The following is a 72,089-nucleotide window of genomic DNA, read 5'->3' as shown; positions in this document are numbered from 1 at the left end:
GGCTGCCTGAAAATGTGCGGGCTCTTAAAGGTGGGGGATCCCCTGCACCGCTGGGACTGCAGGGGCCTGTGTTACGTCACTGCTGAGGAGAGATGAGGCGTATCATTGGAGGATGGTAGTGAGGGAATCTGTGAAGAAGGAGGTCATTGGGGAAGGTGCAAACAAGGATTTTGGCACTGGGCCACACAACGCTTAGGAACATTAGAGATTGAACGCATTGGGTGTGCCAATTGTTATATCCTATGATTCCTAGGCCTGGCTGCTCAGCCTGCATGAGTGTGATGTCATAGTGATGGAGCAAGGATTCGCATGTAAAGCGACTTGCTCTCATTCATGAACCTCGTCTAACCTTTAATAAGCATTAACCAATCCTGTCCGTCTTAATTTTCACTTTTTCCAATACACGCGGGTGCCCGAGAGAAGCTCGCATCTATGTTTATTAATTGTAATGATGCTTGCACTACTGAATGGCCGCTTCGCAGAAATCCAGTCTGCGCATGCGTCGGTCATACCCACGTGATGTGACGCACTCGCAATTTGGAGGGATGTTTTCGCTCATGCGCATTGTTGCTAAATATGGCCGCTTGTCTTTAACCATGCTCTCTGCTAGCTCATGCTGCTTTTGCATATCTGTCTTTCCCGCATTAACCCTCAATGCTATAGATATTACAAAATAAGGGGTGCAGTGAAGCTTTTCATGGTATACAGTGTATTCATTTTTTCTGTGTTTCTAATTTGTTTTCGCTTACTTTTCATGTACCACGTGTCTGGGGGCCTGGGAGTTGGGGAGCTGCGCCATTTTAGAAGCCCATGTGGACCTGGTCACCTGACCTGAGGACCGGGCCTTGCATCCGTGGAAATCAGCCAGCTGGCTACCGAAGCTGAGATGCTCCTGGGAACCTGCCCCATAACCCAGAGAGGAGAAGCTGAATTTCACCTTAAACTGCTACATTTGTTTCTCTCTACTGTGTATGCTATTGTACTCTTCTACACGTATGCCTGGGAACAGGAATTTAAGGGGTGGATACTGTCATTTGCATATTAAAACATGGGAACCTAGAATTTAGGAGGTGACAATGATCTAACCACCTCTCTTGACCAATCGAAAGATGGGACCTTGTCACTTGCAACATTTGTGGGTGGTCTAGGGGTCCCAAAACAGTATAACTAGCCTAGTTTAGCTTAGAGAAATTGTCCGACTTGTCCGAGTAGCTGACCTGTCACTGACCCTACGAACTCTATAGGTGATTGATACAGAGCGCTGCGGAGCACTCTGTCCGTATTTTCCACAAGCTCCAAGGGGTGGAAATAGTCTTAAGTGCTGGCGAAGCACTTTGCTGGGAGATTCGAAAACCCAATCGGGGTTACTGGCGGATTCCGTGCAGAGGGGGAGTAACGCAGGCGTTGCATCCGAAGCTGCAGGTGTTGGTCGTGACCTTTGATGAGCCCAGTCCTGACCCAAAACCTGAGGGGTATCCTGTCCTGACTGTCCTGAGCTGTACCTGCTCGCCTACTGGCATTCTGAATCCTTGAGGGTCCCTGTCCTCGCCTTTTCCAAGCTGACCTGTGGCCAGGGTTGGTCCTTATTCCCGTCCTAGGTAATTATACAGTGTGGGTGTCTGTCTAAACTTTACTCCTACCTTTCCTCTTCTTAATAAAGCACTCTTGCCTGCGGTATTTTCCTATCACCTTTAAAAGTGACTTTTATGCAATTGTTTATTAGTAATGTTCCACTTTTTCCCCTACCTTTAGGATATTATTAAACTGACTGCTTATTTTAGCTATTTCCATTTTTCCCTTCCCTTTAGTATGGTTGCTGTGAACTTAGTAAGAATAGCATAAGTTTTAGGAATTAATTAAGAATATTAGCGCATCCATTAGGTCCTTCGCATGTCCCCTGCCTCAGTCTAAATTCGTACTGAATAATATGTTCCCTAATGCTCATACCCTGTAGTGTTTCTGTAGTTCCCTATGGTACTTGCTTTAATCCATAGTTACTTTGTGGCTTTGATTTTAATAATTGATGTTTTGATTTGTATTTGTCTTATGCTCATGGCATATTCATTTTAAACTTCTCTTTATAAACTTTTAAAACTCCATCAGGTGTTTGTGGTCATTACATATCACAAGTATTATTAAATGTACGGAATGTATAAGGTATTCTACTCTTCTTAGAAATCTTGCTGCCTGTCCACTGCTAGCTCCTGAATCCATCAGGAGTAATGTGCCTGTGGTAAGTCAGGTACATGAATAGTAAGTGGTGAGAGAGAGTCACCCCCTGAATTACTCATAGTAGCGTGTAAGAAAATCACCCGGTTCACGCAAACACAGTCATCGTGTGCACGCCAGGGCCCAGTGCGTGGAAAATTGGAAAACTAGTGACCCGGGTGAACTGCGCGCTCTATCAGTAATTTTCTGGTAGCAGAGCTATGGTTAGGACTAGTTAAGATAGGTAGATAAGATAGTAAATAAATAAACTGTGAAAATAAAAATGTGCTGCTAAGAAGTTTCAATATTGATTGTATTGCTTGAAATATTGCGCAAATGTTTTAAAAGATTTTTTTTAAAATGATTTTGTATTGCTGCTATAAGTATTATATGTAATATTAACAAAATTGCCTGTGAGCGTTTTATGTAGTCCGAATCCCCGGGGAAGTCTATAGCTAACGGTGGGTAGAATCCAGTTAGCTGATGAGGTCGCTTGTTGTGAGTTATTAGTGCATGGTTAGGAAGAACTGGAAGCGCTAATTAGGATTCTCTTTTTGTATTTGAATAATTGATAGCTACGAGTCCTTTGTATAAAACTTCCATTGTGATATCACCTAGTAAGGGTCACATACGGAAGGAGTAATAGGGTCTCCGAAGCTTGACTGATAAGCAAGGTAGTCCGCTGGTGAAAGCCTGACTTAGTATATATCCCGGAAAGAAGTGGATAAGTCAGGAGAGTAGCAGGTTCTATATTGCTCGTGTGAGAGGTTAGGCAGAGAAGTCTACCCGAAGTGAATGAAAAGTAGACAGAAGTGGTTTACTTGTAGCGAAATAAGAACTTTCTCTCTTTTTAGAACACTCAGACACAGCGTCGAACGTTACGTGTTGTTGACTAAGTTTAGCACTTGCACTTTAAGAAAAATTCAAAGTTTCCGTTACCTTGTGAAGGAGGGAGTCAGTCGGAAGGCTGCTCTGACGTCACTCCGTGCCGCGCTGGTATTGGTCAAGACAGCGGGCGTGTAGTGAAGCTGAAATTGTAAAGGAGTGGTGAGTGCCGGAGCGTGAGACCGTGTCTCGCGAAAGGCCGCGCACCCATTGGACAAGGGCTTTTGTAATCACTGTGTTGATTGGTGGTCGCGAAATAAAAGTCGCGCTAGCATTGGAAGCACAAAGGTAAACAAAATTAATCAAGTTGAGTTAGAAGCGAGTCTGGAAAGGTGTATGTGGTATCCTGAATTCTTGCCTAATCCTCAGAATCTAGGGTTTTATAAGGAGCAGATGCTAAGAGGTAGACCTTACAATATGTACGGAGGAAAGAGAAAATTGTCATTTGCCGAAAAGATTAAAAACTATTTCAAGAAAGACAAGCCCATACGAACCAGGGAGGGTGTGATCATTCCACCTCCAAATACTCCCGCCTCCTTCATGATGTTCGATAAAGGGTACCATACCTGTGTATGGTTGGAAAATTGGGTGAGGTATACAGAAGACGATGGAGTCTTAGCATTTCCCCTTAATGGTACCTTTAATGGTAGGATCCTGTTTAACTTAAGAACCCGAATGAATGAATTGCATCCCCGACCCAGATTAACCCAATATGAAGCATTAGAAGAGTGGGAAATTGAAGCTCTAGAACGAGACAGACCCCGAATGGATAAGGGAGTGAGCAAGTGGTATCCAAAGGTCCAAAAAGAAACTAAAGAGAAAAATATGCAACAGTGGAGACAGAATATGATGGTTGAGGGACTGTTTCCCATGTTTGGGGTACCCGAAGAGGGGAAAGGGAAGTGTACAGAGAAAAGCCGACACCTCATGGCTATGGGGGACTCCGAAGATGAGCACCTGGAGGATTTATTGATGAAAAACCCACCTCCCTATGTTGCAGAATCAGAATCTTTGAGTTCACAAAACCCGTTTTCTAAATATCCTAGATGTAGGAGGGCCAGTGAGACAGATGTAACGGGTACGGAAAGTAAAGCCAGTGATAGTGATGGGTTCTGCAGACCTAGTTCCGCGGTCCCAAATTACCGACCTTTTGGGGAAGACCGACCAAGTTTGGTCCTTCCGACTGCCCTAAATATCTACCCTACGTTGGTACCCCAAGTGATGCATGACAATTCTTCAGAAAGGGTTTTGCGTGAGCGAGAAAAGGAAGCCCTGAACAAACAGCGAATTGATTTAATTCAGACCATAGCCCAGATAAATCCCAGTCCGGATTCATTGACTATCCCAGTAACTATTGGTCCTGCTATACCTCTTTATGGGGATAGACTGACTAGCCCAAGAACTCCTATTATAACTCCAATTGTACCAACCCCTATTATTCCTCCTCCAAGAAAAGAGCCGCTCATAGTCGATGATCAAGAAAGTGAATGCGAGTCTGTGATCTCCTTAATGGATCTGCCTATTAGGGAACCTGGAACCAGTGTACCAAGGGCAAGAAATCAGGCTAGGACAAAAGAGGTCCTGATTGAAACCACTTCAGGGGTCAGGAGTGCCACTGTAGTTTCTCCCGAAGAATTGGATTGATGGACCAAAGAGTTAGAAAAGGACACACCCCAACCGAAACCCTTAGAAATCTATAAACTAAGGATAGAAATAGAAGAATTAATGGCCGGTAATGTAGGATTGGACAGGTTAAACTCCTTTAGTGAAGACGAGTTATTGTTTATCAGCAAAAACCTTACCCGGAACACTAGATTGCTCCATGAGAGATTAATGGACACTGCCGCTGACATGGGAATTGATGTTAGTCGCTCCAAAGTCCTTCAGAAATCTTACAGAGCAGACTTTTCTGACAAAGACTTAGAAAACATGAACGTGTCAGGAAAACAAACCCAAATAAAGGAATTACTGAAAATCCTACAGAAATGGGGAGATGTAGAGAAATGGAAAACCCGGTGGGCAAAGAAAAAGGAAGATAGTAGGACTAAAACCCAGACTTCAGAATACGTACTAAAAGAAGTAGGGCCAGCAGAAAAATTATGTCCCATGAGAGAAGTACCTGGGGGAAAATATGTCCATGTCCCTTGGTCCAGACAAGATATTGTGTCATTTACGAATGACTTCCCAAAACTGCGAGAGAAACCAGTCGACTGGTACAGACAGGTCGAACGTTTCATAAAGGTTCAGAAATGTCTTCTGAAAGACCTGGACGGGTTTTTCCACATTGTGGTGCCTGTAGATTTGTGGACCGAATGCAAAATTGAAATTAATTGGCCCAATGATGAATATGAGAGAGACTCCAAAACCGGTGCTCCCTCACCCGAGGTAATGAGGAAGTATGATCAAGTCATACAATACCTGAAGAAAAAGGTGCCCGCAAAGGAAACTGATTGGACCCGGATAGATAGAACTACCCAAGAGCGTGATGAAACCGTCCACTCCTTTTATGAAAGGTTACTGCAGGTATTCAAAACTTACAGTGGAATCGATAATGTGGACATGAAGGATATGACCCATTTCAGTTATCGATTCGTGTTAGGATTAAGGCCTGAAATATCCCAGTGGATTCGAGATAATAAAATCAGTTGGCAAGGTAAGCCCATAGATGATGTCCTCAAGTATGCCAAGTACTGCGAGGATGAGATAGAAAACAAGAAGAAAGCCCTTAAAGAGAAGGTCATGTGGGCACAAGTAAAATTGGCGGAACAACAAGAAAAACAGTTAAGTAAATTGAATAATAATAATGCACAAAATCCCACTGCTGGGGGAGGAGGGAAACCCCGGGTAAAAATGAGTCGGGAAGAGGCTATGAAGAAATTCCCCTGTCACGGGTGCGGTCAGAAAGGGCATTGGAGAGAGGAGTGTCCACATTTGCTGGCTGGTAATGCCCCCGTAAATGGTTTAAATCCACAGGTGCAGAAAGAGGGGACACGGAAGAACCAACCACAGGTAAAGCAGCCTCCGTTGCCTCGCGCTCCTAGACAAAATTATAAAAATCAGGCTCAGCAGAATGAAAGGGCCGAGGTGTGGGAAGGAGAGAATGAAAGGAATGCAGCGGCTTCACAGTTTTTGTTAAACGATTCTTTCCTTTGTGATGATCAATACTGACGGGGCCTGAGGGCGGAGGACAAGGAGTGCGTACTTGGCGCCTCCTTACCGGTAGACCAGACAGGTCCATACATCGAAGGAAAGGTTGAGGGAAAAGACTTCACCTTTCTATTGGACACTGGTGCTACCCGTTCCACTGTGAGAACTGTGGATGTTCCTAACCTACCCCTCTCGGGAGAAGCCATCCAAGTAGTGGGTGTTTCAAATCAAATAATCAGTACTCCAGTAACTGAACCCATGGAGATTTCCATTGGAAATTTCAAGGAGATGCACAGATTTGTGGTCTGTGACTCCAGTCCTGTGAACCTGCTAGGACGAGATTTGTTGTGCAAAATGAACTGTACCATCTTTTGCACACCAAATGGCGTCGAAATTCAGACCCCAGATGAAGATAGCCTGTACAAATTGATGTTACTAAAACCAGACACAGAAATTAAACTCCTGTCCATTAAAGACTTACCTGAAGAACTACAGCTAAAGGTGGTACCTGAAGTGTGGAATTTCACTGGGAGAGATGTAGGCTTAATGGCAAATGTAGACCCAGTTAAAATAGCAATAAAATCAAATGCTGTTTACCCCAGAACAAGACAGTACAAAATGAGTGCAGAAATAAAAGCGGGAGTCGCAATTGAAATAAACAGGTTGCTTGAAGCAAACATCATACAGGAAGTAATGAGCAGTCCCTGTAATTCGCCCATAATTGGAATTAAAAAGCCTAGCGGAAAGTACCGGGTAGTGCAGGACCTGCGCAAGGTAAACCAAATTGTTGTACCTTGCTGTCCCATTGTGCCCAACCCCGCAGTGATACTGTATCAGATTCCTTGGAATGCGGAATGGTTCACTGTCATTGACTTGTGTCATGCCTTCTTTTCCATCCCATTGCATCCTGAAAGCAAATTCCTTTTTAGTTTTGAATTTGACAGCCATGTCTATGTCTGGAATCGTGTCCCCCAGGGGTACACTGAAAGTCCTTCGATTTTCAACCAGATCCTAAAGAAATGTCTTGAATCTTTAGTACTGCCAAAGGAGTCTGTTTTGGTACAGTACATAGATGATCTTCTGGTGGCGTCCAAAAGTCAAACCGACTGTGTCATTGATACCATTGCCTTGTTGAATCACCTAGGCAAGGGAGGACATAAAGTGTCGCCAGACAAATTACAGTTCTGTAAAAACTCAGTGAAATATCTGGGGCACCAGATAGAGAAAGGGATCCGAAAAGTTACTACAGAAAGGATCAAAATAATTCGAGCAATGGAACTACCCAGAACCCAGAAAGAAGTAAGAATGTTCCTAGGAGTTGTAGGGTACTGCAGGCAATGGATTGTAGGATTCGCAGCTCTAGCCAAACCCTTGATAAAAATGACCAAGAAGGGAGTGGAAGATCCAGTTAGTTGGGATGATGAAAGCATGAACGCTTGGGTAAAATTGCGAAATTGCCTGTGCTCAGCCCCTGCCTTAGGAATGCCTGATTATTCCAAGAACTTCGAACTGTTCTGTGATACAAGAGACAATTGTGCACTCTCAGTCCTAACACAGGAACATGGACTGACTAGGCGTCCAGTGGCCTACTTTTCGGCCACTCTGGATCCAGTGGCTGCTGGATTACCCGGATGCCTGAAAGCAGTAGCTGCTACTTGTGCAAGTCTAGAACAGAGTGAAAACATTGTTATGGGACATCCTGTCACTGTATATGTTCCACACTCTGTTGTGATCTTACTGACCCGAACCAAGACCCAGTATCTCACCCCTAGTCGGCTGACTAAGTATGAGAGAATTCTAATAGGTGCTGAGAATGTAATCATCACCAGGTGTAATATTTTGAACCCCGCAACACTGTTGCCCATTCCCCTAGATATTGAAGAAGATGAAGTTGAGCATAACTGCATGGACCTAACTGAATTTAGCACCAAGCCACGTCCTGATATCAAAGAAATAGCCTTGCTTGATGAGGATCTAATGATGTTTGTAGATGGCTCATGTTTAAGACATGAGGATGGAGGTCTGAGTGCTGCCTATGCTGTAGTCACCTTGGAGACCATCTTGCAAGCATCTTATCTGTGCGATGTAAAATCTGCACAAGTAGCAGAATTAATCGCATTGACAAGAGCTTGTAAACTGGGGAAAGGCAAAAGGATAACTGTTTATACTGACAGCCAGTACTGTTATGGGGTTGTTCATGACTTCGGCCAACTATGGTTACAAAGAGAATTCATGACTTCCTCAGGTACCCCTATCAGAAATGGAAAGGTGGTACAAAACTTACTGGAAGCAATCCAATTACCCCAAGAATTGGCTGTGGTCAAGTGTGCGGCTCACAGATCTGGAAATGATGATGTGGCAGCCGGAAACCGATACGCTGACCAAATTGCCCAATACTGCTCCTGATACAAGATGTCCCTCAAAATCAAATTATGGGGAAGTGGAAGCAGCTGCCAACTTGTGATGTTTGAAAGTGTGTCTACCTGGGAGGAATTGAGAGATATGCAACAGGCAACAGAACAAGAAGAAAAAGACAGGTGGGAAAGGGATGAATGTACACCGAGAGATGAGGATGGTGTCATGGTTTACAAAACTGGTGTGCCTGTATTACCAGACAGTCTAGTAGCCCCAATGGCTAGGATTATACATGAGGACACACATATTGGGAGAGATGCCATGTGCCGCATGTTTAACAAGGTATTCCGTAACACAAAATTCAGGAACACAGCAGAAAAACTTTGCCAGAGGTGCTTAGTGTGTCAGCAATTTAACGCAGGAAAAAGGACAGTAGTGGAACAAAGTACGATTGGAAAGGCAGAAGGCCCCTTTATCAGGATGCAGGCGGACTTTATCCAGTTGCCCATGTGCAAAGGATACAGATACGTCCTGGTCATAGTTTGCCTGTTTTCTAGATGGGTGGAGGCCTACCCAGCAAAGAAAAATGATGCCATAACTGTAGCCAAACTATTACTTAGAGAGTTGATACCTAGATTTGGAATTCCAGAGACTATTGAAACAGACCAAGGAGGGCTTTTTCTAACGAAATCCTCAAGGAACTCTGTAAAGCATTTAAAATGGAGCAAAGGTTGCACTGTGCATATCATCCAGAGGCTTCTGGAATAGTTGAACAAGTGAATGGCACCATCAAGTCCAGACTGGCGAAAGTGTGTGATTCCACCAAAATGAACTGGATAGAAGCTTTGCCCCTTGTGCTGATGAGTTTGAGAAGTGTTCCGAACCGAAAAACAGGCCTAAGTCCCCATGAAGTGCTAATGGGAAGAGTAATGCGACAGGCATGGGTACCTGGACACAAACTGCTAAGTATTTCTGATGATTTAGTGCTAGAATACTGCAGGCAGCTGGGTGACCAAGTGCGTTCTATCTCTCACCAGATTGGAGAGACTGCTGTCGAATGGCCTACGTCACATAATCTGAAACCAGGTGATTGGGTGGTGTTAAAGAAACACACCCGGAAGAGTTGCCTTAAACCAAAGTGGGGAAAGCCGAGGCAAGTGATCCTTGTAACCACAACTGCTGTGAAGTGTGCGGGCGTACCGAAGTGGATCCATGCCAGCCATACGAAGCCAGTGACAGGAGAAAACGCGACTGAAGCTGAAGGTAGCGCAGCTGAGGAGACTCCAGAAGAGGGTCCAGATCCCGCTGACATCGAACTACCGAGCTCAAGTCAAGACGTTGAGTGGTTCTCTGCCGACGACCAAGTTCTTGATCCAATAAGAACCCGAAAATATTCTTACCTAGATAGTGAGTGGGATAGTGAAGGTGAGACAGAATTAGAGGAAGAAGGTCAGGTCATCGAAACTCACAACAAACCTGATCAGGAAATAGGCCAAGTAGGGACAGACCAAGTTATCGACACTCCTCCTGAAACTTCAGAAACTGGAAAGGGACAGATAGTGGTAAAAGCTGAATTTCATGCGGAAGAAAATCAAGAGATCGAAGTGCATGAACAGGAACAGATAGAAATAGACGAACGTGTTCAGGAAGCAGAGTCCAGATCACCTGAAAATAAAGATCAAATACAAAGTAGACCTGAACAAGGCCAGTTTAGAGACCAGGCAGAAGAAACTTATGAAAGACCTGGAACTAGTCAGACAGGAAGGGAAATAGACATTGACGCAACAAGAGTGCCACAACGAAGCGAAAACAAGAGAGTTCACGAGGAAGGTCAAGTTTCCTCGACCACTCAGAGCCACAAGAAAAAGAGTGAACCCCGATACATAAAAAGACTGAGACTAAGAATCAAGACAGTTGAAGAAAAACTAGCAGATCGAAAAAGGGCTGCCAGTGAAAGGAAAGAAGCCCGAGTCCAGTCTAACCGACGAAGCTCACGAGTAAAGAAACAAAACAAATTGTATCGGAGCCCTGAATGGACTTACTTGGTGTTGGAAGAAATTGACGAACCCAACAACAGTGGCAAAAGTGACGAAGAGTCAATTACTGATCGGAGCTCTGACGAAGACCCTCCGTGAGGCAAGCCTGAGTAAGCCTCTGGTATAGAGAAACAAAGAGGGGTTGGAAAAACCACCTGTAAGCCACAATGTCTGATTCGAGTGTAAATGGAAGATCCAAATTTAGTTGTTGTAAAACCTGCTGTAAAGTATGTATTTGTAGTATAGCTGTACTGATAATACTATGGATAGGACTAACAGTTTTTATACCCTTTATGATAAGTAAAGACCCTAACTTGTACCCCACTAACCCAGAGACTCTAGACACAGAAACTCTACCGACTGAAGAAACACCACAAAGTGTAGAAAGACGTGACAACTCTGCTGTACTAAAACAAAAACGGACGGACTTAGATGCATCAGATGAGGGTGGACTACATTTTCACAAAATGAAAAACAGAACTCAGTTAAATGTCTTCGCTAATCTTTTAGTGCACTATGTAGAAGCTATGGAAAATAGAAGATTGTTACGTATGCATGAAGCTACCTACTTCTGTAGCTGAAAGCGTGACATATCACCATTTACCCCTGACCTACGGAATTTCCTGTAGTATATTAGCAAGCTTATTCTATAGAAGCACTTTACAGTACTACTACTCAAACACTGACGTAATCTTTTCAGAACTTCCTGTTCGAGGAAACCTGAACATTGTACATATTAGAAGCGAGGTAACCCGTTATATGGGAGAATATTTCCTGACCATAGGTGACATAGACTTAAATGAAGCTAGAGAAAATAATCTGACCTGTCCCTTACAAGAGCAGGAAAAGATGTTTCTGAAGATGGCAGAAAGAAGGAGGGAGAAATTTCAGAAAAAGGCCAATGATGAAAAAGATAGAATCCCTATATGGGCAGAGAATATGGAAAGCACCTCAGAAGGCGAAGCTAGTCCTGCATTGTTGCTGGATTTTGAACGGAAAGGGAAACTCTGTCTTCATAGAGAAAAGACTAGTTATTATAACAATGTATTCATTGGTTCCAGCGAGTGTGAACATAATTACAAGATAATTGGAGGTTGGGGTTTCAAAAATGGGTCAGAACCTGTGTTTCCCGGAATTTATTATATATGTGGAAACAAGGCTTATTTCAAATTGCCGGATCACTGGTATGGAAGCTGCTATTTTGGCATTGTTTTCCCGAAAATATACCATGTGAACAATGCTGCTGGAAGCAATGAAGATACTAATGGCTTAGTGCGTAGTAAACGTGAAAGTGTAGGAGAAATTATAGGTGATATATTTAGTGTACTGATACCTGGAATGGGGGTAGTTCTGAATACTCACCGTATCTGCAAATTGTCTACAGTAGTAGATCGGTTATCAACTGACACTGCTGCTGGATTCCTGCTGGTCAATACTGAAATGGTTGCGATCAGATCAATGGTTTTACAGAATCGCCTTGCTCTTGATACCCTATTGGCAAAAGAGGGCGGAGTCTGCAGGATGCTGAAGGCGCAACATTGTTGCACTTACATACCTGACAAAAGTGTTGAAATTAAGAAATATGTAAGGAACATAACTAATTTGGAAAAAGAACTCAAACCATTGGAGGTTGATAGTGCCTGGACGAGACTGACTGATGGTCTCTCCTCTGTAGGTAGTTGGTTCTCTAACTTGGGTAAAAATCTTCTATGGAAAATACTGATGCCAATAGCTGGAATAGGTGTGGTTGTACTGATTATATTTATCTGCTGTAAATGTCAAAAATGCAAAAAGAAGTACACTGTGAATAAAAGAGGAGTGAAGAGAAATGTTGATGAGCTAGAATTCGAAGAATTGAAAAACGAAATTTACAAGAGAGCTAAAAACTCTCACCCTAATAAGGATGCGGGGAGAAAGCTCAACAACAAGTTTGTGGAGATTGAAATGAATGATATGCAAGAATAAAAGTTGGCATCTGTTTCCATTTATAGTGATGATAGTAAATATCATCAAAGAGGGGATTGATGGAGCAAGGATTCGCATGTAAAGCGACTTGCTCTCATTCATGAACCTCGTCTAACCTTTAATAAGCATTAACCAATCCTGTCCGTCTTAATTTTCACTTTTTCCAATACACGCGGGTGCCCGAGAGAAGCTCGCATCTATGTTTATTAATTGTAATGATGCTTGCACTACTGAATGGCCGCTTCGCAGAAATCCAGTCTGCGCATGCGTCGGTCATACCCACGTGATGTGACGCACTCGCAATTTGGAGGGATGTTTTCGCTCATGCGCATTGTTGCTAAATATGGCCGCTTGTCTTTAACCATGCTCTCTGCTAGCTCATGCTGCTTTTGCATATCTGTCTTTCCCGCATTAACCCTCAATGCTATAGATATTACAAAATAAGGGGTGCAGTGAAGCTTTTCATGGTATACAGTGTATTCATTTTTTCTGTGTTTCTAATTTGTTTTCGCTTACTTTTCATGTACCGCGTATCTGGGGGCCTGGGAGTTGGGGAGCTGCGCCATTTTAGAAGCCCATGTGGACCTGGTCACCTGACCTGAGGACCGGGCCTTGCATCCGTGGAAATCAGCCAGCTGGCTACCGAAGCTGAGATGCTCCTGGGAACCTGCCCCATAACCCAGAGAGGAGAAGCTGAATTTCACCTTAAACTGCTACATTTGTTTCTCTCTACTGTGTATGCTATTGTACTCTTCTACACGTATGCCTGGGAACAGGAATTTAAGGGGTGGATACTGTAATTTGCATATTAAAACATGGGAACCTAGAATTTAGGAGGTGACAATGATCTAACCACCTCTCTTGACCAATCGAAAGATGGGACCTTGTCACTTGCAACATTTGTGGGTGGTCTAGGGGTCCCAAAACAGTATAACTAGCCTAGTTTAGCTTAGAGAAATTGTCCGACTTGTCCGAGTAGCTGACCTGTCACTGACCCTACGAACTCTATAGGTGATTGATACAGAGCGCTGCGGAGCACTCTGTCCGTATTTTCCACAAGCTCCAAGGGGTGGAAATAGTCTTAAGTGTTGGCTAAGCACTTTGCTGGGAGATTCGAAAACCCAATCGGGGTTACTGGCGGATTCCGTGCAGAGGGGGAGTAACGCAGGCGTTGCATCCGAAGCTGCAGGTGTTGGTCGTGCCCTTTGATGAGCCCAGTCCTGACCCAAAACCTGAGGGGTATCCTGTCCTGACTGTCCTGAGCTGTACCTGCTCGCCTAATGGCATTCTGAATCCTTGAGGGTCCCTGTCCTCGCCTTTTCCAAGCTGACCCGTGGCCAGGGTTGGTCCTTATTCCCGTCCTAGGTAATTATACAGTGTGGGTGTCTGTCTAAACTTTACTCCTACCTGTCCTCTTCTTAATAAAGCACTCTTGCCTGCGGTATTTTCCTATCACCTTTAAAAGTGACTTTTATGCAATTGTTTATTAGTAATGTTCCACTTTTCCCCCTACCTTTAGGATATTATTAAACTGACTGCTTATTTTAGCTTGTTCCATTTTTCCCTTCCCTTTAGTATGGTTGCTGTGAACTTAGTAAGAATAGCATAAGTTTTAGGAATTAATTAAGAATATTAGCACATCCATTAGGTCCTTCGCATGTCCCCTGCCTCAGTCTAAATTCGTACTGAATAATATGTTCCCTAATGCTCATACCCTGTAGTGTTTCTGTAGTTCCCTATGGTACTTGCTTTAATCCATAGTTACTTTGTGGCTTTGATTTTAATCATTGATGTTTTGATTTGTATTTGTCTTATGCTCATGGCATATTCCTTTTAAACTTCTCTTTATAAACTTTTAAAACTCCATCAGGTGTCTGTGGTCATTACATATCACCAAGTATTATTAAATGTACGGAATGTATAAGGTATTCTACTCTTCTTAGAAATCTTGCTGCCTGTCCACTGCTAGCTCCTTAATCCATCAGGAGTAATGTGCCTGTGGTAAGTCAGGTACATGAATAGTAAGTGGTGAGAGAGAGTCACCCCCTGAATTACTCATAGTAGCGTGTAAGAAAATCACCCGGTTCACGCAAACACAGTCATCGTGTGCACGCCAGGGCCCAGTGCGTGGAAAATTGGAAAACTAGTGACCCGGGTGAAATGCGCGCTCTATCAATAGTATGTTGGGTGCGTGCATACTTTGAATGAGTGATCGGTTAGATTGAGTAGGGCTGAGCAGCAGGATGCTGCCCCCGGCGGGGCACCCTGTACATCTTACATGAACCATTAAATCTACTTGACTGCATCTCTGGCTCCTGGTCTACCTATGATGACAGTACTTCTTCAGTTACAAAAATGGAGACAATGTTAAAAAGAACCACGCATGAAGAGCCAAGAAATTACAGATGTAACTGAAAGAAGATGGCCAGAGTCTGGAAAGAAGCCTGAAAATTAAGTATGCGCAACGCCTGGGATGCCCCACCGGTGTCTTTTCCAACAGACAGTCCACAGAGGTATGTGTTGGGCGTTGGACATTATGTGGCTCGAGTGACTTGAAACCTGCCTTTCTACTGACAATCGATGTGCTTGGAAGTCGCTGCTAGTGTCTGGGACCTGTTCATGTAGGAAGCGCACCAAAGGTCAGTGACAGAGTGTTTTGCAGCGAGTGTGCTCTGATTGCACCAGCGGCGGGGTACAGTGCACGGTAATTGCACAACGAAAGTGCTGTGATGGCACCAGCGGCTGAGTGTAAACAAAGTTGGTGTTAGTAGTACCGTCTGGAAGCGTGACGGGAGAATTAGTGAAGCGTGAAGGGAGAATTAGCGTTGAAGGCAAGCTTCACTTTAAAAGTAAACAAAGCCTGCTGGTCTTGAAGGTAAATCACTCTGCTGTGCACGTGTGTATCCAAACGCGAGGGAGGATTAGCGCTGAAAGGAAGCTCTTCGTTAAAGGTAAACAAAGCCTGCTAGTTTTTTTTAAATAAATACAATTCGTTTTATTCTTATGGGAAGCTGCTCTAAGATAAACGTGTTTTGTGTGCAGTGAACTGTGTCCAGTTCCACTAGTTGGCAGCACAACTTGGATGAAGATTTACAGCCTATTGTGGTTACAGAAAGTTAAAGTATGAATTTTCGTGCTGAACTAAGTTTGACCTTGTGCACCAAATTCTATTACAGGACCCGAGGCTTCAGATTATGCTTCTCAATCTTTACTGCATAAAACACAGCAGCCAATGAAAATGAATATTTTCACAAAAAAACAGTAATAAACTTCATTTCCCATGAACACACATGAATATAGGCACGCCCCCATAGTCCATAAGAACCCCTTGCGTGCTCTCATCATCCTCTTTCTTTGCTGCTCACAAGTCAGAGTTAAGTGCACCTCCCCTCGGGTCCCCTCAATCTGCTTGTGGTTTGGGATACTGTTTGGGGTTTATATTGCTATGATTTGATGTTATGGCGGGACCTTCCGCATATACTTGGGGCTAATTGTGTTGCCATTTATTATTGTTGTTAATGTATTTTGTTCTTAGATTATCGCACTCTCTGACTTTAGCTCATTTATAATCTCGCTTTGGGCCTTCAGCTGCGGCTGTTATTTTCCGCTGTAGAGCGATCGCTTCAGGCGCTTATTCTAACGGTCTTTGACTGGCAAGGGGCCGTTGCGCTTTTCAGTGGAGCCCGGTACCGGCTGCCTTAGGGCGCGCATAGGCTCCCCTGATACGCCCTGACGTTTAGACCGGGTGGCTCTCGCTCGACGCGCGCGTCTGAATAGCTGACCAAATTGGGCTGCTTTTGGTAGATTTTGGTCGCTTTTGGGCTGCGCACCTCGACGCGATACCCTGGCTTACAGGAACGCACGTGCTCACACATTCCACACACCAACGTGCTCCTTGTTCGATCGCCAGAGCTTGGTTGCAAAATAGTAGAGGCCCAGGGTGCGCACACGCTCAGGAGATTAAGGGCCGAGGCCTCTGACCTTCTGGACTACAGCTTTGCTGAGGGGGTTTGGGTAACGTTGCCGGATTGTTTCGTATTAGTGTGCTTGGGCTGACCCCCCCCCCATTACCCCTCCCAGTGTGAGACATTCCAGAGTGTTCTCCCACGTACCGCAAGGTTTTTCCGCACCATGGAAGATTGGGTACAGAATCGGGACGAAGAAAATGCCGGTGGGGAGGAGATGGTTGAAGGACAGCAGGACGCTGTCTTGGAGGACAATATTGTGGAAGCGTTGGATGCCTCGGTCCAAGCTTCAGTGAATCGAGCTATGGAGACGAAGGTCCCTCAGACAGTGCAACAGGCACTCGCAGTGGCCCTGCGCCCTCTACGGAAACAGCTAGAGGGCTTCGCGAAACGCCATGGATACGCCAGGAAGAGAAAAGGGAAGCAGGCGGCCTCCACTTCCGCCGCCGCGGGTTCGGCCGACCAGCAATGGCCACATTCTCAGTCTTTGGCTTCCCTGCCGTCGAAGGGGACATCGGACCACCCCCAGGCGTGTGGTAAAGCGAGATCCAAAAGATCGGCACCAATGGACACCGATACCACCACCGCCAATACCGATACTTATACGGATACCGACACTTCGGTGGAACAACCTCCCCCTCCCAAGAAGGCCAAGGTTGCCCCCAAACCAACGGAATGATGTAAATAATTAATTTACTCTCTTAATTTCTATGCAGGTAAGTACTTAATCAATAATAACTCAATCGGAAAGAAGGAAAACAGAGTCCGTGGTGTAAGAGTTTCTAAGGGTTTTATTCCTCATAAAGGAATCAGGATATCATGTTCTGACCACCACACAGGGTGTCAGAAGGGATAGATGAGCGCGCCGTCGTTTATTGACAATACATAGCTTATATACTTGATTTACATCATAATGTTCAATGTAAGAGGCGTAACAGCTGAGAGAAGACAAGATAACAGTATACACGTGGTGCTAGTACATCATCAAGAGGCGTAAACTAGGCGTGTGTGCTAGAAACGTCACTGATAGGTGACGCAAGTGGGTGGCACCAAGGGGTGGTGCTAACAGAATGTTGCAATGTCAGTGGAAATCGGAAGCTTGGATGCGCGCGCAGCTGCATGACGTGTGATAGACGGGGTGCAGGGGACTTGACATTTACACTGGCGGAAAGAGACAGAAGTCTGGCATGTCAGATCAACTTGTGCTTCTATCATATCTGATATCTGATGTTTAGGAACTAAGCTATCTGGGCAGAAAGGTCTCTAGAGCAGAAGCTATTCTATACTTGCTGTGAGTGCGTGTATAAGCGCCTGAGTGTCTGTATGAGAAGCGTGGGGGCATGGGGCCTTCCATGGAAGCATGGCAACAGAGGCTATGAATTACTTGCATAAAGACAGGTCGGCCCTTTAGCCCTGTAGCTGAGGAAGGATGTTTACTGAAGCTAGCAGGCCGGAATGTATCTTCGGAGAGGAAAACAGATAACTCGAAGGTTATAGTCAATCTTGGCAGGCAGCAGGCTGAGCTGAGCACGGAGGGCCGCGCTAGAAGTAAGTCAGAGTTCACGGGTACGGGGGCTGCTTGGGCAGAGGCCCTCGCAGTCAGAAGCCAGAAAAGAGGCTCGGTGGCAGAGATTCAGGGCCTACTTTCAGCCAGGCTGAAAAACGTAGGAGTACACTTCAAAAAGACGTTGGCATAGCATACTTAGGAACGGACCATCAAACCCATTCATGGTGGGTCTGAAAGAGGACAAGTTAACGTTGGACGCAAATGTATTTGCGTCTTCATAGCTGGTACAGGAGGGAAGTTACATGCACTTTTAACTCGTACATGGAGTCGGTGGGGTACTCGCTAGGGAACACAACATGACCATAAAATTTATATTACCTCATTCCCTCCTTGTTCCCTACGGACCCTTCATGATATATCGATCCTCATAAATCGATCGGTTTGTTCTTGTAACATTATATGTTCGTCTTTCTTTCTTTGACTGTTTGAAAGACAACTGGAATGCTCAATGCAGGATGTGGCACACAGTCCACATATCGCTGGCCCACACTGCAGGCACAGGCAACAACTGAATACTATAACAAGGCCAATGCCTAGGAAGGATAAGATCTTCCATCCCCAAGCCGTTAACGTAGTCCAGAACCAACCGGACCAAGTCCAGGTGCCTGGATTCTGATGTATCTGATTTGCAATTTTATGTAAACGGGTGATAGCTTGATAGACAGATGGTGCGTTTTGTGGAATGAAAACACAGCAACTTGACCCGATGACCTTACAGGCTCCACCTCTATCTGCCAAGATGACATCAATCACAAGACGATTTTGAAGGACAACAGTCCGTATAGCAGACTGCTCCTCTGTTAAGTTACCTAGAGCGGAGGCAGTTTCGTTCACTACTGCTTCGAGTGTTCTCGTTAATCTGCGTATTAATTTACTGTTTTGGACAGGTCCTAGGAAGAAAAAGAATCCTTTATTGAAATCAGTGTACTGTTCCCATGCCGTTTCTGTGTAGTCGACAAGGGGAATATCTCTTTTGGGTCTATTCGGTGCTAGATTCGTATTTCTATGGTAATCAGGAGGAGCTAGGAAAACAGGTGGCAGAAGGAAGGCAATGTAACAGGTACCATCCCAATCTGGAGGCAAACGTATGTATGCGGTATGACCACAAACAAAGTAGGAATGACTGATAGCTTTAAAGGACGATTTACCATGGTCACTGAACTCGACCACAGTAGTGCATTTACTATGACCTACGTGTACTGAACCTTTCTTGCTAACACATAATTCACCTGTGACTGGTAGTACTAACATATGGGGCAAAACTGGAGCAGTTTCAGATTCAACAGTGAGGATCATAAGGCTAATTGTGTAATTACCTAATCCATATACTTCATTTTCTAGATCAGTTCCTATTCGAGTGGGAAGTCCTTCTTGATCAGGATAACAGACGTTGAGCAGGACTAAGTTCAAGTTTCCCCAAACCCAGCCCCCATCGAAAACAGCAATATCAGGATCTAAAGAATTAATTATTTTAAACCATGCTCCACAGGAGCCATTGTGAGTGAATGGGTACGGAAAGAGAGGCAGAGCTCCCTTGTAGTTCTGGTAGGGAGGGAGTCGACCACATATCCAACAGTCTGTAGCATTACTTGTCTGATGGGAATGGTGTAACATACTAATGAATGTATTGTTGCGCAGCGCAAGTCTGTAAGAGAGTTCATGTGCAGGAAGTTCACTAAAAGTGTGTTCAGCAGAGACATTGTAAGCAGATTGTTCACGCCTGAAAATAGGCCAGTACATAGGAAGCAGAATGCTGGCAATAATAATTAGAATACTCAGAATAAACATGATTATTAGTGTCACTATGCAGTGACTACGAAGTGATTTGCAATATGTTCTTCTCTTTTCCTCTCTCTCTCTAACTCGATCTAGGGGATACATGTCAGAAACTATTTAACCGATTCACCTAAGGGAGGACTTAAACAATTAAACTGTCTGACTTGCTAGATCGAAGCTTCATTCGGTAAAGTTCTTGAGGAGTCTTTTCTCTTTTAGGCACAGTAACGTCTTGTGCTTCAACACAGTCTTTGGTGGGGGTGGACGAGTCAGAGTCCTGTTTCAGTCCGTTTTTTAGTTCATTGCATAGTTTGATGTGACTCGTGTGGACCCACCCCTTTCTCCCCTCGATTTTCACGGCGGTCCTAGTGGTAAGCAGAACGGTCTTCGGAGACTTCCAGCGGGGCTCCAGCGGACTTTTCCGGTCGAAATTCCGGACGACTACCAGGTCACCTGGGCGGACCTCATGCGCCTTTACATCGGTGTTGTCAGGGAAGGCTGCGGCAACCTGTGAACGACATGATTGGAGTGCAGACATCAAGGAGGCAAGGTAATCTGTCAACATATTACAATCAATATCAGTGATCTTTTTCGGAACGGGCGTCCCCCACATATTCGGCGGTCTGCCAAAGACCACTTCGTACGGAGATAGCCCTGATCTCGAGTGGGCAACCATCCTCATGTAGAATAGTGCCACGGGCAGGGCGACTATCCAGTCGACCCCTTTTTCCTGACAGATCTTGGCAAGACGGATTTTTAGTGTCTGATTATGCCTTTCTACAAGGCCAGCTGCTTCGGGATGTCGGACACAGTGGAACCTCCACTGATATCCTAGCAAGAGGGAAACTTGTCTCATCAGCTCGGACGAGAACGGCTGTCCGTTATCTGAGTACACGACACGGGGCAAACCGTACCGTGGGAAGAATTCACGAACCAACTGTCTGGCAGTGGTCGGAGCAGTGTAGTCTGGGACTGGGTATGCTTCGGTCCAGCGGGACAGAGCACAAACAATTACAAGGACATACTTAAATCCTCTACAGCTATTCATCTGGATATAATCCATCTGGAGGACTTCAAAAGGGTGATCGGGAGGATGAAATCCACCTTGCTCAACAGGGACACTTTTACCTGGATTGAACTGACAACAGATCATGCAAGTACGCACTTTCTGTTTTGCTGCTGCTCGTAAGTGTTTGTTGTACCAGAGATTCTGTAAACTGTCTAACATGGCTTTCTCTCCAAGATGGGCAGGACTATGTGCTGTATTTATCATGACTTGAACCATTGAGTCGGGGAGAAACCATATAGATTTTCCCTTCGTCACCCAACCTTGATCTGTCTGAATCCCTCCTAGTTCAGTCCATTTCTTTATCTCCTCTGGAGTAGCATGTGTCTGGATATCAATTACATCTAGGGCGGGATCTCTAACTGCCATACACTGGGTCTGGACTATTGTCTTTGTCACATCAGTAGTCTGGGTGTGAGTCAGTGCTGTATGTTTTGCTGTCTGGTCTGCCAGGTCGTTACCCTGGGAAACAGAATCTGTGACTTTAGTATGTGCCTTACACTTCATGACTGATATGCCCGAGGGCAAATGTATTGCTTCTAACAGTGCTTGAATGAGGGGGCCATGTTGTATCTTGGCCCCATGAGAAGTCAGAAAACCTCGTTCTTGCCAGAGGACTCCGAAGTCGTGTACAACTCCGAAGGCATAGCGGGAATCTGTGTATATGTTAACATTTCTGTTCTTGGCTAGAATACAGGCTCGGGTCAGAGCGATGAGCTCTGCTGCTTGAGCAGACAGTGTGTCAATACGATGTGTTTCTTTAATTTCAGTTTCAGTGGTCACGGCGTACGCGGCCACTAATTCTCCTGTACTTGTTCTCATGCATGAACCGTCCACATAAAGTGTCAGGTCTGGATTTGTCAATGGGACATCTGTTAAGTCTCGTCTAGGCTTAGTTACTGCATTAATTATTTCTATACAATCATGCGGAGCTGGATCTGTCATAACTGTAGGTAACAGTGTTGCTGGGTTCAGGATGCTGCAACGTCTGATTTCTATGTGTGGCTGGAATAGTGTTAATTCATAACCTGTCAGTCGTGCTATAGTTAAGTGTTGAGTCTGGGTTCTGTTTAACAAAACCTCTACAGAATGTGGTACTTGAACTGTTAACTGATGACCTAAAACAATTGAATCACTTTGTCTTATTGCTAACGCTGTTGCTGCTACTGACTTTAAGCACGCAGGGAGTGCTTGAGCTACTGAATCCAATGTACTAGAAAAATAAGCACAAGGCTTATGTGAACCTGCTTGGTCTTGAGTGAGGACAGACAACGCTGTGCCATCACGTTCTGTAACAAAAAGTGTAAACGGTTTGCTGTAACATGGTGTCGCTAAAACTGGTGCTTGGCATAAAACTTTCTTTAATTCTTCAAAAGCTTGTGTGTGTTCCTGAGTCCAAGGGAGGACAGTCGAAGTCGCTGCCTCCTGTGTCGTTAACTGGATGAGTGGTTTAGCTAGAAATGCATACTGGGGAATCCATTGTCTGCAGTACGAGGTGAGGCCTATGAAGGCCCGCACTTCCTTTTGTGTCTTGGGTTGCGGCATGTTCACAATTAACTGAATGCGATCGGGAGTGAGCTGTCTCCCCACTTTGGACAGCAAGTGACCCAAGTACACAACTTGCTGAACACAGAATTGTAGCTTCGAAGGAGACACCTTGTGTCCCTTGTCGGCCAAGAAATGTAAAACTGTCAGTGATGCTTTTTCACATTCGGGCTCACTTCGTGCGGTGATCAGCAGATCATCGACGTATTGTAGTAAAGCGGTGTTAACTGGCATTTGAATACAATCTAGTTGTCTTTTCAGTGCTTGACTATAGATGCTGGGGCTTTCTGTGAATCCTTGAGGTGCGCGCGAAAATTTGAAACTGCGTCCATTTAAACAGAATCCGAAGAGATATTGGCTCTCTGGATCAATAGGCACGCTGAAGAAGGCGTTCTTGAGATCAATTACAGTAAAGAACGTTGCTTCTGAATCAATAGCAGTCAAGAGAGATGATATATCAGGGACCACAGGATACTGTGGGATAATGCATTTATTCAATTCTCGAAGATCAATCACCAGCCGATATACTGGCGGTGCATTGGGATCAGTACGTTTAAGAATCGGAATGATGGGTGAGTTACAGATATTGGAGTCGGTCTCGACGACCACTCCTTGGGCAATGAGCTCTTCAATGATTTTCAGTAAAGCCGCTACAGCATCGGGTGGTAACTTGTATTGTCTGATTCTGGGTAATACAACACCTGCCTTGAGGGTAACGCGGTATGGTGTAATGTGCATACATCCTACATCAGTTGGGCCTTTTGCCCACAAGTAATCAGGTACATTTTTCAATCTGACGTCAAACTCACGAAGGACGTAATGACCCTTGAAATCCCGCAGAAAGAGTCTAACTCCCTCCGGGGAGCAGCATATTATAGCCCCTAGAGCCTTCAGTGTTTTAATTCCTAACAGATTTTCCGGACATGATTTTGTTAGTAACAGGTCTGTAACGCGTGATAATGGACCCACAGCCAGGGGAACTGGTTCTGAGACTTCATTTACAATAGGTTGTCCTGAAAAACCAAGGGAAACATTTTGTGAGCCTGAGAGGGGTGCCCCTGGAACTTCGTCATGACTTATTGTAGTGCGACTTGCCCCTGTGTCAATTAAAAACTCATATATATACCTGCTAATTTCTGTTCGTCGGGGGAGAGGTTCAGAAATGTCTGTGCTACGGTGTCATCATTATATATGTCTGCATTTTCGGCCCATGATACCGCTGATCGGGCTAATTCTTGTTCATCCATAGAATTGAGTACATGGTACCCAACTCGATCTCGAAGCCGTTTATCAGTTTCCTGGAACTGATGTTCAGCAGAATTCGGATTCGTTAAGGCAGAGAAGAAAACTCTCTTGCTTTCTGGACGGATACCCTTCCTAAGATAAGTTCCCTTACCTACATATGCTATAGTGCTTGTAGTCGGTTCTAGTTCTTCAGATTCTTCCTCCTCCTCGGAGGGAGCCTTTTCTTTCTCTTTCTCGTGTACTGCTATCACTGCTTTCTTAATCTTTTTATACATGGCCTCTATGCAATTTTGTCTGTCATGTTTTCCATCTGCTATATTTTGACCCCACTTGTTCAATGCATCTAATTCACTCTGCTCTGTTCCGGGCCTGTCTCGTTCTCTTATTAGACAATTTATGAAAAATCGTAGTATCAGTGCTTGCATGGTAACTTTCTGTTTCTCCAGGGCATCCTTAATACTGTCGGGGTCCTTTCCCGTTTGAACGAACTCATATATTCTATCTAGGTGCTCCTTCATTCCTGCATAACATAACAAACTATCAGTAGCAGATCTTAACCGTAAAGACGCTAATACCATTAAGTCGTCCTGTCCAGGTTCTGGATCGTATCTACAAACTGACATATTTTCTTTTAGTGCATCAAGACGGGATGAATTAGAAGAACGGGGGGATCTGTGCATAAAAGGACTCTGCATACCTCTGAGATTTAATCTGTGAGTCGGTGGCGGGGTCTGGAGACCCGCGGTCGCACCTTCTGAAGCGGAAGCTTGGGCATTATCTCTGTGTGTAGTCAGTATCTGAATTTGTCTTTTAGTAGGATCTGATTGAAGTGGTTTCGGCAGATCAGTTTTAGGTGAGGGAAGTGGCGGAGCTGGCGGAACGGGACTAGTCTTTTTCGGTGTCGGCTGAGAGTGATCTTGGGGGGCAGTACCACCCCCGGCCCTGTCAGTAGGCAGGGCACGAACAGGCAGATTGGTGTAAGCTGGCGCTACATCTTCGAGATATGAATTTAGGAATATGTCTTTAGTAGTCTTATGCATTACTTTAGTTGGAACTAAGGGTGACGGCAAATTTTTCGGTATTTCTGAAATGGCGTCAGGGGTACCATCGGCCAAAAGATACATGTTGTTCACTTTGCCATTTAGGATACGATCTATTTGTTCTACTTTTACTCGAATTCCCTCAGTAACTAATTCGTTTTCTTGGGCCTTTTCTGATTCTTTAAGTCTGTCTTCTCTACGGAGTGCTCTATCAGCACGCTTACGTGATTCCTTACGCCAAAATTCTATGGCGTCTTTCTGAGATTGTCTAGCTTTCTTTTTCCGTAATATTTCTTCTACCTTTATGATGCACTCGGCATCCCATGTTCCGTTAACTGGCCATCGGTATCTTTCCTCTAGGTGCTTGGTATAATCTGTCCATAACTCTAGATACAAGATGGCGTCTATGCCATGCTTATTATACATGAAATTACCTGGAGTGTCCCTAGGGGGGATTGGAATCTCTTCCTCTAACATCCCTTTCCTAGTTCCTATCTGCTTTAATTTGTTAAAAAACGGCATTGTGCCTACTTGATACTGAAATGCTTGATCCTTAATACTTAATTTCGCCTGTAACTATTTAAACAAAAAACACAATAATACACAAGAACAATCACATTCATACCACGACATTAATCACATGAAACATTTAAAGACATAGCTAACTTCCCCCTACTCTGAATGTACCGCTCAACGATACAGATACACTGCTGTAACAGTGCAGAAATTCGGAATACTTTATATACTGCTAAACAGTACAGATACACTGCCTAAAAACAGTGCAGACCGGACTTGCGTACCCAAACCCGTCTAGATACGACCCAGCAATGGTACTCACCGGGAAGCACGGAAAACAGAAGGCCTCGGAAAACTCGACTGGACTCCACTCGGAACTTCGGAAAACTTCGGAAAACTTCGGAAAACTTCGGAAAACTTCGGAAAACTGGTGGGCCTCTTCACACCTCGGACCTTGCTTCCTTCGGCTGGGCTCTGGTCGGGATCCTCCGCACTCCTCACCGCCTCGTCTGGGCACTGATCGCAGTCTTCGTCACCTCCGTGTGTCAGAGGGGGATGCAGGAAATCCTGCCAGTACACGTGTTGTCCGTCTAACTGATGGCAGGGGACACGGATTGCAACGCACCTTCCGGCGCGTGAGGTGGGGGAGGGGTCCCTATTCGGGCGCCAAAATGATGTAAATAATTAATTTACTCTCTTAATTTCTATGCAGGTAAGTACTTAATCAATAATAACTCAATCGGAAAGAAGGAAAACAGAGTCCGTGGTGTAAGAGTTTCTAAGGGTTTTATTCCTCATAAAGGAATCAGGATATCATGTTCTGACCACCACACAGGGTGTCAGAAGGGATAGATGAGCGCGCCGTCGTTTATTGACAATACATAGCTTATATACTTGATTTACATCATAATGTTCAATGTAAGAGGCGTAACAGCTGAGAGAAGACAAGATAACAGTATACACGTGGTGCTAGTACATCATCAAGAGGCGTAAACTAGGCGTGTGTGCTAGAAACGTCACTGATAGGTGACGCAAGTGGGTGGCACCAAGGGGTGGTGCTAACAGAATGTTGCAATGTCAGTGGAAATCGGAAGCTTGGATGCGCGCGCAGCTGCATGACGTGTGATAGACGGGGTGCAGGGGACTTGACATTTACACTGGCGGAAAGAGACAGAAGTCTGGCATGTCAGATCAACTTGTGCTTCTATCATATCTGATATCTGATGTTTAGGAACTAAGCTATCTGGGCAGAAAGGTCTCTAGAGCAGAAGCTATTCTATACTTGCTGTGAGTGCGTGTATAAGCGCCTGAGTGTCTGTATGAGAAGCGTGGGGGCATGGGGCCTTCCATGGAAGCATGGCAACAGAGGCTATGAATTACTTGCATAAAGACAGGTCGGCCCTTTAGCCCTGTAGCTGAGGAAGGATGTTTACTGAAGCTAGCAGGCCGGAATGTATCTTCGGAGAGGAAAACAGATAACTCGAAGGTTATAGTCAATCTTGGCAGGCAGCAGGCTGAGCTGAGCACGGAGGGCCGCGCTAGAAGTAAGTCAGAGTTCACGGGTACGGGGGCTGCTTGGGCAGAGGCCCTCGCAGTCAGAAGCCAGAAAAGAGGCTCGGTGGCAGAGATTCAGGGCCTACTTTCAGCCAGGCTGAAAAACGTAGGAGTACACTTCAAAAAGACGTTGGCATAGCATACTTAGGAACGGACCATCAAACCCATTCATGGTGGGTCTGAAAGAGGACAAGTTAACGTTGGACGCAAATGTATTTGCGTCTTCATAGCTGGTACAGGAGGGAAGTTACATGCACTTTTAACTCGTACATGGAGTCGGTGGGGTACTCGCTAGGGAACACAACATGACCATAAAATTTATATTACCTCAGGAAGACAAGGTCGCCAAAACCTTCAACTTTGATCCTTCGGATATCGTACATCCGCGGTCCTCAGACTGGGTCCCGCCGCAAGAAGTTTCTGATTATCTCCATGAGAACCTCAGGGAGAGCTTCGATAGGGAAGTCCGTAACAGGTTGCGGTCGGAGTGTCCTCGCCCAGATATCCCGGACGGGGTGGTTGACACTACAGAGATAGACACCAGTATGCTAACCATCTTAAAGAGGTTCTCGAAGGACCCCAAAAGGGAGTTGGATCGGGTTTGGCGGGGTTGCCAAGACAAGCTGCTCGATGTTGTAGGGCCTCTGGCAAAAATCTTGGAGATGGCCCTGGTGGCCAAGGAAGGGGCGTCTTCGGTGGATCCGGACATATTGGCAGGCTGGGCTCAGGGCGCTATTTGCTTGAAAGGCAATGCGAACTGCGCGATTTCTACTGCGCGATTTCTTCTGAGAGGCGCAAGTCCTTACTCCTACGAATGGATAGCAATCTGACTGAACTTGCGGAAGCTGAGCCAGATCCTTTGGCAGGGTTTTTTTCTATTCGGAGACCGCTTCGTCAAGGACGTCACTAAATACGTGGGGAACTTTACCGCCTTGGATAAGGCACGAAGCGCGATAAAGCGAGCCCTAAATCAAGGGGTTTTCAACAGGGCCGGGCGAGGAGGGGGTCGCTCATCAGGCCGAGGTTTTCAGCAAGGCTCCCAAAGAGGAGACTTTGGCCGCGGTCGTGGAGAGTGGGACTCCACCCGTGGTGGCACCTTTTACCCATCCAGACGAAGGTTCAACAAAGGTTGTTTCCAGTTGCGTAACGAAACTTGAGGGGGCCCCCCTGCAAACTACGTGGAAGGGGCCCCCCTCCTATTCTCCGTGCCAGTCTAGAGCTCTCAGGCCAGCGACCCCCCATACTGCAGGGGATGCGGGGCTATTGGCCACTGTCACCAATCCAGCCGTTGTAAGTAACACTGGATGTTGGAGTCAAAGGTTGGGCTTAGTCTGCCCGCAGGCTATCATAGGTGGCGGTCCATTCATTACAGGGTCCCTGCCATCAGTACCCGGGGAAGTTTGCCCAATTTTAGGTGGGTTTCCAGATGCAGACTCCTGTCATGATATACAACATCGGGCCCACTCACCGTTCAGTTTTGACAAAAGTGCATCCACGGCTCCTTCTTGTTTCCATTTTTAAACATTAGGCAATGCAGTATTTCAAAAGCAGATGTAACTACAAAGAGCACATTTTGATAATACATGTTTACTAGTAGACAATAGCAATCTTAAGAGGCATTGCATAGCTTCATACCCACTGTGACCCCAATTTCATCACATTCTCCCTGTCTCTCTCTCTCTCTCTCTCTCTCTCTCTCAGTGAGTCAGTCTCTCTCTCTCTCTCTCTCTGTCACTGTCAGTCAGTCTCTCTCAGTCAGCCAGTCTGTCAGTCTCTCTCTCTCGCTGTCAGTCAGTCGGTCGGTCTCTCTCTCTCTCTCTCTCTCTCTCTCTCTCAGTCAGTTTCTCAGCCAGTCAGTCTCTCGGTCAGTCAGTATTCAGTCTGTGAGTCAGTCAGTCTCTACTCTCTCTCCACTCTTATCTCTCTCTCTCTCCATTCTCTCTCTCAACTCTGCCCACTCTATCTCCACTGTCTCTCTCTCCACTCTCTCTCCACTGTCTCTCCACTGTCTCTCTCTCCACTTTCTCTCTCTACTCTCTCTCCTCTCTCTCTCTCTCTCTCTCTCTCTCTCTCTCTACACTCTCTGTCCACTGTCTCCATCCACTGTCTCCCTCCACTCTCTCTATTCTCTCTTTCTCCCTTCTCTCTCTACTCTCTCTCCACTCCCTCTCTCCACTATCTCTCCACTCCCTCTTCTCTCTCTCTCCACTCTCTCTCCTCACTTTCTCCACTCTCTCTCCACTCTCTCTCTCTCTCTACTCTCTCTCTCTCCACTCTCTCTCCACTCCCTCTCCACACACTCTCTTCTCTCTCTCTCTCCACTCCCTCTCTCTCCAATCTCTCCACTCTCTCTCCACTCTCACCTCTCTCTCTCTCCACTCTCTCTCTCAACTCTCTCTCTCCACTGTCTCTCTCCACTCTCTCTCTCCACTCTCTCTCTCTCCACTCTCTCTCTCTCCACTCTCTCTCCACTCTCTCTCGCTCACTCTCTCCACTGTCCCTCCACTCTGTCTCCACTCTCTCTCTCTCTCCATTGTCTCTCTCCACTGTCTCTCTCCTCTCTCTCTCCTCTCTCTCTCTACTCTCTCTCCACTCTCTCTCCACTCTCTCTCCACTCTCTCCACTGTCCCTCTCCACTGTCCCTCTCCACTCTCTCTCCACTCTCTCTACTCTCTCTCTCCACTCTCTCTCCACTGTCTTCCTCCACTCTCTCTCCACTGTCTTCCTCCACTCTCTCTCTCCACTCTCTCTGCACTGTCTCTGTCTCCACTCTCTGTCTCCACCCTCTCTCTCTCTACTCTTGCTCTCCACGCTCTCTCTCTACTCTCTCTCTCCACTGGCTCTCTGCACTCTCTCTCTCTCCACTCTCCCTCTCCCTCCACTCTCTCTCTCCCTCCCTCCACTCTCTCTCACAAAGTAGTGTGCGTTGCCATGGGAGTCCGCAGAAATGTTTCCTGGGGCGGCACATTTTTAACTTCATCACCATCCCCCTTGCACCCTTCTCCCCTTCCCCTTGCACCCTTCTCGCCCTCAACCCTTGCACCCTTCTCCCCTTCCCCTTGCACCCTTCTCCCCCTCTGCCTTGCACCCTTTTCTGCCATGCACCATTCTCCCCTCTGCCATGCACCATTCTCCCCTCTACCTTGCGCCCTTCTACCCTCTGCCTTGCACCCTTCTCCCCTCTGCCTTGCACCCTTCTCCCCTCTGCCTTGCACCCTTCTCCCCTCTGCCTTGCACTCTTCTCCTCTCTGCCTTGCACCCTTCTCTCCTCTGCCTTGCACCCGTCTCCTCTCTGCCTTGCACCCTTCTCTCCTCTGCCTTGCACCCTTCTCTCCTCTGCCTTGCACCCTTCTCCCCACTGCCTTCCACCCTTCTCCTCTCTACCTTGCACCCTTCTCCCCTCTGCCTTGCACCCTTCTCCTCTCTGCCTTGCACCCTTCTCCCCTTTGCCTTGCACCCTTCTCATCTCTGCCTTGCACCCTTCTCCCCTCTACCTTGCACTCTTCTCTACCTTGCACCCTTCTCCCCTCCGCCTTGCACCCTTCTCCTCTCTGCCTTGCACCCGTCTCCTCTCTGCCTTGCACCCTTCTCTCCTCTGCCTTGCACCCTTCTCTCCTCTGCCTTGCACCCTTCTCCCCACTGCCTTCCACCCTTCTCCTCTCTACCTTGTACCCTTCTCCCCTCTGCCCTGCACCCTTCTCCCCTCTGCCTTGCACCCTTCTCCTCTCTCCCTTGCACCCTTCTCCCCTCTGCCCTGCACCATTCTCCTCTCTGCCTTGCACCCTTCTCCCCTCTGCCTTGCACCCTTCTCTACCTTGCACCCTTCTTCCCTCCACCTTGCACCCTTCTCCTCTCTGCCTTGCACCTGTCTCCTCTCTGCCTTGCACCCTTCTCCCCTCTGCCTTGCACCCTTCTCCCTCTGCCTTGCACCCCTACTCCACCCCTGCCTTCCACCCTTCTCCTCTCTGCCTTGCACCCTTCTCCCCTCTGCCTTGCACCCTTCTCTACCTTGCACCCTTCTCCCCTCCGCCTTGCACCCTTCTCCCCTCCGACTTGCACCCTTCTCCCCTCCGTCTTGCACCCTTCTCTCCTCTGCCTTGCACCCTTCTCTCCTCTGCCTTGCACCCTTCTCCCCACTGCCTTCCACCCTTCTCCTCTCTACCTGGCACCCTTCTCCCCTCAGCCTTGCACCCTTCTCCCCTCTGCCTTGCACTCTTCTCCTCTCTGCCTTGCACCCTTCTCCCCTCTGCCTTGCACCCTTCTCCCCTCTGCCTTGCACCCTTCTCTACCTTGCACCCTTCTCCCCTCCGCCTTGCACCCTTCTCCGCTCTGCCTTGCACCTGTCTCCTCTCTGCCTTGCACCCTTCTCCCCTCTGCCTTGCACCCTTCTCCCTCTGCCTTGCACCCTACTCCACCCCTGCCTTCCACCCTTCTCCTCTCTGCCTTGCACCCTTCTCCCCTCTGCCTTGCACCCTTCTCTACCTTGCACCCTTCTCCCCTCCGCCTTGCACCCTTCTCCCCTCCGCCTTGCACCCTTCTCCCCTCCGCCTTGCACCCTTCTCTCCTCTGCCTTGCACCCTTCTCTCCTCTGCCTTGCACCCTTCTCCCCACTGCCTTCCACCCTTCTCCTCTCTACCTGGCACCCTTCTCCCCTCTGCCTTCCACCCTTCTCCTCTCTGCCTTGCACCCGTCTCCTCTCTGCCTTGCACCCTTCTCCCCTCTGCCTTGCACCCTTCTCCCTCTGCCTTGCACCCTACTCCACCCCTGCCCTGCACCCTTTTCTACCTTGCACCATTCTCCCGACATTTTTATTGCTGCCTGAAATCTGGTTGCAAAAGGAACTCTGCATCAAATGCTTTTACATCCTAAGTTATTGCTAAACACAGCGCCCCACCTTCCAGGTTGGCGCCCAGGGCGGCCGCACTGGTCCCACTGACCTAAAACCAGTCCTGACCTTTAAAAGAGAGTTGAAATCTTTTCTGTTCCAACGTCACTTCCTCTGGGGACCCGTTCCAAAATTCCGGGTTCTTTCCACAATGTACTTATTCTACAGGTACTACATCTGTTGGGAGGAACACTCTGCATTTCTGAATATAAATAGCTTTTCTTGCCAGTTATATATATACTTTTTGTACAATTCATACAATTAATTCGCATTGTAATGCCTTTGTATATTCAGCATACATTTTCCTCTCTTATAAAAGCGCTCTGCCACTCGCTGCGTTAAGTCCACGATATAAAATCGCAAATAAATTAATATTGTACAAGCAGGCACTCAGGAGTGAGGAATGTGCCTGTGACAGTCTAAGGGGCGGGGGAAGGGGGCATGACCCCAGTGTGTTACAGGCAGAAATGACAGCGCCAAACCAAAAGGAGGTGTTTTAATACTGTTTGCATGACATCATCCTCCGCAGGGAGAGGGACTGACTCCTCCCTCTGGGGAGAGAGGGCTATAGAATAAAGTCATCTCCTCCTGGACGGGTACAACTACCATCTACATACCAAATAGAGCGCATATTGAATTATCTGCGGGTGCCTCACTGATATGTGATGATTCTGCATGTCAGTGGTGCTCGTTTTACCTACTTCACTCGAAACTGTCACTTACAAGGGTTAGGCATGGAACTCTGCAGCAGGCACTTTAGCAGCTGAGCTATCTTTCTTTAATCTCCTAGCGCTATACTGAATACTGATTCATAATAGATCTGGGAGAGGGAGTGCTCTTGTCCGTTTCCTGTGTGTGCTTTGTCATTTCACGAGGACCAATCAGAGCTTGGCGTCTTACTATCCCATGTTTTTCAAATACTATACTATGGTTTGCTTGGAAGAATAAAAGGTGTGCACCCTTAATTAGCCACACAACTAGCGTTTAAGCCAGCTACTGTATAGCCACAAACTGGTTATGGGAAGATACATGCAGGTCTCTGGGAGCCCTCATTCCCCGTGCCTCCTGTTCTCCAGGCCCCCACCCCCATCCTCTTTCCGGCCTCTAGCGCTCTGACTGAAGAGCAACAATTTAACTTGATACATTGTTTCTCTTCAGTCAGAGGGAGGGGGCAAGAGCTCAGAGTTCAGAGCGGGCTGCAGACAGCCTGCACCTGCTTTGGAGGGAGAGAGGCCTGCTTCAGCGCAAGCCTCTCTCACTGAAGAGCTGAGGGGGGCCCGGGCCCCTTAATTATCTGTAGAGAGTGGGCCCCTGGTCATTTCCAAGCGGGAAACAACAGAGCGAGCTTCAAGTCAAGCCAGAATACTGGTGAGTGTAACAGATGTTTCTCTACTTCCATTGGGGGGGGGCGCACGCTGCATTGTCTGCCACAGTGGCAAGCTTTGACTCAAGACGCTTGGGTGCTGCAGACCATTCAAGGGTTTCAGCTGGAGTTCTACTCTCGCCCAACGCAAGCGTTTCCCCCTCCACCTCTCCATTTTTCCCAACTAGATCACAATTTCATAGACGAAGAGGTGGCGGACCTGCTGAAGAAAGGCGCGATTGCTCAGTGTCAGACAGGCCATCGCGGTTTCTTCAGCAATGTCTTCCTTGTTCAGAAGAAAGGGGGTGGCAACAGGCTAGTGCTCAACCTCAAAGAGTTCAATCAATACCTGACCATTTCAAAATGGAAGGTATTAATTTGTTAGCAGATTTATTACAAGAAAACGATTGGTTGGTCCGTCTGGACCTCAAAGATGCATATCTTTCTGTACCGATTTTTCCTCCACATCGCAGGTTCCTGCAGTTTCTCTGGAACAGCCGTTGCTACGAATATTTGGCCCTTCCTTTCGGTCTCTCCTCAGCTCCCTGGTGCTTCACCAAGGTGATGAAGCCGGTGGTAGCCTATCTCAGAGAAAGGGGAGTACGACTGATCATTTATCTGGACGATATTCTGATCATGGTGCAGGATCAGTCCGTCCTTCAGCAGCAGTTGATCATGACTACTACGCTGCTACAGGCCTTAAGGTTCGTGGTAAATCTGAGGAAGTCGGTGCTGATACCGACACAGGTGATAGAATTCCTGGGATTCACAATCAATTCTCAGACAACGCAACTATGTCTGCCCCAAGCGAAATTGAGGGATTTGAAGAAGGAGATTGTGAGACTACTGGACAAACGAATGGTCACGCTAAGAGCGCTGGCCAGAGTAGTGGGGATATTGGCATAGTCTATTCAAGCGATATTCCCGGGGCCCCTACATTACAGGGCCCTTCAACGTCTAAAGATCAGGCACCTTCAGAGGGGACTCTGATATTCGGACTCGGTCCCTCTTTCGGAAGAAGTCAGAACCAATCTCCAGTGGTGGCTAGGCCACGTGGACGCCCGGAACGGCAGGGTGATCTTCGGATCACAACCGGAGGTAGTAATAGAGTCAGACGCTAGCAGGTGGGGCTGGGGCGCGCGCTGTGGAGAGGTTTCCACAGGCGGCAGATGGTCAACGCAAGAGCTAGACCTTCACATAAATTGTTTGGAACTACTAGCGGGGTCGTTTGCGATTCGCACATTGTCCCCGAGGAAGACATCTTGTTGCATTCTCCTACGCCTGGACAATGTGTCCGCGGTGAGGTATATCAACAAGTTGGGCGGCACGAGGTCGTCTCTTCTTGTTCAAATAGCCAAGGACTTCTGGCACTATTGCCTCCAGAATTAGATCTCAGTAATAGCAGAATACATCCCAGGTCAAGCCAATCAGGTGGCGGACTGGAATTCCAGACATTTTGAGGGATTACAGCAACTGGAAGTTGCTTCCCCAGTTTTTTCACTGGCTACAAGCGGTTTGGGGTCCTTTTCAGATGGACCTATTTGCCTCCAGATTGACCTATCAACTTCCCCGGTTCTTCAGCTGGAGTTCGGACCCGATGGCGGCGGCGACCGATGCCTTTCTGCAGGATTGGTCTCAAGGAATTCAATATGCCTTTCCCCCGTTTTTATTGATTCCCAGAGTGATGACTCAAGTGATCAGACAACGGGCGGAAATAGTCATGGTGACTCCGTGGTGGACGTCACAAGCGTGATTTCCCACACTGTTACAGTGGAGTCGCGATCGTCCACGGTTACTACCGGACTCGAGGTGGTTGCTGCAGGGCCCTCGTCAGGAGCAACATCCGTTGCTGTTGGAGGGCAGGCTGTCGCTGATGGCATGGAGGCTTTCCGGGAACAGTGGCATTTGCCGGGAGATTCGAGCAAAACTGCCGAATTCATCAGGCAGGAATGGGCACCTTCCACCAGAAAACAATACTCCGTAGCCTGGAAGAACTGGGTGGATTGGTGCGTGGGATGACACGTGGATCCCGTGGGGGAAGAGTTGCCCCAAATTTTAAACTTTCTGTCGGAGAAAGCTGCCGACGGTGTAGCATACCGTTCGGTCAATAATTTTCGTCCCGCTATCTTGGCGGGGCATGCTCAGGTAGACGGGAAACCGGTAGGCATGCACCCGGTGGTTTGCAAGTTATTGAAGGGAATCAGGGTGGCTAACCCTCCTAAACCCAAGTATACGGGTTTATGGGACGTTTCTTTAGTGGTCTCGTTATTTAACAAATGGCCGAGCAATGCGCTTCTGTCTAGGAAGCAATTGTCAGCGAAGTTGGCCATGTTATTTTGCTTATCGTCTTGCAGAAGATCTTCGGATGTGAGAGCACTCGACGTAACAGGTAGAGTGCTTACCCAGGAAGGGGTTTCTTTCCATATTACAGGTCGCACTAAAACATTGTCTCGACATATTACTTACAATTCTTTTCCTGATAATGAGAAATTATGTGTGGTCCAATGTTTGAAGGCTTACGAAGAATGTACCGAGGCCTTGCGGCCGCAGGGCTGTACTCAGTTATTGATTTCAATTCAAAAGCCCTTTAAGCCAGTGGTAGCTGCCACTATTGCCAGATGGCTTCGCTTCGTTATGAAAGAAGCCGGTGTTGATATACAAATCTTTGGTGCTCATTCAGTAAGAGGCGCTATGGCGGCGAAATCGTATGGTTTGGGTTCTACCATCCAAGATATAATCCGTTGTGCAGATTGGTCTTCTGAATCAACGTTTAAAACGTTTTATTATAAGCCGGTGGGAGATATTACTTCAGTGGTATTTAATCAGCGTTAAACTAGCATAATCTGAAGCCTCCGGTCCTGTAATAGAATAATAAATTTGCTAGCATTCGCGACAAGAATTTTCAATTCTATTAAGGACACGGAGGCGAGGATTATCCCACCCGGCTTAATGTAAAGTATGTAATAAGCTTGCCCACCCTATTATCCAGTGATTACGGTGGTGTTATTTATTTCTTTCAGGATCTGATAAGAAGTCGGATTGATCGACCTCGGATGTCAGGATACTAATCTACGGATGTTCTTCCACGTTGGAGGAGTTGTGATTGTTCAAGTTCGTTGAACTTGTTTCGCCTCAAAGAAAGAGGATGATGAGAGCACGCGAGGGGTTCTTATGGACTATGGGGGCGTGCCTATATTCATGTGTGTTCATGGTAAATGAAGTTTATTACTGTTTTTTGTGAAAATATTCATTTTCATTGGCTGCTGTGTTTTATGCAGTAAAGATTGAGAAGCATAATCCTCGCCTCCGTGTCCTTAATAGAATTGAAAATTCTTGTCGCGAATGCTAGCAAATTTTTGATCCTGCGTGTCATATCTGCTGTGAAGGAAGCGGAGTTCTAGTGAGAAGTAGCAGCACCTGAAGGAGGTTTATCTACACAAGATCAAAGCGCAACTAAAAAACTGTCAAGAGCATTTCAGATTGTGACTTGTAGCGATCGGGGGCAGGTTTCCAGCGAGATATGATTGTGCAGTAGTTTAAATTCTCATCAGTGAAAGGCAATTATGGGAAGCGACACTTTTAAGGCAGGGTTCCTGACAGTGATTTGCAGAATCGGAGGTACATTTCTATTTTTTTTTGTCTTCGTAGCCATGCGCCCTTATTGCCTGTTCAACTGTCACACATCTTTTTAAAATGATGCACGAGTCACGGGGAGTGTGCGTTCTTCTACCTTCATTGCTCGGTCGCGCAGAGCCTTTCCCTCGAGCTCTCCTTTGCGAAATCTTCGTTGCTAGGCAATCTTGAGCACCACTGAGTGTCGTTTAGCTGCAAGAACGTGCCGATAGCCATCCGACCGAATGCTTTAGACGTGCTGCCATATTGTGGTTGGTGGCGCCTGAGAAGAATTGCAGTTGGGAACACAGTATATTGCCAAGCCAATCACGTAAGGAAGCTGATTGGAATCTCACCATCATACACCATCATGCAGCTTCAACACTTCAATACCACGACCATTTGATTAAAAGATGTTTTTGTAATTGGTCCAAGCGTGGCAGGCTATTGGTTGTAAGGAAACCGACCCAACACAGGTGACTGCTCTGCTTTATAAATGATAGCGCATGAACAACAAACTGAAGTAGACTTATTCTGATGCTATTGCGCTATGGGCTCGGGTGAGAGGTCGCTCACCTAATGTTTTGATTGATTTAACATAGTTTAAGTATATTGCCATTCAATTGTGGTGCATAATGTCATGAAGATTTTCCGTTTTTTTTTTTTGAGTGCGCCACACATAGAGGCTATTACCTGTGGTATTGAGTGATACATGTGAGCAGTGGTAGTGAGTGATACATGTGAGCGGTGATAGTGAGTGATACATGTGAGTGCTATGTGAGAGTGTTATTTAGGCATGTGCTTGTTTTATGTCATACAGTGAATTTTCAGGTAACTGGTTGTGTTCTGTTGTATAGTGAATCTTCAGTGTGGGCGTGTTTTCGCTGTTTAATAAGCGCATTTTTTCGTAGTATGAGTAAGTATTACATTCTGGGTGCACAGCGATTTTGGTTATGTTTAGCACCTTGTTTATTTCTAGGTGTACCCCATGCAGTATTTAGTTTTTGCTTTTCCCTCGCACGTCAGGGTTACGTTAGGAATGTCCCTCACGCGTCAGGGTTGTGTTGGGAATGTGCTTTGCCTCGCACGTCAAGGTTGCATTGGCAGTGTCCCCCGCACGTCATGGTTGAATTGGGAGTGTTCCTCACTCGTCAGGGTTGTGTTGAAAATGTGCTTTGCCTCGCACGTCAAGGTTGCATTGGCAATATCCCTCGCACGTCAAGGTTGCATTGGGAAAGCGTTTTTTTTTGTGCCTCGCACATCAGGTTTGCCTTGGCAGAGTATTCAGGAGTAGTGCCCCGTAATGTCATTGTGCATTGCATTTTTGTGTTCTCCCTCGCACGTCATTTATTGTGCATTATTACATCTATGCTGGAACATATGCAATTTTTTTTTCATGTTCCTTTGCAGAGGGAGATGGGTGTGTTGTGGTGATTGGTGGTGTTCTTCAGAGTGTACTGGGTAAGTGTTGTGATTGCATTCTGCCTGAAACATGTGCAATCTTTTAAGTGTGACTTTACATGTTTCATTACCATTTTATATGAAGAATACAATTATTTATGCCATATGTTCTTAAGTGAACTATAGAGGAATCATTTATCTCTTACCATCTTATTTGATCTTATTGACTTTAATATCCTAGAATGCTATTTGATTTTTGTTTTGAACTAAGAATGCATTTACCTATCAGATATGATTTTTGTGACCTAATTGGATTTAATTTCCAAGGATCGGAATGTGATTATTTTCTTCACTTTGCTTCTTGTTGTTTTATTGCTTCTAAGGGAAGGAGATATGTTATATCCCATGATTCCTAGTCCTGGCTGCTCAGTCTGCATGAGTGTGATGTCATAGTATGTTGGGTGTGTGCGTATGCTTTGAATGAGTGATCGGTTAGATTGAGTGGGGCTGAGCAGCAGGATGCTGCTCCCGGTGGGGCACCCTTACCATCTTGCTCGAAGGTGTTAAATCCGGGTCACCCTTGGATCCCTGTCCCCTCAAAGTCATGAAAACAGCCAAGGAGGCTTTGACCCCTCATCTCACGACTATCCTGAACCTAGCCATATCATTGGGCCAATATCCCTTGATCTGGAAGGCTTCGGTGGTTAGGCCCATCCTTAAAAAGCCTTCCTTAGATCCTTTAAACCTTAAAAACGTCAGTCCAATTTCCCTGCTGCCACTCCCTGCTAAAATCCTTGAATCCCATCTGAACTCACACCTGACCGCCTACCTGAGGGACCACCAGATTCTTGATGGTTCCCAACATGGGTTCAGATGGGCTCATAGCACGGAGACTGCTCTCACCATGGTGTTGGACAATATTCGAGTTCAGGTGTATGCAGGGCACACCACCCTCCTTATTTTACTTGACCTCACTGCCGCATTCGACACCCTGTCCCCTCTGAGACTGGTGGAGCATCTCAAGGATATAGGGGTTGGTGGCCTGGCCCTGGACCTTCTTGCCTCATTTCTTAGTTATTGGTCTCAAACCGTTAAAATGGGCGATTTTTACTCTGAGTCCTGCCCCCTTGTCTGCGGAGTGCCTCAGGGCTCTTCCCTGAGCCCCACCCTCTTTAATATCTATGTGGCCCCGCTGGCAAGGGTGGTGCAATCATTTAGACTAGAGGTGCTGTCCTATGCAGACGACATGCAGATCATGGTCTCTATTACTCAAAAGATCAGGGACTCTGCGCAAAACTTTAAAGACTGTATGACCCCTGTATCGGCATGGATGGTTCATAATTATCTCAAATTAAATGGTGAGAAGACGGAGGTCTTGATCTTCTGGGACAACTCTGACATCTGTTCAAGCGAGTGGTGGCCCAGTTCCCTGGGTACCTGTCCCACTCCTGTCTCCCAGGGGAAAAGTCTTGGAGTGGTGGTGGATGACGGCCTTTCCATGTCTCGCCAGGTCTCCAGAACAGTGGCCACGTATTTTGGACTCATTCGAGGTATAAGAAAAATTTCCCAGTTTCTGTCACTCGAAGCCCGCAAAAAGGTAATCGTGGCCCTAATATTGGCCAGGCTGGACTACTGTAATGCCCTTTATCTGGGAATAAATAAGAGTCAGCTGCGCCGCCTTCAGCTGGTACAAAAGAGCCACTGCTAGGCTGATACTTAATCTTCCCAAGCGTCACTCGGCTTCTTCTGCTCTCTGTTCACTGCACTGGCTTCTGCTGGACCGTAGAGTCTTGTTCAAGACCCTATGCCTCACCCACAATGCATACTATGGACATGGCCCAGTGGGCATAAAGAATATTTTCCATAGGTATGCTCCTTCTAGGAATCTCAGGTCAGCTAATAAAAATGTGCTCATGGTTCCTAGATTCAAAAGGATGAGATGGGGTGGAAGAGCCTTTTCACAGGCCGCGGTCAAGGCGTGGAACTCTCTCCCTGTTTCCCTCTCGGGCCAGCAAGTTCACTCAATCTTCCGTAAGACCCTTAAGACCTGGTTGTTTCCAGCGAGACGAGTCTGAGTATGTATGCTGGCTGTGCCTGTAGGCTCTTCTGTTCAGAGCGCCTTGATGCCCTTGGGCTTAGTCCGAGGTTTTTAAACTCCCATTCATTCATTCATTCATTCATTCATCTTACATGAACTATCAAATCTACTTGACTACATCTCTAGCTCCTGGTCTACCTATGATGACAGCACTTCTTCGTTACAAAACCAATCATGGGAAGGGCGTAACTTCTCAGAGTTCTCTTCTGCCACAGATTCAAGATTACTTTGCAAAATATTCTATTGTTGAGACGAGCTAGAGCCGTGAAGGTGGTTCATGCAGTTTTGTATGCAAAACAGAGTCCATGTTCCATTCTGCACGTGATCACAGACAGCTCTGTATTTTGTCACCTTTTTTTAATATGTGTTGCGTTCTTCTTCTACAGTACAAGACCCTGGTGCTCCCTGAGATCTGAGGCGACATAAATTTATATTTTAAATAAGTAAATATACGCTCTGTGTCTGTTAAGCACTATGGGGCATATTAGCAAGAACCTCGTTAAAATTATCGCCGTTTTAGCGGCAGGAAACTGACGTTAAAATGGCAATAATGGGCTTGATAATATGCGTTATTGAATTCCAATAGAAGCCCAGGTTAGATGTCCTGCACATCTAACTTGGGCTTCTATTGGAATTCTAAAACGCACATTAGCAAGCCCATTATCGCCGTTTGAACGTCAGTTTCCTGCCGCTAAAACAACGATAATTTTAACGAGGTTCTTGCTAATATGCCCCTATATTTTTATATAAAGAGTTCTTGGGTGCAGTTTCTGTTCTTGCCACATTGAGTGGCAAGTTGCCTTTGATACAGTACAAGGCACAAAAACAATACAGCACTGCTCTACGGGCATGAGTTGATGTACAAGCATTGTCAAAGCTCAGTTCTGTATAACATTTCCTTGAACTTGCTAAATGATCCATATAATACCTACTCAAAGAATAAAAAGAAGGAGAAATAAAGAGAGGGCATTATTTCCCTGCTCTTTAGTCACTCCATACATTGTACAATAGTTTTACTGTCACTGGCGGAACAGTTTTTGCACAAGAAAGCTGTGTTAGCGGCTTCTTACAGCATGTCTCCTTGTTTTAAAGAGTGTATATTCAAGAAGAGCAGTTTTCTAGGTCCCCCTTTTCTTCGCAATGCGTTTTGTCATCAGCTGCCTTCTGTTGTTCCGCTCCGGCCTCAGTAGGATAATGTAGCATTTAGGACCAAAGATGCAGCCCAATAGCCCAGAGCTGGAGGCCAAGATGGCGAACATCTCCACTGCCACTGAGTACTTCCCTTTCGTGCTGAGGTATGTGGGGATGAAGGAGAGCCAGACGCTGCAGAACACCAGCATGCTGAACGTGATGAACTTGGCCTCGTTGAAACTATCCGGAAGGTTCCTCGCGAGGAAGGCCAGCACAAAGCTGACTGTGGCCAGGAACCCCAAGTAGCCTATCACAGAGTAAAAGGCTAGCACTGACCCCTCTTTGCAGTCAAGCACTATCTGTCCAAACTCAGCACGCTTGTCGTAGAAGGGGAACGGAGGAGACGTTGTAAGCCAAGCGCAGCACAGAGCCACCTGAGTGGTCGAACCGAAGACCACAACCGAGCTGGTCACTCGGCGACCCATCCACTTCCTCAGGTGGTGCCCAGGCTTGGCAGTCTGGAAGGCTAGGACAACAGTGATGGTTTTAGCCAGTATGGAAGAAATGGAAACGGAGAAGCTGACAACAAAGGCGACTTGTCGAAGCACGCAGCTCACCTTCCCGGGGCGTCCGATGAACATCAACGAGCAGAGGAAGGAGAGGAGGAGAGAGAAGAGGATGACGAAGCTCAGGTCGCGATTGTTGGCCTTCACGATGGGAGTGTGTCTGTAGCTGAAGATAACGACAAGGATGAGGACGGTGCCAAGCGAACAGGCAATGGCGGTTGACGTCAAGGCTATGCCCAAAGGCTCATCATGAGACAGAAAAACAATCACTTTTTGAACACACTGGACTTTCTTTTCATTTGGCCACTGATCGTCCTGGCACTTCATGCAGTCGTCCATATCTGGAAGTAAAGAAGGAATGTCGGTCAGTCAGAAAATTAGAAAAAATTTAGAAAATTGACCTCAATATAACTTTTACCTCTGGTACTCCTGATATGTGTCCTAAGATCATTTAGAGCCTAATTAGCATTTACTTAGAGCAATGTGAGAGGTGGCCATTGGCATCTCAGATTGACACCAGCCTTTTTAAAACATACAAAGACTTGTACTGGTCCAGTTCAGCAGCTGCCAGCAGCATCTTTGAGATGGAGTTCACATGGATTCGCTCAATAGCCTCTTGAAGGTACTTCAGGGAGTGTTAGATTTACTGTAGTGCAAATCTTTGTGAGTGTGCATTTTATTTTATTTTATTTCACTGGGAGAATGTTTAAGGGATGAGCTGAGCCCCAGATGGCAGCAGAGCTCTGTGTGTAGCAACGAGAAATATAGCTAACATCTCAGAGGGTAGAAAAGGGGCGAGGATAATGTCTAGGATGTCTGGAAGATTTCGAAAATGTGGGTGTTTGAGATCTTTTCTGATTCAACCAATGAGGAAGAAAGTCTGAGTGGGTATAAAAAAGCTGGTATAAATCTGACTTGCTCCAAGCATCTCCCATTCCACTCCAGATGGACCATTTTTTAGTCAAACCACAAGAGGAGAAAATAACAAGGAAAGACACATTCCTGGACTACTTAACACGAAAATATTTTTCCTATGGATAAATCCATTTCTTTTTCAGCCCCAAAATATGGTTATGTTTGAGCCATTTTCACAGTCAATTTCCACATTGACTTTAGCTCTTATGTCCTGAAATGAGGTGTAAAAAGCCATTGGGATGTTATTGACTGAATGTTCACAAAGCTTCAGTTTGGGAGCGGTCACTACTCTCTCTCTGCCTCCCAACACCCCTAACCTCAATGATGGCAGGAATCTGCTACAGCAGTGTATTTTCTTCCACTGTAAATAATAACAAGTTTTTTTAATCTTATTTCTAATTGCTAATTCTAATTTTCACATTTCTAAGCGCAATAAATAACAGATGTTACTTTTAGGTAATTCAATGATTGTCACTTTGGTGACTCTAGAAGGATGGAAGGTTGATTTGGCCACGGCAGCATTTAACAGCGCTCTTTACATCACCACATTTGTCAGCAGCAAGCGTTGAACACACTGAGACATCCCACCAACTTAATGGAATTAAAGGTCTGCAAATTCATCAGATCCTGATTCTGAAAATCAGAACTTTGGAATTCTGGCGACAAATCCAACTTTTGTGGATAAAAGCATATTTTACAACCCGGGAAACTTTTTGTGGCTCAGGTCCATTTAGTTGAAAGTGCAGTGGGTGCCAATCACACTGCAGAATTAGAAGACACACAGTTGCACAATTAAATTTTTTTTTTTGCATATCCTAAATGTTGACTTGGGCCTTTATTTTGGCATAAATCCCCTAGATAATAGCCTCAGGGAACCGAATATCCTGCTTGTGTGGTTGAAGGAGGCATTTAGTTACCTCAACATTAAATTGGATGTTTTCTTATTTTTTATTGGTTTTGCTCACCATATCATTGAGGGTTTTGTATATCTCTATGTATGTCATCAAGCTCTCTGGAGCCCTGTAAGAAAGGAGGTTCGCTCTTTCCATGATGTGAGAGATTATTTTTTGGATGGCTGTGTTTATGTTTATCACGGATTCTATTCGTTTTAAAGAAGTTCCCAGGTCGTGAACGTGATACAGGTGCCACCAAACCATAAAACTTTCACAACTATCAAAAATGTACCTGTATTGCATTAATATTGATAGTTAATTTATTTGACAATAGATTGAAATTAATTTAAAATTCAATCAATTAATCTTAGAACAGTGATAATTTTTAGCGTGCTTCTACTTTTAATTTTATCTTAATAGGCCGGCTGCGAAAAAATGTGTACATCTTTACTATTGGAGGGTTGAATCCTGGCAAGACCTCCTTTTATCTTCCAAGGTTTCTGAAATGAGTACCACTCACGAAGAATAGTAATGACACTGGTCATGTACAACATGTAGGCGCTGAGGGGCGGGGATGGTGCCATCTACCAGGTCTTCGTGAAAGCCGTGAGTTGATATCTACTGCGTGTGCCAAACACATTTCCACCCTATCTAGCTCCTGCCATCTCAGACCAGTGACCAAAGCTCCCTAGCATAGCTCCACTCGTAGGTGGTAGACAAGGAGCCTTAGATTAGTTTCAGTTCTTAACACTGCACCAAGTTGGCCACTATGCCCAGTTTTGGATTCTACCACCATGTGCTATTGCACCACTTGCCCTCTGTTATGCCTGAACCTTTGCTCAATAAAATCACCTCAGGTTTGTAATCCGAAATCTCTTAAAATATATTTTGTGCATAATCCACGTAGCCCTTGAACAGAGCAACACAACAAAGTGATCGCCTCTAGCCAGTGCCTGGCCTCTTCTGCCCTTTGTTCCTGAGGAATCCTAGCCAAATGGATGGCCAACTCTTTTTTTCATGTACGCTTTATTGCATCTTTCGCTGTACACTACTGATTTTACTGAAACATCCATGTTGATACCAAAGATTAAATTTCATTGTCCGATGTCACGAGAACAGCGACAAGGGATTCAATTGGCCAAGATCACAGCACCAGTGTCGTCGATTCAGAAGCTTGAAACTGTTCTTCACTCATCGTACCAACCTCCTGGTCTGGGGATAGTGGAGGCTTCAGCACCTGAGTGTCTCTCTGACTTGTCTCAGTGAGTCCAGGTGCATGCAGGTCCTCAGCGAAGACATCACTGGGAAGGCGTCACTCCTATCCTCTGTCTATTGAGGCACTCTCAGCTCTCCACATGGGCAGTCTATGAAAGTTTGTCAGTGGTGGTTGGACTACTCCAGTATCTAGGGACTGTTTTATAATTTTGGTTACACCGTAGGCAAGTATTTAAGCACATTTGTTTAAGCAAATTATTTTGCCAGTTTGGGGGCTGGGATAAACCCTTAAGCAGACACGAATCAGATGCGACACTCACCAACGAAGAGTTCAACTGATTGATAAAGGATGTTTTCTTCAGATCTTGTATTTTGTCTTTTACATTTTTAGTAAATAACTACTTAAAATAAAATTCCAAAGGTCTTTGGAAGTTCTCTTACTCTTAGACTTTTACTGGCTTTGTTTTGTTCCATTTTGTTTCTCGAAAGTATCAGGATATCCTAAGGCTGAGTAGAAAAGCAGTGAAATAACATACAGCATCTGTATAAGAGGCTGTGGGAAGTTCCTTTACTGGACGACAAGTTGCAAGGAGTTTGGGTCAACCCTGGAAACGCTACTTTTCCAGACATTGAAATTCTAATTTTCACCCCCTCTATCCTCTACAAGGTAAGTCCGAATTTCTGCCACCTGATTTCATGGATCTCATGTAGACGTGTGAGCACTTTGGGCGCCTGAGATTCCGCTGCAGATTGGATTACATGAGGTCCCAGGTCCTTTCGAAGAGGACGCTACCTCTCAGAGTTGGCCCTGGGATATATTCAATATATGTATTTAAGAGCATCAACACTTCTCTTTGGGATGATATATTCTACTATAGGTACTTTTGAGGGATCTGTGTTTCCAACTATTGATCAATGTTGCATTAAAACTATTGTGGTCATTTTTATTGCTTTTCTCAGTCCTGTTTACCGTATTTGTCCACTTTGCTATTTCACTAGGGGACCTCCTGGGTTCGTGTCTTTCTCCTCATTTAAGAGTTATCGCATTCTCACTTCCAACGAGGAGAAGATGCTCAGTTTCTCTTAGAACCTAGTTGTCCTGTGCGGTTCTGTGATCTATCAACAAAGGGAGGGACTGTAGGGCTTTTTATAGAAGTCCAGCATAAATGCCCTGTCAAATGCTATCACCTAAACATATGCAGTCCCTCTATTCCCAGTGCCAAAGAGACAAAAATTCAAACAAATCAAGGCACCCCTGTTTGTGAGTGCAAACTGGGTAGCTAAGAGAGAGAGAGGGAGAGAGAGAGAGAGAGAAAGGGGAGAGAGAGTGAGAGAGAGAGAGAAAGGGGAGAGAGAGAGAGAGAGAGAGAGAGAGAGAGAACCAGAGAGAGAGAGAGAGAGAGAGAACCAGAGAGAGAGAGAGAGAGAGAGAACCAGAGAGAGAACCAGAGAGAGAGAGAGAGAGAGAGAGAGAACCAGAGAGAGAGAGAGAGAGAGAGAGAGAGAGAGAGAACCAGAGAGAGAACCAGAGAGAGAGAGAGAGAGAGAGAGAGAGAGAGAACCAGAGAGAGAGAGAGAGAGAGAGAGAGAGAACCAGAGAGAGAGAGAGAGAGAACCAGAGAGAGAGAGAGAGAGAGAGAGAGAGAGAGAGAGAGAGAGAGAGAACCAGAGAGAGAGAGCGAAAGGGGAGGGAGAGAGAGAGAGAGAGAGAAAGGGGAGGGAGAGAGAGAGAGAGAGAATGGGGAGGGACAGAGAGAGAGAGAGAGAGAGAGAGAAAGGGGAGAGAGAGAGAGAGAGAGAGAGAGGGGAGAGAGAGAGAGAGCGAGAGAGAGAGAGAATAGGGGAATCCTTCCTGTCCGAAATAGGGTCCTCACACACCCAGCCCGCTGGGTGTCATGCTTCATCATGTGGGTCTGCTCCTCGTCGGGTCGGCGGTGCAATACCTGATGGGCACCGGTGACAGGGCTCTTTAGCGGAGAACTTTTGTTCCTCGCCGTATGATACTGTGGGTATGAGGGGCCTAGAGTGTGTAGATGTAGTTAAAAGGTGACTAAAATAGGTAGGATAATCCAAATAAGACTTTTATTCTGGCTGGCTATCCACCTCATAAAAACAAAAAGAATGGCAGCTTTCTGACGTGATGGTTCAGTTAAGCTATGCTCAGCTCTAAAGGTCAACATGTTTCATGCCTGCTGGTCAGTTTAATCCGTGGCAATTCTTCAGGACCTGGTAAGTGAATCTATCTACACAAAGTGGTGGAGGTGAGTTCTACCTACCATGTGTAATAGCATTTGACAGGGCATTTATGCTGGACCTCTATAAAAAGCCCTAGAGTCCCTCCCTTTGTTGATTGATCGCATGCACCGGTGACGCCTGAGGGATACCTAGGTTACCAAACAGTGTGAATTAGCCTGATTGGCCCGTCTTACACACGCTATCTCTGCTTCATTTACTGGATAAGATAGCTGGGTGACCTACCGGAGATGGAGGACACCCAGGGACTCGGTTTCAATGATGAAGCTGTAGCGGACATATTGCAGAAAACGCCCTCCCTCCTAGGGACAGGAGGTAGTGTGGCCTCAGGGTCACAATCAGAAGACTGGACTTCCTTAATACCAATGAAAATGGAAAGGCTCAAAATCGCCCTCCATAGAGCCATGATGACAGAATATCTGCGGGCCAACATCGCCCCCAGTGGACTCATAGTGAACATCTTGCCCAGAATTTTTCTGGAAGACCCAGGTATTAAAAAAAGGTTGATGTTTAGTGTCCTGGAAATGCACTAGAGATCTTCTGGCGCTAATCATCAACACCGCAAAAAGGCTGGAAGATGCCCTACTTGCTAGGATTCAGGCAGCCGAGGGGGCTTTAAAGTCAACTGTCCAGACTAACCCTGTGCAATCCTGGCAGTATCTTGACCCTGATGCCAGAGATTCTAATGCATCCCCACAATATGATAATCCATCCAGTCACACTTGAGGAATTGCTCCCACTAGACCAGCTTTCAATCTAGGTTTCAGAAAATGACATACACATCTCTTACCGCTTTTATTGGAAATCTCGCCGTGGGAGCATAGTACGCAGTCATAGCAGCAGACAGCAGCTCCAGGCCGGATAACCTTTCTATAACCAGGTTGGCAGCTCTCACTGCACGTAGAGCGTGGTTCCTAAATAATAGTAAAATAAATCAGGTTTCAGCGAATAGATGTCCATATGGTAGTAAAACTTATGCAGTAAAGACATTGTTGGTAAGATCTGTGAAACCAAAACATTGTTCACAGGAACCAGCCTGATATTTAGTTGACTAATAGCGGGTCATTCCAAATGTGTAATTTCATGTTGATGAGTATTAGTATGGTTTAAGAGCAATGTGGAGCACGTTCGATGAAAAGCTAAACCAATCATGTAGGTGTGCCGTACAAAGTTTAGAAGTGTTGATAACAAATGTAATTATTACCCAACTTAATTGTAGTAAGTTTGTCAGCCCCTAAAGGTTTCAAACCAGGAACATTGATCTACAGGGCTGCCTCAACTGGAGTATACTGTCCAACACTATGAGGGACCATTCTTTTCGGTCTTTGGAGCTAAGGATGCTTGGGGGACGAAGAAGAAGCCAATTAATGCTGAACTGATTGATCTATTGATTGATTGATTGACTGCTTAACGTTTTTGTAGACAAGATTTTGGACTCTCCACACTGAAAAAGATTGCAAAGAAGATCGTAGGACGTGGGAGGGGTTGTAGAGAAGGAAGTGCTGTTGAAGATATATAGAGACTTTGCCCTTCACTAATGTCTTGCGGAGGCAAAAACACTTCAAAGTACTGCATTTGGCAACTGGTAATCAATTTAGTTTATCCAGGTTTGCTGAGATGATGTGCAGGGATGAATACCCACAATGAGGCAGGATGAGGAATTCTATATGATCTGAAGTCCTGGGATCATGTCAACTTTCAGATCATGAAAGAGAGAGTTACTGTCGATAGATGAGAAAGTTGATAGATTGGACCACTGCTGGGCAGTTGCTAAGAGAAGGCGTTGGATCCATTTTACACAGCGTGTTAGTGTTAAAGAAGTAAATGTAACTTTAACGGGGAGCCTGTCAAACTCTTGGAAAGAGTGGTGAGGAAGATGAACCGCCTAGGAGTTGATAGAAAGAAGGGACATAAACCAGAGAAGGACATGTCAGTGAATACACCACTGAGACAGACGGTAAAGGCGGGTAGAATCAGGAATGGCACGGAGTGCCGCTAAGAGGTCCATGGAGACAAAGGCAGCTCCTCTGTCCTGATCTCCTCGCATTCTGACTTCATGAAAAACCACAGCAAGGGTTGATTCTGTCCCATGCAGCAAGCAGAACCCGTACTGAGTAGAGCCCAACATCTAATTTGTCCATATGAGCTCAGAAATAAGTAGAAGGGAGATGAAAACTTCTCAGAATCCTAAACTCGGATGAGGATTTAAAGTAAGTGCTTCATGTGTACTTGTTATTGGGACCAGAAGTCAAATAAATTGAGAGGCTGCAGAGATCAGAGAGAGAAGAGAAGATTGGATCACTTCCCAATGTAAGGTGTGTTCTGAGCAAGCGTTGATGGGTATCCTACCAGAAGCCCTTTCATGTCTTGACCATTAGAAGATATTCCTTGAGAAGTTAGTTCATTTAGGTGAAGTGTGAAAGGATGCAGAATAGTGAAGGGTGGCATTCTGAAGGGATGCAGAAGATAAGTTGCCACTCGTCTCCTCTGCCCAGCAGTGTCCCTCAAGTAGTACCCATCTCTTTTTAAATTCTCTCATGCAGTGAAGTAACAGCGCCCCCGCAGGTGAAGTCCTGCATAGGCATCTCAAAATCAATGCACTTCTTGCAAACCCATATTTCTCTTCATTACTTCTTTTCTCTATGATGGAAAAAGGAAAATACTGACTCCCTTTGAGGCAACGCAGTGCAGTAACTTTGCGTGCTGCCCTGCGTTTCTGTAAAACCTTAGTACATCTGCCCCTCTGCCTGCCCTCCTGCTGCTTGTGATGTACCTGTTCTGAGTGAGAATGAAGCTTACAGTGCCTTTATCAGGGCTCTGTATTGAGCTGTGCATGAGGCTTGTCCTGCTGCTGTCTGCAACGAATAAGGTGTGTGTGGGAGCGAATGTCTGACATAATATCGACAGACAGAATATCGAAATACCAAAATATCGGCACAAAAATATCGACATCAAAAATATCGGAATCCTATCTTCATAAAGGTAAGTACAAAAATATCGAAAAAATAATATCGTAGTACAAAAATATCGGAATTAAAAATATAGTTTTTTTAAATGTATTAATAATAATGTAAAAATAATTTTAAAATACATATAATTTTAAAAATATTAAATAAAAATATTAAAACAAAATTAAAACTAATACATATACATTTAAAATAAATAAAACACTTAATATTTTAATGTATTTTTTTTTAATGTTATTAAATTGATTTAATGTAATTTATTTTGTTTTTACCCTGTACGCCTGTACCCCAAAAACCCAAAACTGACCCTGAACCCTAAAAATATCCCTGTACCCCAAAAACCCAAAACTAACCCTGAACCCTAAAAATACCCCTTTACCCAAAAACTGAAAACTGACCCTGAACCCTAAAAATACCCCTTTACCCAAAAACTGAAAACTGACCCTGAACCCTAAAAATACCCCTTTACCCAAGAACTGAAAACTGACCCTTATCCCTAAAAATACCCCTTTACCCAAAAACTGAAAACTGACCCTGAACCCTAAAAATACCCCTTTACCCAAAAACTGAAAACTGACCCTGAACCCTAAAAATACCCCTTTACCTAAGAACTGAAAACTGACCCTGAACCCTAAACATACCCCTTTACCCAAAAACTGAAAACTGACCCTGAACCCTAAAAATACCCCTTTACCCAAAAACTAAAAACTGACCCTGAACCCTAAAAATACCCCTTTACCCAAGAACTGAAAACTGACCCTGAACCCTAAAAATACCCCTTTACCCAAAAACTGAAAACTGACCCTGAACCCTAAAAATACTCCTTTACCCAAAATTAATTATTATTATTTAATTACCAATTAATTATTAATTAACAATAACAATAAAGTAAATATATTAGCACATTAGCTGTAATTAATTTAATTTAATAATTAATATTATTTTTCCCAATTAATTAATTAAGAATAACAAAAAAATATATATAAAAAAATTACTATAATTAATGTAATTAACTAATTAATATTAATTAATTACCAACTAATTAATAATTAAAAATATGTACAAAATTATATTAATTAATTAACTAAATAATATAAATTAATTACCATTTAATTATTAATTAAAATATGTACAAACATATATTAATTAATTAATTATTATTAAATTACTTCCCACTCTTTTCCTCTATAAACCCATAACCCGCTACAGAACATATTTATCAATTAATCAATTAATTAAAATTAATTAAACATTAATTCTCAATTAATTAATTAATAATTCCTACTAATTAATAATTAATTTAACATAATTAAATTACTTCCCACCCTATTCCCCTATAAACCCACAACCCGCTACAGTAGTAAAAGACAATATTTAATTAAATTACATTAAAAATAAATAATAAAACATAATAAATACAATATAATATACACAAAATTTATTTAAAAATTGATATTAGTAACATCGAAGTTATTTATTTCGATATTATTGACATCGATATTTAAAACTTCGATATTACTGATATCATACTAATATCGATATTAAGACTGTCGATATTACTTACCTTCGATATTTTGTCCCATCGATATTTAAACTTCGATATTATTGTATATCGATATTTAAAACTCGATATTTTGTCTGTGTACCGTGGGAGCATTGGTTAAATTGCAGCTTTGCTCTCTGGAATGCCTTTAAGGCAGCAATGTACTGCTTCTGCCGAAGCATTATCGGTTCCTCGCATGTGAGGAAAACGTACAGTGAATAGGTCCCCACTGTATTAATTCTACTTCGCATGCTGGGGGCGGAAACGTCTGCACTGCTCCCTGTTCTGTGCCTGTTCACAGGGGCATAGCTTTGGGGGGAGGAAGTTTGGAGTGTTACACCCTCCTAATAAATGTGTTTTCTGGTAATTAGGGGGTAGATGTGCCTTCAGTCAGGTATGGTGAGCTGTCTGATGGATTTCATAAGGAATTTTTACATAAACAGAGACAGAAACGAACACACACTCTCTCCCTCTCTGCTTGGAAAGTCTTCAAAAATTTTATTTTACAAAATATTGTGTTTTCTCTCACCTAGTAACCCTACCAGTGCTTAATTTGAGCCGGTGGTTTCCGGTGCTTAACACTGGCACTGAATCATCAACACCGGCTCTTTTTATGAGCACCAGTTAAGGACACATTCATTTGTGCGGAGATTAAGTGATTTGCCCAGAATCACAGGATGTTGAGCCGACGCCGATACTTGAACCTGGTGACCCGGGTCTGAAGTCAGCAGCTCTGGCCATTGCACCACATCCTTTCCCCCCTTTCATGGTTTGTAGTTGGTTCTGTTTTAGGCAGGGCTAACAGAAGAAAACGGGCTGGTGCAAGCTGCCTCCTGACGAGAGCCCCACCAGTTATTATTTTACAAATTAACCACTGACAATCTGCATTCCTCTCCCTTTCAGTTGGCCCTTAAGTGTGCCCTTCTTGTCGTATAATGTACTTTAACATTATGAAGCGTATTTACAAGCCCCTTGCGCCGCCGGTGTGTCACTTTTTGTGACACACCAATGGCACATTTTTCTGCTCCATATTTACAAGGACAGGAAAAGCCACCCTGCATGTTTTTTCATGTCCTTGTAAAGACGGCCCCTTTACACGCAGCATTTTGCATGAGAGGGTTTCCATGGGTGTTGCTGTGGGTGTTCCCACGCAACACCCACGGAACCTGACACATTTCCAAATTTATGAGAAATCGTAAATCTGGAAATGCGTCTGAATGCTAAAGGGAGGCACAACGAGGAGAGATGTAATCATTTCTCCTCAGTTTTTTCCCTCTTTCTATGCGGGCTGCTTTCTGCAGCACACATAGAGCGAAGTAATCACCTCTTATGGTTGTTTATGTGCAGGAAGGTGTCCATTTCTGAACATAAATAATCATTAATAAAAATGAAGTTTTCCAAGTTCAATCTGTGCTAACGCAGCACACATAGAATTAAAAAAACGCAGTTTCAGATTATTTATGAGCAGGAAGGAACACCTTCCTAGCTCACCCCCCAATCCTATTGACCAAGCTGCACTCCTGCCTGTTCGGTGTGCATACATGAAGCGTGTATTCATGGCACCAATGCAGAAACCCCCTGTTACTAGTACAAACACTGGAAACACTTTCTGCGGATTATGCTGAATTGCCACCACATTCAAGCTCTGCCAGCCGCTGCCTGCATCTGTAAGACCTTGTAAGACACCTAAAGGTCTGCTATCGCTCCAAAGTGGAGACAGTCCATAAAACCTACTCTCTACCTGCCTGACCTCTCTCTCACAAGTTAACTCTGTAGATGGGCGATGTAGCAGGGGTAAGGTCTTCATCAACTGGGCAACACTCCATCATCCTGTCATCTCATGCTACTGTACAACTGCTTGATCACAAAGGAGTAATTTACTACTTACTCCTTGAATGGTTTACAAGTGTATCACATCACATGATCTGCTTCTCACACCCTATCTATGTGACAAGAGAGCTAACTGAAGTGGAAGTTGTGAAACCAATAAAATAAGTGATTGAGTGACGTCTGTACTGCAGCTGCCCTAATGTGCCTGTTACCAGTGTTTGAGTGATGTCTGCACTGCTGCTTCCTTAATGTGCCTGTTATCAGTGCTTGAGTGACGTCTGTACTGCAGTTGCCCCTAATGTGCCTGCTATCAGTGCTTGAGCGACATCTGTACTGCACCTGCCTCTAACATACCTGTTATCAGTGCTTGAGAGACATATGCACTGCAGCTGCTCCTAATGTGCCGGTTATCAGTGTGTGAGTGACGTCTGCACTGCAGCTGTCCCTAATGTGCCTCTTACCAGTGTTTGAGCGACGTCTGCACTGCTGCTGCCCTTAATGTGCATGTCATCATAGCTTGAGAGACGTCTGCACTGCTGCTCTGCTGCACTTAACACCTTGGCTGCTAGAGGTTTTCCCCTCCTGTGCTGCAAAGTGGGATTTATCATTGTACCTGTTACCAGTGCTAGACGGACATCTGTACTGTAGCTGTCCCTATTGTGCCTGTTATCAGTGCATGAGTGACTGTTGCAATGCAGCGTCCCTAATGTGCCTGTTAACAGTGGTTGAGTGACATCTGCACTGCTGCTGCCCTAATGTGCCTGTTATCAGTGCTTGAGTGACGTATGCACTGCTGCTGCCCCTAATGTGTCCCCTGTCACATAGTGAAGTGTGGAGAACTGTTTCTAACAAATCTAAAACAGAGGGTTACATGTTGGCGCACATGCAAAAGCAAAAGGAACAATTGATGGACAGAATTCTGAACAATGTAAACATTCACCCCCCCCAGTAACAAAGATCTGGGTTTAATCCATTGTTCTTTTGCTCACCACAGCTCCCCAGTTTGGACCCAGCCATATGCAAATCGGACTTGACCCTGCTGCTCATGGAAAGAGGCATGCCCAAACTGCCAAGCCCGGTCTTCCCTGGACCAGAAACAAGCATCCTGGGACCATTTTCAGGGCATCCCCCCTCATCAGCCAGGCTAGCTTGAATCATCCAGTGGCACAGTGAGCACAGGACCCATGTCTGGGCATACCCTTCCCACATAGGGGAACAAAAGCAAAAGGAACAATTGATGGTCAGAATTCTGAACAATGCAAACATTCACCCCCAGTCACAAAGATCTGGGTTTAATCCATCATTCTTTTGATCACCACGCCACCCCAGTTTGGACCCAACCATATGCAAATCAGTCATATATTTCTCTATTACCCTTTCACTCAGCCAGCCATCCTTTCACTCACTCATCTATCTATCCATCTATTCATTCATGCATCAATCCACCTTTTCACTCATCCAGCCATTCTTTCATCCAGATACCCATCTACCCTGCCTTTCACTCATCGATCCATTGTTTTATCATCCATTTTTACATATATATACTTTCACTCTTTTCCAGCCGTTCGCTTATCCAACCATACTTTCACTCCATCCATCCATTTAGCCACTCATCCACCCATTTACCCATCTACTCCATCCATCCAGCCATCCATACTTGTACTACTTCTACCATCCATCCTTTGTCTCATCAACCATCAACCCATCCTTTCACACCATCCATCCACCATCTCTTTCACCCTTACACCCTCCCTACTTTTCACTCTTCCATCCATCCTTTCACTCATTCATCCATGCATCTATCTATCCACCATTCCATCCATCCATCCGCCCATCTTTCCTTTCACTCACTCAACCTTCCAAGTTAATTATGAGCCTTTGCCTGTCAAGTTGCATACAGAAGATGCCCATTAAGAACCCCCACCCCACTGTCGCTGCTAAAGCGAGGGTTGTGGGGGTGATGATTCCCCTAGTGCATCCAGAAACTTAACTGCACACTTATCTCTTAGTCCACTAGTGCAATTGTTGTCTGCAGCTGCTTACGTCCTTCTTTTGGGCCTCTATAATCGAGATAAGGATCTCTCTGTCCTGCTCAGCTCCATAAAGTTTTTTTCAAAGTGAAACCAAATGTAGTCCTAAACATGTGTTTCTGCCAGGAGAGCAGCCCCCTGCACCCATCCTATAGCCCACCCCTTCGTGATGTGCAACAAATTGTTGCCACATATATTCCTGGCAGATGGCTATGCTCGTTAGGGGCAAATCTTATGACATCTCACAGACTTCACAAAGCTAGTTGGGGTGGGGGGGGGGGGGGGGGGCAGAAGCTTTGTTGTTGGAACCACTAAGCTTTGGTACAATCTGCCCCCTCTCCCCCACACCCTCCCCTTCAGATCTATGCCCACGCTGATCTCCTTTAGAAATGAGTAAAAAAACATGGCTCTTTAACAATTAGTCTCCTCTCCTTTTCAGTAGTAGTCAGCGCCAAGACACCTCAGGGTATATGTGCACATAACAAATTGCTGTAACATAACATAACATAACACCCACTCCCTCCTTGTCTCATCGGCCTGCCCCACCCCCAGCCATTGAAGTGGATGGAGTTTTGTAACCCTTACCAGGGCCACTGTTTATGCGCCCCATAAGCAATCTGATCACTTGTTTTCAAAATCAGCACTCTCTCTCCTGTGATGTCACTGCTGTAGCTTGTGCCTGCAGGTTGAAGAAACACTCTGCTGGCTGGCACCTGCGCAGTAGGACATCTGCAAAGTTCACTAGAGTTCACCCAAGAGGTTCAGCACAGGATCTCAGAGCTGGGATTTCTTTTAGCTGCTCTGTATTTATTTCCCTGTTCTTGCCTCCCCCAGAGGGTGGCAGGGCAGCGCCCCTTTTGCCCATGAACACCAGACATCTCTGAGCATTTCCCACACGGACTGGAGGTTGGTAGGGTGTGAGGAGCTGAGTAATAAAATGACAAAATACTCATGGTAAAAGTAGTGATGGATGGAAGTACCTGGCAACAGTGGTAGGCCGCACTGCAAGTGCTCCTACAATTCCATAACACCACAGATCTGTTCTGTTTTACTCAGACATTTCATATGCTGAAGTCAGACGAAATGTCTGTGTAAAACACTGAAAAATGATGAATTACCAGGAGAATCAGGTCTAATCTTCAGCGCTCTGGTAATTCCTCATTTCTCAGTGGTCCCTCGGGATTCAACATGTGACCCCCTGCTGCTCCTGCCCACCCGAGTTACCAGGCCCCTAGTATCAATAATCCGGAGAAAGTGCAGAAATTCATGACCAATTTAAGGCAATTTGATAATGAACCCAGTACTGGAGGAAAAGACAATAAATGAATCTTAAGGGTTCTAGGACAAATGTATGCGCGCAATGGCACTGAGGAGCCGTGGGTAATTCAGGAGACTTTAAAGGGTCTCTGGATCAAGAGCAGGCAGGAAATGGACAGACAGGATGAGCATGATGCTGGTTCTATATTGTCAAATTCTACTCATTCACCCTCGATCTCCTTTCCATTTATTGAATGGTAATATTTTTATTTAAATTTATCAGAGGAGCGGCCTCCCTCACCATCTTTAGGAAAAAGTTGAAAAACCGGGGGGCATATTACCAACAACTAGCGATAATTATCGCTATGTTGGCTTAGCGGCAATATTTTTATCGCCAAGCTGCGGCCATTTTTATCGCTTAGGAACCTTGCTATTATCAAGGTTTATCTCCTAAGCGATAAAAATCAGCCGAAATACATGAATATCGCTAAAAAGTCAGCGATATTCATGCATTACCGAGCTAATGCTCTTAGCCATGTTATCCACCTACCATTGGATAACATGGCTAAGAACTGCTCAGGGGCAGGTGTTAGCTTTTGAAGATATTCGCGCTTAGCGCGAATATCTCTAAAAGTTGGTAATAGGAGATAGCGATGTTAGAGACTGTTTCCAGTCACTAACATCTTGGCACGCTGTAGTAAGTACAAACGAGGTCCAACAGGTAAGTACTTGTAGAAATCAGCTTTAATGCAGCACAGAGAAAGTAGGACCATCCCCCATCTGACCAGAGCTCCAACTGCCAACAAGGCACATGAGAACTCCAGAACCAGGAACCCCCACAATGATCTAGAGTGCCAGGCTAAGAAGAGAGCTAAGCACTGTACAACATATCTTCCCCCCTTTAAAAGGAAAAGAAAACAAAAATAAAATAAAGAAACAACAAGATCAATGTACATAGTCATCCAGATAAGTGGGTGGACGCCGAGAACGAGGACTCGTCAACCTAGCCTCAAATGAGGAGGAAGAAGAAGAAGTAGGGACAGAATCAACCGGGACAGAATCAATCGAAGAACCACCATGCACACACAAGGAAGTGGAAGCATCACCACTACCCAACTCCCCCCGTACAGCAGACTGAGAGGAGGAAGAAGAACCACCACAAGAAGTTAACAAGTACCCATTACACCTCCCAGAACCACCACCCACCAACCCATCAGAAGAAACATCCTTCTTTCTTTGATATAGAGCCACCCTCCTATAATTCCAACTTTCCCCATTGTCCAAAACAACAAAATGTGGAAAAGCTTTCTTGACTCTAAAGGGACCCCTAAATTTGCTAAGACCCTTAGCACACCTACCCGGCTTTACTTTAACTAGATCACCCACAGAAATAGGTAAAGAATCATCACCAGAAGGTAAAGACTCCTCATCCAAAGACCTTAACCAAGCAGGAGTCAATCTTGATACCGGTGCACGCCCACGCATTAATTCAAAAGGAGATTTTTCTCCATTCTTAAGAGGTGTTGACCGGTAAGCCCACACAAGCTCTTGCACACGCTCATGCGAAAAACAACCACCTTCCACAAACATTTGAATCACCCCCTTCACAAGACGATTCACCCTCTCGCAGAGACCATTCCCTTGCGGATTGTAAAGGCTTGTCTTCTGATGTTTGATGCCACACTCACGTACAAACGAAGCCATCTTCAACGACGTCAATTGAGTGCCATTATCAGAGATAAGGACAGACGGATATCCCTCATTCAAAAAGACACCCTTCAGGAAATTAATAGTGGTATCGGTGTTAATCTCCTTCACAAACTGCACACAAAGCCACTTCGAGTAACAATCAATAACAACAATGGCAAAACGTTGATTCATAGGCAACTCACTCATAGGGCCTATGAAATCTAAGCAGACACTGTGCCAAGGTAAATTCTCAAACCCAATTTTCTGTGGTGAGTGAGATCCCACGACTTTTAAACGCTTCCCCCCCTCTTTGCAAAAACTACACCTCACCACGCAATCCACAGCATCGCTATCAACAGTAGGCCACCAAAAGTTCTCTTTAACACGACGCTGGGTGAGACTCTGACCCAAATGGCCCTCATGAGCCAAACCGAGAATTCCACTTCTCAATGAACTTGGAGGAATACAGCGATCACCTCGCATCAACACATCCTTCCCTTCCAAGGAAAGTTCATCCAAAACCCTCAAAAAGGGTCTGACCTGAGGCTCAACAGTGCTTTCCCTTCTTGCCCCCTTTGAGACAAGATTAATAACTGCCCTTAAAACCTGATCCTCCTCCATACCCTTCGACCACTCATCACGAGAAAAGGAACCACCTCCCAAAAACAAAACATCATCTACTACTACCGCAACCGCAAAGTCATCAAAGACAGCACTAGAAGAATCGCCACACTCACCAGATCGTACAGGAAGGCGAGACAAGCAATCTGCCTGAATGTTCTTCCAGCCGTGAACAAACTCAATCTCATATTGGTAGTCTTGTAGACGAGAGGCCAATCTCGCCAACCTGGGAGACCCCTTCCCAGTACCACCAGGAGCTAAAACATTGAGAAGTGGTTTATGGCCAGTACGAAGAACAAACTTGTACCCCCACAAGTAGGTCCTAAAGTAACTCGTGCCCAAGCAGCTGCAAGAGCCTCACGCTCTATGACTGAGTTATTTGATTCCGAGACAGACAAGGGCCTGGACGCAAAAGCGATAGTCTTCTCCTCCCCTCCATGCTTTTGCAAAAGCACCACACCCAGTCCTACCCCACTCGCATCAACCATCAAGACAGAGGAACGACCAGTATCAAAAGGGGTAAGAACGTTAGCAGACTTAAGTTCTCCTTTAATCATACCGAAGCAAGACTCATGCTCAACAGTCCAATTAAATTTAACACCTTTTTTCAATAAATACCTCAAGGGAGCAGTCTTAGCTGAGAAATCTCTCACAAATTTCGAGTAAAATTCAATCAAACCCATGAAGGACCGACGTTGATCTTTGTCAACAGGGGAGGGAGCCAATTCAATGGCCTCTGACAAGTTCTTCTTAGGCTTAATACCCTCCTCAGACAGACAAAAGCCTAAATATTCTATCTCCCTCAGAAGGAACGCACACTTCTCCTTCCTCAAAGTAAGACCAGCATCATCCACTCTTCGTAACACACTCTGCAGAATCCCATTGTGCTCCTCTAGAGAATCTCCATAGATCAAGATGTCATCTTGAAAATATAACACCTTGTCTAAACCCTTGAAAACCTCCGAAACTAATCTCTGGAACACACTGGCCGCAGAGACAAGCCCAAACGGTAATCTCGTGAACTGGAAAGTCCCTTCACTAGTGATGAAAGCAGTCAAATGCTTTGAATCATTATCTAAACAGATTTGATGGTAAGCATGCTTTAGATCTAATTTACTGAAAAACTTGGCCCCCTTAAGTGTCGACACCAGCTCACCAATATTTGGTAGCGGAAACACATCAGCTACCACACATTTATTCAACGAACGCAAGTCCACACAAAATCTAATTTTATTGTCTGGTTTCTGCGAAATTACAACTGGTGAAACCCACGGGGACACTTCAACAGGTTCGATGATGCCCCCTTGAAGCATTTCTTCCAAAGTAGCCTTAACCTCTTTCCGCAAAGCAAAAGGGACCCTCCTCACCTTATGCTGGACAGGACAACTACCTTCCTTGAGGATTATATGATGAGAGTAACCTACAAGTTCCCCCAACTGATCCCTAAAAACATTTTTGAATCTCTCTAGAATCTCATTCAAAGAAGAACTGTCAACATTTAAAACCGGATCATCAGCCCTAGGATTAACTACTATATGCAAATCATACTGATGATGGCGTCCCAAAATGGCTGGCCCATCAATTGAGATGTACACTTTATCAGATGCTGACTTATTTCTAAATTCAATCTTACCCTCAAAGTAGCCCAAGAGATCAATTTTCTCACCTTGATAGCCAGACGGAAAAATGTCACACTCTTTTAAAATCCTTTCACCCCACACACTCCTCATCAAGGATACTGGGATAATGGTCCACTTTGAGCCTGTGTCAACCATCAAATTGACAGACTTCCCATCAATCGTAAAATCTGCCTTTGGAATTCTCCCTCTACGTTCCCCACAAGAGCATACTGTATTGCACAGAACCAAAATCTTATTCACATCACGTTTCAGTTCACCATACTAGCTGACCACTGTTACCCTCGAGTTATTTTTATTTTTGCACATCTTGGCAAAGTGCCCCATCTTTCCACATCGTAAGCACTCCTTATTATTCGCAAAACAGAACTTAGCATCTGATGTATGCGAATAACTCCCGAGCTTCGAGCACATTTTTGAACCACTCTTACTATTATTTTGCTGTTGCACATTCTTCTTTTGGAGAATATAACCCTTTTTCCTGACAATAGCAACAGCCGCCGCCTCCCCATCACTATTGTCACTATTCACCACCTTATTAGAAACTTCTGCAACCCTTGGTTCTAACCCACTCTTCTGTAACTCTTTCATGCATTTTTCACTTTCTTCCACAACTTTAGCTAATTCTATAGCTACTTTCAAAGTCGGGTTCTTTGCTGCCCACAATCGTTCTTGGACCTTCCTATTGTTTGCCTGAACAATTAGTTGATCTCTAATTAGTTCATCAGCCATTTGACCAAAGTTGCACTTCACAGATAGTTCGCGTAAGCGTGCGACAAAATCGTCAATGCTCTCATCTTCCAATTGCTTATTCTTGTAAAACTTATATCTTTGCAAGACAAGATTTTCTTCTTTTCCAAATCTAGTTTCCAGTCTTGTTCCTGCTTCTTTAAACTCATCCAATTGAGCCTGTGACCCAGAAGGTAATACTTGCGGTAAAAATTTAAACAGACGCTGTCCTTCCTTCCCTAATGTAGTCATCAAAAGAGCTTTTTTCCTCTTAGGTGAAAAATCTTCCCCATCCAGAGCCTCAATGTAGTTATTGAACATAACTATCCAATCCTCCCATGCCGTAGACGGATTCCCTGGTTCACTCAAAAATTGTGGCGGAAGAGCAACATTGACTGGTTGCGCCATCACACCAGTGTATCCCAGTCACGAAAGTCAGGTGAGTTTAATAAGACAAAAAGCACTTTGGTTTTAGTCACACCACAATGTAGTAGCTCTTAAGTTTGACGTTTGGAGTTAAAAATGAAGTTAAAAAGAAATGTCTTTTCTTTTTCAAAGCAGCTTAAAACACAAACGCTTACTTATTAAATATCGGTCACCTCCAAATGTGATATCCAATTTCCCCCGAAGCTCCACGCAGCTCCTATCCGAAACGGTGAAGTTTCCGGTGAGTCGCGTCTCCTAGGCGACCTCCGACAGCCTATGCACAAATCACCCAAGATGGCCGTCTGCGTCTTACGTCAGCTCGGTCACACGTCTGACCTCAGAGCTGCAACGTAGTCAGACGCGCACAGAATGCGCTTCAGCAGTGCGTTTCAGCAGTTGCTAGGTTACCAAAAGAACTCCCCAGCTCACACGTTACCCGGGAGACGATGTTGACGTCACTTCCACTGCGAAGTCGTTAAAGAGGTTGCCGAGGTGATCCTTAGGCTGACGTCACCCTCCTCGACAACGACGATGCCGGGAAATGAAATCTTCATAAAATTCTTCAGGTACCGCAATTACCCTCTTGGTAAGAGGATTAACTCCACACTGCTCGCCGCAAAGGGTTCGTAAGGCAATGGAAACGCTACTCCTCTGTAATCTTTCTTCAGCTGCAGAACCAAATAGCAAAGCTGTGGCCAGATGCTATATCGCCAGTCCAAGTCGCCAAATGTAGTAAGTACAAACGAGGTCCAACAGGTAAGTACTTGTAGAAATCAGCTTTAATGCAGCACAGAGCAAGTAGGACCATCCCCCATCTGACCAGAGCTCCAACTGCCAACAAGGCACATGAGAACTCCAGAACCAGGAACTCCCACAATGATCTAGAGTGCCAGCCTAAGAAGAGAGCTAAGCACTGTACAACACACGCCCACTTTGCATGTCATTAGTGATAAATTCACTGACATGCAAAGCGGGGCCCAAGATGGTCGCTATCTCCTACTAGCTGTCGCTAACTGGTGTTAGCGACAGCTAGGTAATAGGGAGATAATTTTATCTCCGCTTTCTTGGCTTTTAAAGCCAAAAAAGCAGAGATAACATTTCATGGCTTTTAAAGCCAAAAAAGCGGAGATAAAATTATCTCCCTATTACCTAGCTGTCGCTAACACCAGTTAGCGACAGCTAGTAGGAGATAGCGACCATCTTGGGCCCCGCTTTGCATGTCAGTGAATTTATAACTAATGACATGCAAAGTGGGCGTGCCAAGATGTTAGCGACTGGAAACAGTCGCTAACATCGCTATCTCCTATTACCATCTGTTGGAGATATTCGCGCTAAGCGCAAACATCTCCAAAAGCTAACACCTGCCCCTGAGCAGTTCTTAGCCATGTTATCCAATGGTAGGTGGATAACATGGCTAAGAGCATTAGCTCGGTAATGCATGAATATCGCGGACTTTTCAGCGATATTCATGCATTTGCGGCAATTTTTATCGCTTAGGAGATAAACTTTGATAATAGAAAGGTTCCTAAGCGATAAAAATTGCCGCAGCTTGGCGATAAAAATATTGCTGCTAAGCCAACACATCGATAATTATCGCTAGTTGTTGGTAATATGCCCCCCAGTTACTGGGAGGAAATACTGCAGTCAATAGCGCCAAGACACCCCCCAGGTATTCGTGCTCTCAATAAGTCCCATTAACATTAACATTCTGTTATACCTTGTGTATTTATCTATGTATCTTCCCTGTTGCTTTGGCCCTCGCTGTTCAGCCAGTGTGAATGTGCTGTGTGGAATGTCGGGGTGGGGATGCAATGGAATGTTTGGGGCCTGTGCGGTGTGTCAGTTGGGGTCTGGGAGGGGCAGCTAGGAGGCTGCTCCTGGTGGGGCTAACCTAAGGACCTGTGGGTTATACTTAAGGCTCCCAGTTTTCCGTTTAAACGGATTTTTACATATAAATACAGACGAAAAAATATTTGTCTGTTTTTATAAATAGAAGCAGAAAAATACAACCAAATCGGATTCCGAGAACTGTTCGGCAATCCGTGCTCCAGCCCTGGGTTGGCTGCCATGCCCCTCTTCCTGATTGCGGGGTATGCCTGCCCACATTAACACCTGCTTGGTCATTAATCTCTGGCAGGCGCCTAGTTAAGATTTAAATGGTCTTTTAAAGACCTGTGAAGTACTCGGGTGCGGCTGCGATAAGCTCAAGTGTGTGTGTGCCCGGGAAGCTGTCTCAGCCCAGGCTGACACACAAGGGGGGCGGGGGAAGGGGGCTGAAGCACTTTGAGCACAATGGGCGTTGCGTGCCAGTCTCTTTTATAACTTCACCCAAAAGAGAGGCAGCCAGGTGTAGACGAAACCAAGAACCTACTATGAATATTCTAATCTGCAACTAAGACTAATAAATTCATCTATAAACTACACCTCGGCTACCTGATTTTTTTTTTTCAAAGTTTTATATAGCGCAAACTTGGCCCGAAATCAGGTATCAGAGCGCTTTACATGAGCACCAGTTGCATTACATGAGGACACATTTTTGTTATGCATGGGGAGATTAAGTGATTTGTCCAGAATCACAGGATGTTGAGCGTCGTTGCCGAGACTCAAACCCGGTTCCCCAGAATTGAAGGCCACCGCCCTAACCGTTAGGCCACATCCTCTCCTCATTACAAGACCACAAAAAATACCCCAAAAAATTACAAAACTTCAATCTTTTTTGATTCTTTTTTCTTTTTAGTTTCTCTCTCTTTAAACATGACGCCCTGACACTTATTATGGAAAAGTACATCACAAAATGGCGCCAACAATCAACGTAATGCTTCGAGACATGCGCCAACGGTACTCAGTCTAACCTGATGGAAGCGACTGGGCCATACGATGGCGCTTCTGTCGATGAGGAGGCGTTTCCCTTCAGGCGCTGATGCGTCAAAGGTCCCGACAGTGTTGGCCATGCGAGTTCCATCACTTAATTCAATGTTATTGATGATGTCATAAACAGGAGGAGAGTTTCCTTTATCATCAAAAAATACCTCTTCGCCAACCGTGTTCTGGAAGCGAATGTTCTTTATATAGCTATGCAGCTGCAAACAAAAATGTGTCAGGAGAGGTTATTTATTTTTCCGATTCTTGGTAGAAAAAAGATAGAGTGGATACTTGACATAAAGCAGAAAATATAGCCAGAGACAGCACGGGCATTAGGAAATCACAATAAACTGCAGTGACAGAATTATTCAATGATTCTTGAAAGTCCTACTCTGACCTGTCAAAGATACATCGGTTTAGGAAAGGACCAGGGCTGGACTGGCCGTAGCGGGCACTGGGTTTTTCCCCGGTGGGCCGCCAGGGTGGAGGCTGGTTTTGGGTCCCTGGTGGGCCTTTTTTGTTACAGGAATGTTTTTGCAACATAGCTGCAATATCGGCCCTGTAACAAAATCGGTAGGAACCGGCCCTGGAAAACACCGCGGCCACACCCTCAAACCCCCCAGGGCACCGGCCGAGCACTTTGCTAGGGCCTGTTTTGGTTCCCAGTCTGGCCCTGGAAAGAACGCTAAATAAGCCTGTGTGTTTCCTGATGGAATGGCTCCCCAGGGTACCAACATGATATAAACACATTAAAAGAGGGGAGAAAAGTAGGGGCTTGTAGTACCTATACCAAGGAAGGACGCACCATGTATCCTTTTCATATTTAAAGATCTGTACTGAGAGCTAATATATGGTGGTGATTGTATATTATGACGGTCATTTAGAGTTTGTTGGAGTGAATAAAACGCCAAAATCGCCGAACTCTTAATTCCTCTTCCCCTTTCAGAAGCTTAGAAACCAGGGGCCGCTCCTCCGTTTGAGCAGAGGAGCTTCGCCTCACTAACCAAAACGCCCCAAGTAAAACGCAGGGATGAAAAATAAAATGGTAATAAAGTTAACTTATTACCATTTTATTTTTCATCCACCCGTCCTGTATTGAGCGTCAGGACGAGGCAGGGCCTCCTGAGTGACAGCAGCAGGGAGGAAGGTGGGCTGGGCTTCTTGGCGACCTCTAACCTAGCTGTCTTAAGACAGCTGGTATAGACCAAACACAGGCCTCCAGTGCCCTTGGGAGTGCCAAGAAAGGCCTCTACCTCCAATCCTGTTTAACAGCATGAGAGCTGCACCAGGATTGGCTGGGGGAGATATTGAGGGTCCCGCACTGGAGGCAGAGCTGAGAACAAGAAACTGGACCGGAGTGAGGAGGGCAACCATTAGGTTAGTGCCTATTTATTTATTTTATTTGTTTAGGGTGTGCAGTCACCCACTCACCATCTGTTTGCTCACCCCACCACTCTCTAATGATGCCTGCTGCGACTGATAGAAACTGCAAAGTTTCCAACAGTGGAGCCTTAGTTGACTTCACCACCCTTGAATGTTATCTGGCCACTGGGTTGCCAGATGACAGATGACATTAACAATCGCCCGGCCCTATTTAAGGCCGAAGCAACCATCACTGGATTTCCATTTTCCCTTCCTGGTTCCACTATACAAGGCATGTCTGTCTCAGGAAGGGAAATAAAACAATGACACAGATATGCAGGGAGAAACCTCCCTTTGCATCAGGGCCATTGTTTTGCGCTAAAATGTTTTGACATATGGAGTCAAACCAGCACGGCTCCTTCTCTGCAAAGTCTTCTGCGCCTTCATTGACTTCCTTGGGGCCAACTACCCCGATTGCTAAGAGGTCTTCAGAGGCCACGCCCCCTTTTTCCACCACTCTTCAAACAGGCCTCTTGGCGCACTACTTTTTGGGGGATGACGTCCACTTGAACTCTGAGGGACATTGTGGGCCAAGAAGTCCTCCTGGTGCCTCCGGTAAGTCCTATGCAATGGAATTCCTGAGAGCTGGTCAGAGGCCCAGCCCCATTTCTCCACCACTACACAAATACGACTACTACTTAAAAAAACTAAGAAATTCACAGAAAAAAAACAAAGATTACAGGGAGCTTATAGTTAAGAATTGGCATTTAAAAAACCTTAGAAATTCACTGAAAAACCATGGGTTTCAGGGACGTTATAGATAGGAATTAGCATTTAAAAAGTTTTTGAAATTCAAAGAAAAAACAAAGGTTACAGGGACTTTATAGTTAGACTGACATTTCACTCATACAAATCCAGAGAAATTCAGCCGTTATAGTTAGCTGAGCTAACTATAACTCCCGCCCCCGCAATACACTGCTTATGATTTCACATATTACATCACTCATTACATGGTCAGTGACATTACAGATGAAGTCACTGATGACATCTCAAATGACATCACTGATGACATGAGTGATGACATCATCCATAGCATCTCTGACGCACCCACTCACACCCACCCCTATAGAGTATTTGATACATCCACTGCCACTCCCATATAACCATTCACAAATCCATTCACAGAGCCACACCAGTACTTACACACCCACTCACTGATTAATTGATCTACACACACATCCACTCGCTCACCCATACTGTCACTCATAGACCCACTCACTCACTAATACAGCCATTGACATATCCACTCATACAGCAATACAGGCGCTCTCACACTGAGTGAGTCACCCATAGAACTACTCACACCTCTAGACACTCATTCTTACAGTCAATCATACAGCCACATACTCACCAAACAGTTACACACCCACCCACTTACCTACTCAGACAAATAGTAACACATAGTCACTCAGCTTTACAGCCACTGACAGAAGCATGCATTCATCCATATAGCCACTCTCACATTCACTCACTCATGTATACAGTCACTCATATACTCTGTCACTCACGTATTCTGCCTTTTACAATCTCAGTTACTCAGTCATACTGACACATGCACCCAATCACTGACAGAGTCATACAGACACTCACTCACCCATACACCTTCTCACACATGCAACTGTACCCCATACAGCCACTGACTCACCCACTCACTGATCCATGCAAGCAGTCCCACACCTCCTCACTCACAAACACAGACACCCAAACAACCATAGACGTAGTTAGATAACCAATCAATCACCCATATAGCCATTCGCATACCCACTAACACACTCATACACCCACTTAGACATCAACTGGTAGATACACACATTTACACAAACAGTCATTCACCCATACATTTACTGAGATACCTAATCACTCACTTATACAGTCAGTCACGCAACCACTGAGTCATCCATACAGTCACGGATACATCCACTGATTCAACAATACACCTTGGTATATATATTTATCACTCAAAAACGTTTAAAAAACACTCACAGGCACTGGATGATGTCATCACTGATGTAATTTGAGATGTCATCAGTGATGTCACTGACTATGTCATGAATGATGTAATATGTAGGTCATAAACAGTGCATTGTGAGGGCACGAGTTATAGTTAGCAAAGCTAACTATAACAGCTGAAGTTCTGTGGTTTTGTATGAGTGAAATTTCAGCCTAACTATAACGTCCCTGTAACCTTTGTTTTTTTCAGTGAATAATTATATATATATATATATATATATATATATATATATATATATATATATATAAGCTCCCAGTTGTACCGGCAGTCCCGAGGCACTCACCAGCGGGTGCAGATTCCGCGCCGATACTCGCGGTCGATTATTCAGGCTCAAACCATTTCCATCAAGAAATGTCAAACGCACTCCGGGGGTAAGCGGCAAGTTTTATTTCAGCCCACAAACTCGTGTAACAGACGCGTTTCGGACGCAAAGTCCTTCGTCAATGTTTACATTCATGACCGTCTAGCAGCGCAATATATGCATTGATTTACAGGTAACTGAAAACGGACAATGAATTCAGCGTATGGAAACATAGCGGCCATTTTGGAACAGGTTAAATAACACATTTGACATTGATATCATATCATTTAAATGTCTTAAAAACCGCTATAGCCGGTGGATTAGGTATACAGCAATATACACCTAATTCACCGGCTATAGCGGTTTTTAAGACATTTAAATGATATGATATCAATGTCAAATGTGTTATTTAACCTATTCCAAAATGGCCGCTATGTTTCCATACGCTGAATTCATTGTCCGTTTTCAGTTACCTGTAATTCAATGCATATATTGGGCTGAAATAAAACTTGCCGCTTACCCCCGGAGTGCAAATTGTGTATGTCGGATGAATTGTATATCAAGTATATCAAGTATGATAGTGGCTCTCGTATAAGGGACCTAAGCCGATCCACGGCTTGATCTAATGTAATGGTACACATGTATAAACTGTTATTCCCTATGTAAATATGTGATTTTATGGGGCCAAGATTATGCCGATTTATGGCTAAATAATGTTGTGGCTTTACTGAATTGCTATATGCTTCAAGTGAGGGAGTCTTACGTGTAATTTACATTGCACACTCCAAGATGGCGTTCACTGTTTACAATAGGGTTGTGGTCCCTTTTTGATTACCACTAGACTAAGAAACTTTATTTGTATGTCATGTTAGTGGTGTCATGAACACCAACGAAGGCTTGAAGCCGAAACGCGTGTGTTCGCTTGAAAATAAAGAAGACTGTTGTAAAAGCTCTCCTCTGAGTGCGGTTTTCTTCTTGGAATAACGAAGAAATTGAGCGCGAGATAACGCGGCTGTCCACGGCGCCAGCCGCACCCGCCTGCGAGTGCACCAGATAGGAGGTGGAAAGTGAGCATTTATATATATATATATATGTGATCAAGTCCGGGAGTTTCCGGACGAAACGCGTCATGTCTGCATAGAAAATAAAAAAACAATTTATTCCTACTTGCCGTGTGGTCCGCGTCCTGATTTCCAGTCGTCTTGGAGGCGGTAAAGTCAGGAGTTGGTGTGACATATATATATATATAACCCGCATTCATACATTTATTGCTACAGAGCAAAGGTCAAATTTGAGTTAACCACCGCAGTACAGCAAAAGCGACGGGAGAAAGCCTCTAATTTCTGCCTTGCAGACTGTATGTAGCATTTACTTTACACATGGAAATAACTCTGCAAATAGTGATGAGGGCTCCTTGGGCGACCTTACCTTACTGTAGAAATGTAACCCCTTGAATACTGAGTTTAACCAAATACTTTTTGTTCAATCAAATGCACACAAAAAAGGCCATGGCATATACCATATATGCAGATGCACAGAGTATTATATCCTGCTTATAATCTATCTCCCTTATATTAAATTCAGGTGGTACTCCTCAGAATAAACACATTGGCTCTCAATGTTTTAGTGACTGGGTCAACGGGACAGGTTCACGAAACCATCTGCCACACATTAGCCACCCTGTGTCAATTCTGATCAGGTTACATCCTCAGTACATGGGGAGGTCCTAGATAGGCTGGGGTAGATTGAGGGATGACACCCACACACAATGATCATCATTATCCTACACAATGGTAATGCAAAAGACAAGTACCTTCTTTTTCAGCTCATACTCCATATTACGCTCCGGTGGATCCATCTTAGAGCGCTTTCCATACATCTCATGTAAGGCATGGGCCATGGCATAGACTGCCTTGTAAGTAGCGTAAGAAGTCCTAAAGTTATAGAGTTCATAATTAGAAGCGGGCAGGGTTTTCACATCCTCCTTCCCTGTGCAGTTAGAAAGTGGACCGTCAAAGAGGAGATCATACATTTCTTTCTTGAACCCACTCAGCGACAGAGGTGCACAGTGAAAGCTCATCACCCAGAAATCGTTAATGAAGATGTCCTCAGGGCGTGTGGAGATGTGTATGCCCTGGAGGAACTCCCTTAACCCGCGTATTTCACCATGCCGGAATCCGAACAACAAACTTCCACTGAAGGGGGATGGGAATAGGGTGCCCAGACTTGCATATAGGTTCCATTTCTCAGGCATGATAAAGACTTTCCCAACATGAACAGGTACCAACTGAGTGTGAAGAAACAGAAAGAGAGCGGAGGATGAGCCACAGAGAACAATGATATTCGTGGATGATCTTGAGATAACCATTGCACTTTGCTCATTCTTTGTCACCATTTGGGGCATTGAAGACACCATCTCAGTGAATTCGACACATATGCCATACTTGGCCATCACAGCTTCAAGTTCTTCGCTTTCTTGTTCGCCGTCGTCATCGTGGGATGCCACAATCCCCACCCAGGTCCAGCCCATATGGACAAGTAATTCAGCAATGCCGGCATGTTGGGAAAGTTCATCTGGGACACTGCGGAAAAATGTGGGAAACTGATTCCGATCACTTAGTAAAGGGTCTGTTGCACCATAACTGATCTGGGAAGAAAGATGCAAAGATGTCTCATAAAATGACCCCAAAGTATTGTTGTCTGTGGCTCAAAGCCCACTAAATGGAAAGATAAACACTCAAATACATCAACTACAAGTATTCAGATATATACCCTTAGACACAAGTGATGGGCAACATTACCTACTATATAATCAACCATAGAATACTGATCTTTAATACAAACAATGTAAATCAGTAAATATGATAGGGAGATATGTTCTCCTGGCACATTGCACTTTATGGTTACTGATTAATTTGGTAGGCTGGGTATCGGGTTCTATTTATAAATTACGTAGTGGGTTTTAATTTTTAAACTGTGTTTTAATGTATTACTGTTTTTATGTATATGCAAGTTTGTAACTTTTATGGTCTTCCTGTGTGAAACCGAATGAAGTTTATTTGATTTGATGTTAATCCGTTAAAACCAATACCTCTCCATACAGATTCTTAAATCATTAGCGACATCTTATATCTATATCTAACTAAAGTCTCAAATCATGCACTGACTCTTAGGGCCAGATTCACAGAACTAACTTAAGACAAAATCCTAAACTTACTACCATTTTGGTATTCACAGAAGGCACTTACTTACATCATCTCTTTACAGTTGATGAATAAATCTGCTTTCCATTTCAAGATCTCAAAGCCGTGCATTCAAGCTCTGGTATGCATCTGCCTTACAGGTATCCGGTTTGAGATGGAACGCCACTCTCTCATGCTGAGCTGGTCAATAATTACCAATGTCCCATCAAAACTAGCTCTCACTGCTCTCCGACAACCTATGTTCTTTCCCCCACAAAATTCTCACTCTGACATCAACAGCCAGAATTCTTAATGTATTTTGACCAGACTACATATACGTCAACGTCATCATCCATAAGAAGCAGTGCTACCACCAGAAGA

At 45.0% G+C, this 72,089-nt stretch overlaps 1 protein-coding gene across 1 annotated transcript; it reads right to left on the bottom strand.

Moving 5' to 3' along the window:
* Positions 1–41,347: 41,347 nt before the first annotated feature.
* On the bottom strand, positions 41,348–71,056 carry LOC147709603 (vomeronasal type-2 receptor 26-like). Its single transcript, XM_086926056.1, has 4 exons — positions 70,340–71,056; positions 64,783–65,010; positions 47,993–48,116; positions 41,348–42,267 (listed from the first exon to the last, which is right to left on the bottom strand). Exons 1-4 carry the CDS (start codon positions 71,054–71,056, stop codon positions 41,348–41,350), a joined length of 1,989 nt encoding a protein of 662 aa, XP_086782182.1.
* Between the last annotated feature and the right edge of the window lie 1,033 nt (positions 71,057–72,089).

The sequence above is a fragment of the Lissotriton vulgaris genome, chromosome 6, assembly GCF_964263255.1.
Source record: "Lissotriton vulgaris chromosome 6, aLisVul1.2, whole genome shotgun sequence".
Classification (NCBI taxonomy): Eukaryota; Metazoa; Chordata; class Amphibia; order Caudata; family Salamandridae; genus Lissotriton; species Lissotriton vulgaris.
This window is presented reverse-complemented; position numbering and strand designations above follow the sequence as displayed.

What these genes read in the sequence shown, in the direction of transcription:
- LOC147709603 (XM_086926056.1), bottom strand. Translation starts at nt 71,056, where the DNA reads ATGGGCTGGACCTGGGTGGGGATTGTGGCATCCCACGATGACGACGGC. An exon ending in AGTATGAGCTGAAAAAGAAG is followed by an intron (nt 65,011 to 70,339) that starts GTACTTGTCTTT and finishes TTTTGTTTGCAG; the next exon opens with CTGCATAGCTATATAAAGAA. An exon ending in CGAGATTTCCAATAAAAGCG is followed by an intron (nt 42,268 to 47,992) that starts GTAAGAGATGTG and finishes CTTTACTTCCAG; the next exon opens with ATATGGACGACTGCATGAAG.